Raw genomic sequence first — 72,089 nt, 5'->3', positions numbered from 1 at the left:
AAACAACTAGTTTGGCTTTCAGTGATGGAGAAAGAGCAAGACACATTTCTGTAAAAACCTAAGGTTCTGGTAACTATAACTAAAGCCCCAGATAAGATTTTGTGTGACAGAAGTAGATGGCAAATAAACCAGCACATTTCACCACGATACCTATTGTGATCTTGAAGTCACAGAGAAGTGGATTTGGATTTGTCCTTAGTAGTGCAGTAGAGAGACACCTTGCATAAAGGAGTCTGTACGTATGCTGAGATTAATCACAACTCTTGGCACTTAGCAAAAAATTGCATTATTTTTCTAGCTAAATAAAATAAAACACAGCATAACAGACTTTGTAGGAAGGAAGCAATTACAGCAAAAAATTTCTCTGTCAGGTGGTGTGTGTTGGAGCTGTATGCTTTCCATCCAGTAAACCATATATAAAATGAGATTCTATCTACTTCCTCTCAATTTCTTCTGCTAAATATATATATATATATTTGTATAGGAAGTGTCAGGAGTTACACAGTAGGACAGCAGACAGCACCCATCTCCTCAGGCAATGGATCCTTTTTATCCAGAGAACAGAAAAAGTAGACAGTTTTTTCTTATTTGAACACTACCTGAATGGACTCCAACTGCAGGATGTTGAGGTAGTTTTAATTAAAGAAATCGAGAACTGTCTTTGGAGTTGTATTTCCCCAATTTGTAGGCTATACCCCCACTATTTGTATTGCATTGACATAAATAACAGCACTGGTGACACAATGAGTTGAATCAGGAAACCATTCTGACTAAAAAATAATCCAAGGAGAAGCAGCTGTTCAGTAAACAAATAAAGTTTCCCAATGCAAGTCACCATCCACCTGCACAAACAACTAGAGGAAGAAAGAAGTAGAAAAGGAAAACAGGTAGATGGGAAGGGACATAACCGAACAGGGCTACAAAGCTGGTGAGAGGCCTGGAATGCAAGTCCCATGAGGAGCATCTGAGGGAGCTGGGGTTGTTTAGTCTGAAGAGGAGGCTCAGGGGAAACCTTGTTGCTCTCTACAACTACCTGAAAGGAAGGTGTGGGGAACTGGGGGTCAGCCTCTTCTCACAGGTAACTAACTAGTCATAGGACTAGAGAGGATGGCCTTGGGTTCTTCCAGGGGAGGTTCAGGTTGGAAATCAGAAACATTTCTTCTTAGAAAGAGCAGTCAGGCATTAGAACAGGTTGCCAAGTGAGGTGGCGGAGTCACCGTCCCTGGTGATGTTTAAGGAAAGGTTAGACAGGGGGCTTAGAGACATGGTTTAGTGGGTGACGTTGGTGGTAGGGGGATGGTTGGACCAGATGATCTTGGGAGGTCTTTTCCAACCTTAATGGTTCTGTGATTTTATAAATGAGCGCTGTTGTCCAGTAAACACCTGTGGACTGAAAGCCCACAAGAAGTACCTGATGGCTCCAGGTAGGTGGCATTAGGCCCAGCAGAGTGGATGTCATGACTTGTTGCTGATGGGATTAATCTGTGTGTAACGTGGGCTCTACAAACGAGGCACTGATACAGCTAAATGGCTCGGGATTCATGTCATCTTAAAATGCTTAACTTTTTCTATGATCAGACTGGGGCTGCGTAAATACCTTTTAACTGGAAATTTTTAACAACGGGAAGTTTTGAAAATGAGGGCTGAGCGCACAACCACCCCCTGAGCCTCCACCGGACGCCCCGTGGGCTGCGCGGCCAGCGCCCCTCAGGGATGCTGCCGATTCCTGGGGCACTCCCAACCCCTCCGAGCCGCTGCCGGTGGCGCTGCCATGACAGAGCAGCGGGCAACCGTCACCTGCCCTCCCCGCTGCCTGCCGTTAACGGCTCCAATCGGCGCGCGGCGGGGGCGGGCCGCCCGGGTTGCCGAGGCGACGGGGCTGGGGCGCCCCTGTGCGGCGGCGGCGCTGGCGGTGGGGCTGCGGGCGGGCAGGTGAGGGCCGGGCCGCGGGCACCGGGGGGCTGTCGGGGGGAGCCAGGGGTTGTGCTGGGGTTCGGGGCGCCCTGCTGCTGCGTGCGTTGTCTCCGCGGGTGTGGTTGCGTGGAAACGGACGCTTAAAGTCGCGGAAACCAAGGGGGAGCGGTCTTTGGAAGGGGTAAAAAGGCTGGAGCTGCTCGTCCTGCCCCCGGAGGGAAGGAGGGAGAGCTCTGGGGTTCGCCCTGCTTCCCTTGGCTGGGAGGGACGGATCTGGATTGGGGGCAGAAACAAGCACGGAGAATTAAAAAATTCTCCAAGTGCAAAAGCAAGACATGCACTAAGAAAGCAAAGCTCACGAAGGCCAGCTGAAGCAGGCTCTGCAAATCACAAAGTAAATATTTAAAGCTGCTTCCTATTAAATAGTTCCTCTAATGTCTTAGGGCTGTTGTTTTACGGAGTACCGATCTGCTTTGGAAGGCTTGAAAGCAGCAGGTGTGAGTGACATTCAAGGCTGGGAGAGTTCTTCGGTTGCTTGGGGTGCTGTAGTAAAGGTCATGGTCCTGGATTTCAAAACCAATAAGGGACATAGTGCTCTTAATTATTTTAACCACACCATGATGTAAAACATGTATGGCTGAAATTTTGTTTTTGTCACCCAAACTGGCTGTTTCAGGAATATCTTTGATGGACATACACTCAGTATTTCAAAAACATGTGGTAGAGAGTCCATTATGCCTCTGATTCGTTCTAGGGTTTAAATCTCTACTAGAAGTGTAGAGCTTGTATTAATTACTCTCCCTCACAAGGTATCTATTATTTTCTTTCATCTCTTTGTTTCAACCAGTGTCATCCTTTGCACTCTGTTGCAGCAAATCTGGGAGTCACTGGGCAGCTCTGGCTATTTAAGGGAGCCAAAACGCAGTGATATAACTGTAACTTAGCCCTTTGCTATAAGGAAAATTTTCCCATAGGAAGAGCATAAGTCCTCATTTTCTAGTGAACTATTTAACTCTGTGGGCCAGTATTTATTTTCAACGGCACTAATAGGAGATAGTGTAGGGAAATATTTCTTCTTCCTGCAGTCCTTAAGTCAGAATTGACGTGGACAATACTGCCGCAAATCCTGGTGAAGATACGGCATAACTTATATTTTGCTGTTTTGCTTCTTTTTTTTTATATGCAGTAAACAAAGAGATGTGGGCATCAATACATTGAAATTACAGCAACTGGTTATAAGTGCTGAGGATTCACCGGTAGGATATAGGTACTTCAGTGACATAGAGTGTCATTCAGGATAGGAGTTACTTATGGTAGCAGCTGAGCTGTGCTCTGGGCACTGGAGAAAGACAGAAGCTTTGTACGGTATTTTTTCCCCATTTAAGTACTATAATAACTACACCCTGGCTGAATCTATTGGGGCTGTTTATTCCTTATCCTGTTCTGGCACAGATTGGAGAAGTTGTTTTTGCTGCTGTGTGTGGCAATTTGATGGTCTCTTGAAATCAGTCTCTACCTGCAGCATTTAGTGAATGGAATTCATTGCATACTTTTGATTTATGTTCAAAAATCTTAAGTTTTGTTTCTGTCTTGGATATGGTTGTTTACTTTACTTGCTCCAATTGCACAACATGGTTTTTGCCTCTTATCCAGTAGCTTTTTAATGAGACGTAAACTTCCTAGCTTGCTGATATCCTGAACCCTAAACTCTGGTTTAGACTTTTCTGTTTTTTCTTTTGCAATCTGGTTAAAGAATTATTTTGTTGTTGTTAGAGTTGTTGTTTTGTTTTGTTTTCTTCATGTAGACAAAACAAGATGTAAGAACACTAATTAATGCTACAGTTTTCATTCTCTAAAATTTCTGTTCTAGTTGCTACCAATTATCTGAAAACAGCTGTATTGGGAGACTGCTGATGTTGGAATGAGAGAGGATCAATCAGATTCCAGAGATAAATTTCATAAATAAGTTGATATGCCAGAATATAAAACTAAGACTTACTCAAGTGGGAGGTTAGCGTTGAACAGGGCTCTGTAATTGTTTGTTACTAACTACAGAATGTTTTCTGTACTTAACTTGCTTGCTAGTTCTGAACATGCAGGTGGTTGTATCCCCTTCAGATTTCTAGAGAATGGAGTGTGGTCTTGTTGCAAGTAAAGGGTTTTCTGGTGACAGTGCTTCCTTTGGGTCTTCTTGCTTCTGTGGTTGGTAGGGCACATGTGGCCCCTTCAAATGTCTGAACAGAACTGTTAAATCTGCAAACTGCCCTGTAAAAATTGTGTTTTAGAACATTATCTTGGAGACAAACGTAATCCAGCATTGAGCTGTTTTCACGGAAAAAACATCTTGGTCTTGCCTGTGTCCAGCTTTACCTAGCTTTGTCAGTTAGCATTGGCAGATAGGCGAGAGAGTACAGTTTGATCACAGACAGCTGGATGCCATCCACACTTTTTCTATTCAACTTCTTGGCTCACCAAAATCTGTTAATGACTATAGAGAGATGATGAATAGCACAGGGACACGACCAAACTCTAAGGGATTTTAAATACTTGCTTTGAGCTTCACAGACAGAATTATTTCTCTATTTTTTCATAAATTTTGTCCTACTTGTAAGTTATGTATTTTTTCTTCAGATGCTGAAAATTGTTTTTTGCGAAGTAAAGTTCTTGGCGTGTTGAGATAAATATTCTGAGGAGACCTTTTATTTCTAATTTATATTTAAATATAATTTCTACGGCAGATACTAAATAGCAAGTGCCATTATCTTAACATCCAAATCAGAAAAATACATTTTTAAAAGTTATTATTAATATATTTTCTTAAGATGTGATCATTATCACTCCAGAGACTTGTACTATCACTGTCTAAACTTGTTTCTTTGAAAACATGTTAGAATGGAATGACTTGCATTCTAGGTAGACACATCCTATGGACATGATACAACAAATACAGGTAGTGTCTTTCTTGCTGTGCTAACTGTCTGCTGGTAAACAAATGGGTACTTAGCTTTGCATATGTCCAAATTTAGTACATGTGCAGTGATTATGTAACTGAGACAAATAATTCAGTATAAAATTAGTTTTAGGTTATAAAGTAAGGTTATAGCTTTTCTCAACACATAAGTGGTGTGCCCTTTTTGTGGTTTTTCTAAGAAACTTAAAAATAAGAGATATATACATTTCCCATTTCTTAAAAGTTGTATGTGCTCTTCACTGAATTTGAATGGAGGCATTTATTGAGCAATAGTAACTGTGATACTGCGTACACACCCGTTTATATTTTTTTCTTAACAGGCGTTAAAGTTATTTACTTAAAAGGAAAAAGTAAAAAAAAAAAAAAAAGCAACCAAAAGTTTCATTGGATTTGTTTTTCAAGATCCAATTAGGAAGATACATGATCAAATCGTTTCTATTGTTGGCAGCTAGAGCTTAATCTTCATAAACTGATAAAGCTTAGTCTTAAAAGAAGCTAAGACTTTGTCCTTGCACCCTTACAGGAAGGTTGTTGTAAAGTTCCACCCCATTGCGAATCTGGTGATGATGGTGCTGTTGCATATGTGTTACTAACAGCTTATTCTGATCCCTGTGGGGTGGCCTGGTCATCCTGTTTGTCATCTTGTCCTGATAAATCCATACAGCTTGTTGGGAAAGAGCAAACGGGGAGGGGGAGGAGGAAGGAAGTTCAACTGATTAGAGCCCTGCTTACGTTTGTACCATCCGTAGCTTGGGATGAGTAGGGGGAAACCTAATTGCTAAATGACCTCGTGGGACATAGGATCACTGACAGGTTAGCTGTGTTGTTATCATGTAATTGCTTATTGCACAACCTTACTGTAAACACTTATTTTAGGATTTATTTTAGCATATTGAGGATCTGTACATACTTCTTACTCTAACTGTAAAGATTCTTAAAGCATTAATTAATAAATAAAACCTGAGGATTTCTAACTGGTTTCTTTACTGTAGATACTGATGCAATTATTTTACATAATGCCATACGTATTATGAAAGAAAAATAATGCATTTCTATGCTCTTGTAACTTAAGTAGTTTTTTAGAAATTTTTTGTTCTTGGGTTTTTGTTTTTCTGTCTTTTTTTTTTTTTTTTCCATGAAGACTCATTAATTCCTATCCTAAATTCTGTGGCTTCAAAATATGATAAAAGAACTAATGCAAACTTGTAGCATTAGTATATAGTCAGTAGATAGTTTCAGTGCTGTGACGGGGTATAGTATGAAATAACATCTACAACCTGGATTGACAGAGAATGAATTTAGTGAACTGGATATTCTCTCTTATGACGAAAAGGCAGAGAGAGCTGGGCCTGTTTAGCCTGGAGAAGAGAAGGCTGAAAATAGGTCTTACCAACGTATGCAAGTAGCTTCAGGGAAGTGTCAAGATGATGGGGCCGGACTTTTTCCAGTGGTGCCCAGCAAGAGCAACGGGCACAAACAGAAACAGAGAATTCCTTCTGAATGTGAGGGAGCACCTCTTTACTGTGAGGGTGATGGAGCGCTGGAACAAGTTGCCCAGGGAGGTTGTGGAGTCTCCCCTCTGGAGATACTCAAAACCTGCCTGGACATGATCCTGTGCAAGGTGCCAACACTCAGACTGACTCTGTGATTTTTTTTCACAGAATTTATTTAAGTGAATTCAGAAATGATGTGTAAATATAGCCCAATTATTTGAAAATCATTCTTAATTTTGAAATGTGCTTAATGCTACTGTTTTACAGTAAGCATGTGTCAAACCTGCCTGTCTTAAGAAACAATGTAGGCAAATGTCTGAGTATTTCTCTGTATTAGATTTAAGCAGAAACCTGAATATGGTTACAAATCTATTTGGAGAAAAATAGAAGCACATAATTGATTTGACACAAGATATCAACTACAGTTTATTAAATAATAGCAAACTGTCTGGAAAAAGTGGTACGTTAAGATAGGGAGATTTCTTACCCTCTTATTCGTGAAAGTCTTTTGTCAAAACTGAAGTGAGTTCTTGACTTGAGATGTTTCCAAATAACATGAGAGAACATTGTTAGCTTGTTTGTTACATCTGAAAATAATGATCTAAATGTCACTGAAATCTTCTATCCTTTGTTTTCTAGATAAGCTGTGTGTGTATGTTAGATTCAGGAATATATTTTAGTGTATAGGGATTGAGGCCACAATACTCTTCAGCTTATCCTTTATGACACATCCCATGTCATGCCTTTATAGAGGGCAGTAGCTTAATCTCTTAGTGAAAAGTTACCTGCACAAGAGTGTCCCGAAGATCAACTTTCATATCATAAACAAATGGAAGAAAATCATTAATTTTGTAAGTCTTGAATTTTGTAACTCTGAACTTTACCCACACATGTTGATGTTTTTATGCTAAAGTATCACAATTTACCATCACTTCGATTTTATCCTTGTCGTTTTTGTTTTTTTTTTGGTGTGTGTGTGTTTATGCCTTATAAGCCAAACTTTGGGGCTAATTACTCATCTGTTTTATCTGCATTACTGGAGATGGTGACCAGCTCAGACACTGTCATTATACTGAAATTGTACATCTATCCTTATTATAAAAAGCAGAATGATTAAAAGCAGTTGTAAAAATAAATAAATAAACAAAAAACAACAACAATCCAAAACCTATCTTACTCTTGTTGGACTCTGTCTTAAAGGAAATTTTATAGTGTATGTGCTTTCTGTGTTGCTGAGGAGCCACACTTGAAGTAATCAGAGGTCCTCATTGTCAGTGAAGTAAGTCTTCATTTGCAATGAAATCCTCTTCTTGAAGCAAGAGGAAGCTTCTGATTCTGAAATTATATTAAACAGTTTAGTATTCAACTGCTTTGAGACTAACTTGACTTAGGAATGCAAATAAGGATTAAAGATCCTTGTACGTGTGGTTGAATGATCTGCTGTCACTTCATACTCAGTAGTTCTGTGAATATGCACATTTTCTGTTATCCTTGACAGATTGTGCTCAGAAACTAGAGAAGCAATTTCATGTGAAGTCTCAATATCTGAGACTACAAATGTTACTAAGTGGTAAAGCTGGAAGAAAAAAAAATAGCATAGCAGAGTACAGACCTGATTTCCCCAATATACACACATTATGTGAAGAGTTCCCAAACTTATTGGTTTGTGTTCTGAATTCTGTGGTAGCACACAGCTGCTTACTACAGTTGTGCTGATCACATATGTAACATCCCTCATAGGAATTGCTTGTATGTGTAAGTAGAAATGACCATTATTACCTCCTGTATGACCTACCCACCCAATAAGCTGTGTACTCCATCCTTTTCCTTTATCTGCCTAGTTTGTGTTCTTCATCCTGAATCAGCAAGCTTCTATGAATCCCTGTAGCTTGTGGTTTCAGAGCTTGCAGTTGTGGGGTTCAGTCCATCTACACTTTATATGGTCTTTTGTTTCAGTAGAGGCTTGGCTTATGGAGCATCCAGGCATATTTGACACTGGGGAGCTAGACAGTATAGCAGGTGCCCCCCGTCCCCACTGTAGCTTTCACCTTATTAACCATATCCTTTGTTCCACTTCTGTCTACCCCATTCTAACTCGCTTGGGAGATATCAAGCAGATCAAAACAAGAAAAAACATCTCATGGCACCAAGACAGAAGTTTTTATTTCTCTGTTGAGGTGGAAGATACCAGTGACTCAGTAAGCAGAGGAGGTTTTCAGAACCCACAAGTAGTTGAACATTACCTTCTCAAAGCTAATGCTGCCAGCAGCAGCAGCTTCTTGCTAATCAGTGTCATGCTGTGAGAAGATAAAATTGGCCATAGGGATGCAAGCTAAAGATCCTTCTAAATCAGAATCCAAAGGTGGTGACCTCTTGCCAGCCTACAGGGCTGCCTGACCTGTTGGTGATGTGGATTTGAGAGTGCTGCTACTCTGCATCTCCTGCTTCACCAACACCCAGGCTCTCGTTGGCCTGAGCAGCCCATAACTCTCTCTGTAGTCTCCTATTGTAGGTACCTTTTTTTTTTTTTTCCCAGTGCTGGGAGTTAACACCGTGTTCACAGCAAGCTCTGCTTTGGTGCAGCTGTATAAATTTGGATCAGACTGTGAAAACAGCTAAATTTGGGGAAAGACATGTGAGAAACCTTGTCTGGGACCTCCATTCACACACCTCTGCCCACTGGCTCTAGAGCAGTATTAAAGCTTGGGCCCGTCTTTGTCTTTTGCCCAGATTGTGCCATGAGGATGTTGTGCCCGGCCTTGCTGGCTTCATCCCTTGGTCTCAGATTTGCCTTGTCCTTGTGAACCTGTCTGGTGATCCCTGGACTATCAGCTGAACCTGGTTGTCATCACCAGACCTCTTGACTACCAAGGGACTGTGCCCCTAGTCAGCAAGGCCACCCCCCTGTGTGCCTTGCTGTTACCTTTGGCTCCTGGTTTCAAATCCTTGCAAAGCAGCCTATTCGTGATGCACCCTGTTAGTTTTATCACAAGTAGGTAAGAGCTCTTCTCCTAATGGAAACTCATCCTACAAGCCCAGACAAAGGGATAAGGAATAAATATTGCACAGTTATGTGAAGGGGATAAAACAGTGTGATCCTGCATTGCCAGACTACCTGTGTGGAGCTGTAGAATTTGGCCTGGCTCATTCACAGCCCCGAAACACAGTCTCAGTGTAACAGTGGGACTTGGTGAAGGCTGCGGTGGTCGGTCTGGACAGCACTCTTGAACACATTCTAATGTAACTGCGGATGCAGAAGGTGCTAAGCATTGTGAAGTTATCCAAACCAGCATTACATCCAGAATACTATTTTTGTATGCGTTTAGTTGGTTTAGTTTGCATATCTCACTTGCCTTATAAAACGTGCGTGGCAATTTTAAAAAGCTGAAGTGCTGCATCTGGCAAGATACCAGAGTATGATCTTTGATTTCTCTAAAATATGTTTTTATAATTGTATATATTTCTCTCTCTTATATTACAACTCATAGCAATGCAATTTCCACCCCAAATGATAAGTTTGAGAGAACTAAACATTAATGGATCTTTTTGACTTGTATCACACATTGACAATATTATTTTCTTTGTATCATATGTTTACATATTAATTAATACGTATGCATAAAAACTTCACTTTCTAAAATACAGTTACTTTATCAGAATTGTTCCCTAGGAGGTAAATCCTGACTCTTAAAAGTGTAAAATAATTCTTACGTTTGCTGAGTACCTATTTCCAAAGGGAGGGTTGTGAAATATTTGCGTCGTAGCATTTTTCATTAAGTTGATATCAGCTCAAGAATTAAAAAATTATTTCTTCATGAAATGAATAAGATTTTTTTTATTCCTTCTGGAATATTTTAAATAGATGTATTGGGCCTTCTGCTTTAAGGCTGTATACACCTTAAAGAAGTCTCTTTTGGTCTAATCTATTCAAATACTTTACCAATATCCAGTGCTTGAACAAAAACTCAGTTTTTCAGTTTGTTGTATTAGGACTTTGATGTCATGGTACCTTTGGTTGCCCTTAAAAGAAAGAAGAAAAGAAGACTTGCTAGCTGTACAAGTGGATTTTTGGTTAACTGCATGCTAAGTGATTTAGGAAACGTTTAATAATGTTAAATTTAGTTATAGAAAATTAAGGGATTATATGGTTTGAGATTTTTCACATATCTTTATTGCAATATTAGTACATGGAGTTTTACTTCATCCTCCACTGGATGATTACTGTTTTTTGCCAGCAGTTGGAGACGGATGCAGAAATAGGCAAAGATAATTGGTCTATGATGCATTTGCAGCTACTAGTGTTTCTTGTCTTATTTTTTTCATATATAATTGAGACAAAGCTTTTTGCTTTATTTACAGGTAATCATAACAGTTTTCAGCAGTTTAAGTTCCCATCCACTGTCACGTGAAGATTTTAATTGCATCTATACCTTTGAGCTGAAAGTATCACCAGTTTGTTGAAAGGGTAATACAGTATCTCTATTCATTTAGTCCCTGATGATCCTGACGCTAAATGTGAGCCGGTGTTAGGTTCTCTTGACAGACTTGTCATACTAACGTGTTGGTGCTGAGACTAGAAAACTCAGTTCACGTACATCGTGGGACTGCTGTAGGCTTTGAACAGCAACAAAGCTCAGTTAGTGCTTAACTAGGGGTGATGATTAACATCGTTCAGAATCCTGAGCAAGGTGCCCTTATACAGGGGCAAAGCAGCCTGTAAGCAAAGGCTTTCCTAAAAATAGTAATATAAATCTGTTTGAAATTATGATTTTAGGGTATAAGAAGCAGTAATAATGCGGGTATGATTCGTTTAGCATACTGTAAAATTTTCATTCCCAAGAGAGGTACATCAGCAACATCTTTATCATTTAGTCATAGACCAAGACTACTGTCAGGCATTTCTTCAGCTGTGTGAGATGTGTCTGAATTAATCCTGTATTTCCCATATATTTTATGAGATTGCAACATACACAGAATTGCTCATTGTTTGTGGTTGAGGTGAAGTCTTGAAAGGCAAATAATCTGAAAAGTTTCAGTAGTAGGGTGGGAAGTTCCTTTTCATTCTCGTGTGTTTGTCTGGAGTACTACATAACAACAAACCATCTTTTGTTAATCTGGGAATGCCACTTTCCAGAAATGTAGTGGGTGTCTTGATTTATTTTATTGCTTTTTCCCCTGGGGTGTCATAATTTCTGACTAAGAGGTTAAAAAGTAAAACTATTGCTTCTATTCTTTATTTGCCTGCTGTGTATTTGAGAACTTAACTTCTTTGTGATAGTCTTAATGGAAACTGTGCTGGAGTAGGACTGGTGCTGACACTGAGGTGCATAGTGGTGTTGAGGGAATTCTGCTCTTTTAAAACAGAGTAATGCTGACCACCAACACCGAGTTAATATCTGACACTTCAGGCTGCTCTTTTCTCACTTTGCTTTGTTTATTTGTTGACTGAACAATTCTAGCTTTTGCATTTGTTGTAGTAATAACTGGGGAAACAACTTGTTAATCCAGTCCAGAAGGGCATGGGTTGTCTGGGTTATAAGCTTCTTAGGGAATTGGGATTTTTATTTTAGTTCTCTGGAATTTCTTGAGGATTTGATAGTTGCTGTAACCACACAGCTGGAAAGCTTTGTATGATAACATCCTAAAGAGCACAGCTGATGAAATGTGCTGCTGCAGTGCTGAATCGTGGTGTGAACAATACATCTTTTATTTCCCTTCCCACCTCTTTTTTTTTCCTTGGTACACTGCGCTGTCTGACATGAAACTCAGGAGCATACCAAAAAATTATAATTAGCTGCAGAAGGAATAAATAATCAGATCTATGAGACTATCCTGAAGGAGAGAAAAGAAGCATTCTGATGAATTAGGGAAAATCAGGCTTTCTACATTTCCCAGCCCCTGCCGCGAGCCTTTCAGGCTCTGCTGGCTGTGATGGAAATACAGTGCTTTTGTGGGTTTTTGTTTGTTTGTTTTTTAATGTTGTTAAACATAGGATGTTCTGCATTTGCAAAGGTTGTGACCACTCCTCCTCTGCCAGTTGAAGCCACTCCCTACATAACCCAAACACGTTACACGCCATGATTCTGAAGGTATTTTACATTTTAACACTAGCTTTTGTGCACTGAACCACATTTCGTACAGACAGTACATTTTGGGGGGGGGGGGAAGAAAAAAATGTTTGTTTTTTTTTTAGGAGGCAAATAAGAATGATTCAAACAGCACCTCGTTTTCAGAGCTCAGAAGCACTGTAAAATCAAGCTTGAAACACTGACCAGCTTTAATTTAAAAGACAGCAATATGTAATTCATTAATTGTTTTAGTGCTGGTTTCTGTGTTCCAGTTCAGAATCCTATACATAGATAGAATGTAAATTGCTGCTAACAGCATTCAGATTATATGTTTAAGAATTTAAAGCTTACTGGTATAGAATCGTGTCATAGAGTTCAGATCTGGGTAGCGTTTAGTTTCGAATAAAGTTTAGCACTGAGCTCATCATACTTGCATATGTTCAGGTTTTGTATTTTTAGTTTCCACTGTGCCTTCTGTCATGGCTTGGATGACTTACATTTCCCACTGGTTTGATGAAGATGATTGGTATGAAGGACAACAACGAGTAAGATTTGTTTAAATTAATATTTTTTCTTATCTCCATTGTTTCTCTTCTTTAAGCTGCTGTTTATTACATTACTAGCACCAAAATTAATGTTTCCATGGTACTAAGAAGGGATTTTTTTAGTACTTTTATTGGGATCTAGAATCATAGATAATGACATCAAAAATGATTTTAAAATGTTTCTAGCTGGATGAAATATATTGGAAGTTCAGTGGACAGCTGTTTGTATTTTTAGTTTGCATAATTTAATGACTAGAACCCTTTAATATCTAATGAGATAGAAATAGAGCACTTAAGCTTCTTGTATGAGGAGGAAATAATATACTCTGCATGGAATAAACTAATTATAGGCGTTAATTGAATAAAACCAAGCAAAACTGGGGGAGATGAAATTCATCTAGGTTCATTTCCAAGTTGTACCTTGGATATTTGTGCATTTTTTTTCCTAACATTTTTCTGTAGAGGAGGAGTGGTTACTATAGCAACATTTGCAGGATATCTTGAATTCCTTTTATGTTTGTTAACTGCATGCCTTGGGCAAGCTTGATCTACTGCTGCTTTCATAGATTTAGGGTGAGAAGTGAACATAAGTCACATTTCTTGCACTGTATTAAGCTCCTTTACATAACCATGTATTTTTGTAATTTCTATTCCTCATTTTGATAGTATTTTCTTAGCTGTTGAATCGGAATGCAGATGATGCTACTGAAACATAAGGGACAGCAGCTTTTTTAGTTGTATTGTCATGTATCACTTGGTAATGTCATTTATATGTTCGTAAATATTTAAAAACTAGCAGATTTTTAATGCTTTTTCAACTGTTGTAATTTTACATGTCTCTTACCATATGAATGTCTCAGATGTAGAATAATCTGTTAATCGGTGCTCATCAGGGACTTGGATGTGAGATGTGCCCAGAGGTAAATTCGTCTGATATCACAAGTTCTTTCTTGGCAAGTAGCCAGCACAAAAGCAATCTTCTGGTGATTGTGGTAGCTCTGGGTTGGAAGATGAGAACAGAATTCTTATGGAGGGAATGAGATGTTTTATAGCGAGATAAGACGTGGTTATATGTATTATATAAGGCATCTAAAAGCTGGAGTTCTTGTACCAGATAAATAATAAATACTCTAGTGTTGTTACCACTGTTATGTATCTCAGGTTGATTGTATGTAGCTCAAGATTCCTGGAGATGTATTAATGAATCATCAGCATTTCTCCTTAGTCTGTTTCAGACCCTAGTATTTCTATTTAGATTGTCGTTGTAAAGTTGCACATTAAAAGATACTCACATTAAACTATACAAGTAGTGTAGTCAAGGAAGTCAGGAATGCTCCTTTGCAAAATTTTTGCCAAGTTAGTTTTTGTAATGTTAAATTATTATCCTTACATTTTCTAAGCAGGGTATCTGTCTTAGATTAATGTTTTTGACTTTAATTTTTGACTTTAATTTCAGATAAGAATTTGTATCTGCTTTAAAATTCTTATAGTCATGTCCATGAGATGCTTCTCTGTGTGTTGTGGAAAAGGAATTTGAAATTGTGGAGGGTTTATGAGTGTGGATTATAAATATAAAAATATATCCTTAGCGATGTTTTCATAGCTAGTCGAAGTGGCTGAGTTAAAAATTCATACAGCACCTACTTTATTATAATTTCTAATACCTGAGTGCTTGGCTTTGAAATAGTGTTCTATTACTGTTGATTCCCTTGGATATGTTTATATACTTCTGACCTGAAATACAAAGAGAAACATTTGATCAAAATTGTTTCAAAAAAAAATTTTTTTTGTCATTTACTACATATCTTTGCCCCATGTCTGATGCCATGTCATGAGACATGGGCAAAAATACCAGTCTGCAGAAGGACAACTTTGATTATAATTGCACAAATGATGTATTTGTGCCTGTACAAAGGGATTAGGGGAGCAGGTAAATGGAAGAATCTCTGTTTGCTGAGCTGGCACATAGTGCTTTGGCTTTGTGTTTATTGTGGAGGTTTAAAATCATTGTGAAAACTAGTAGAAAGTTTTTCTTTTTCTTTCTTTTTTTTTTTTTTTTTAAAGGTGTGCTTTTCCTAGTCAGTGTCATAACTGATTATGCTCAATTTGAACACTTGTTAGGTTGTTTTCCATGCATTAGGAGATTTGCAGCCAGCATTTGCCTAACATGAATCTAGCCCAGGTTTTGGATATTTTTGAAGAATCTTGCTAAAATTCAAAGTCGTCTTCAATTATTCAGTACACCGAAAAACTGCTCTGTCTTGCAGACATGAAGAGACTTCTCGTTATGCTTAAAGACCTCCATGTTTTTAACGAGGTGAATTCTTTGTCCATTCTCCGGTGCTTCAAACTGGCAGTTGAATAGGGCAATGAATGTGAAATGCTGTGGTTCACACATCATGTTTTCACCTCTAATGGATTTTCCTACAAAGTTGGACGCGTATGTCGAATGTTTTTTAAAGAGACTTTTTTATGTCAGTAAAGTAGGTCTTTAATTATGACATTATCATTGACATTCCCGAAAAATGGGGACGATGGACTGGATGAGAGGTAATACTGGTGTGTGCCACCCCTACAGGTGTGACAGCAAGTTTTCTTTGTAAGAAAACATACACACTTAATTGAATGATAGTGACAATAGAACTAATGGAAGCAGAAGCACTTGACACCTGAGTACATACAGCTGCTCCAGCTGGATTGACCAGCCTTTTGGTCTATACAGAAGTGTAATGATTAACGTATGGATACTGTATATTCACTTCTGTGCACATGCCACTTTGTAGATGTACTCATATGGACCCCAGAGGCTCACAGTGTGGGTGCACATTATTTGTTGTGGTTGATGTTTGTAAGTTTGGGAATATTTGCAACGTGCAAGCATAGCTCCTGATAATTAAAGGGTGCCAAGTGATGGCTTTAAACAGCTGTTATTAATGTGTAAATGTTGCTGTAGTACAGTCAGATAAAAAACAACAAACAATGAAATGCACTGAGTACCTGAAGCAGAGGAAAAGGAATTAGGTTGAAATTAAAATGGTGCCTGTTAAAGAGCTGCAGTTGCCAGGCTACTGACACCGCTGCTGTGTGTGTGGTGGGTGCGACACAATGCTCAGTCTTTTCTCCTGCATCCTTTAGTAACTGCATTATTCTGTGAACATCAAGGTTTAGTTTCTTCATCTGTCAAGTTAAGTGATTTAATTCGACAACCAGAACAAGATTTTACATTTTTGGGAGCAGCAAGGTATTGGAATGAACATGGAAATTCGTAAGTGGTTTACAAAAAATGATACCTATGCTAAGGTAGGGATTATTAGGCATTTATCTCTAAGTCATTGATATATAGCCATGTCTATGTATCAGATGTTATCTTTAAATAATATTACCTCTGTGGTATACAGAATTTCAATTTATTTTTTTCCTATATTTAGCAGCAAGGAAGGACTTTAAATGTTGCTGCTCATGCCAATTGGGAAAAAAAAAAAAAAAAAAAAAGGTTTTTGTTGTCCTCCCTCTTCCCCTCATCTCCTTGGAAACTGTGGGCATCCTTTGATAGCTTTCCCAGTGCAGTATTTTTATATTCACATTTTTTTCCAGTGTATTCTTCAGAGCCTAGTATAACTGTTTGTATATCCTTTATATTGAAAGAAAATATTTTTAACAAAAGATGAAAAAAAATCTCCATTATTTAATTTGCATTTGTAGATTTTTGCCATTTTACTCGTGTTGTTTTGGTGAATGCTGTTTTATCCCATGTACTATAAGCATGTCCAACAGAAATCTGTAATGGCTGAAAAGACCTGCAAGAAACTGCTTTGATACAAGGTACTTGAGAGACGTAACAGTGTCACGCAACTGCAATTTCTTTTTCAAGATACAATTATAATGCATTTCAAAGCAAATGTTTCTTACTAATTACAATATATTTAAAGAATAGGGAAAGGGAAATATTAACAAGGTTAAAACAGCACATATTAGCAAATCAAGTTTAAAGTGCTTGTTAAAATACAGCTCAAAATATTTTACATATGCAATGTAGTTTCAGTTGTGAATATTTTTATTTTTTTTAACCTAAGGAAAAAACTGTATCAGGAATCAAAGTTTAATAATGCTTCCTAAGCATAAGCTCCTAACTGGAGTGAAATAATGGAGTATCACAAAGCAGCATTTTTTATCCAAATGGTAATCTTACTGAGGAGACATTTTCATTTGGATATCAGATCTTAATAAAAAAAAATACAATATCAAAAACAGTTGCTTTAAATTTAAGTTATGAGTGAAGTTTCTTATGGTGAATTTCTTCAAAAAAATTAAAGCTACCTTTTGTCTTTAACGTAAGTGTGGAATAAAGAGAAAGCATAGTCAGATGTGTTCTTTTATTTGGAAAACAGTACTTGGTGCAGCATACCCAGTAAAATTTACAGACATACATTTAGAACTAGGCTGAAATAGTTTTTTAGCTTTTTTTTTTTTTTTAGTTTTTAGTTTTTTGATCATGATTAGTGTAGCCTGAAATCTAATCAGTGACGAATGCATTTGAAGACTTAAAATATCCTGAAACTACACAAATGTCCTGATAAAACAAACAAACAAAAAACATGTTAGGTCTCTTAGGTGTTAATAAGCAGCATGGAAAACATGGATATAGTACTAATAATGGAACCACCTCCAAACCCAAAGTGCTAGTCAGTTTTGTGTGATGATGGTAATTGTAAATACAGCAGGTGGTGGTTGTTCTAGATTGCAGCATTTACGCTTAAAATCCTTCTCAGCTGCTTAGAATAATATTTTCTTATAGATTAATTTTCATATAGTCAACAAGTACGTTCCTCTCTCATATGAAGGTGAAAAAGACAATCTTCTGATTATGATAACAGGATTTTTTTTTTAATATAGATTACTGTGGAATCCTACAAGACAGGTATGCCGTTACTATGGAGAAAAAAAAAAAAAAAGAAAAGAAATTCTGGTTTATCATCTATTTGAGTTTTTAACTTCCAGTTAGTTTTGCCTATAATAAAACCATGAATAAAACTAGATTTAAAATATTTTCTTAGAGATTAAACTTCATCAAATCAGGAATATAAAGATTCCAGGTAAAGAAAGAAGTTTGTTTTTGTTGTTGTTGTTGTTGTTGTTGTTTTGTTTAAAAAAAAAAGAAAAGCAAGAGAATCTGTACAAAATATGAGACAAATCTGTTAATTATATGTATTTGTGGACTATTAATTTTTAAAGAAGAGTTCATTTTTTAATCACTTTTATATGCAGTTAATCTATAAATTAAACCTATGAAAATCTAATGTTATGTATCTACCTTCTGATTATTCATGTGTTTAGGTTTTGTTTGTTTTTTCCAATTTTCATTATTTTTGTGTTCACAAAAATTTTTTGTATCCACAGTTTTAATTGTTAGACCATTACTTTCTGAGTTTTAGCTCGTTACGCTATTTTGCGTTTTAGTAAATTTTTATGTAATCAGCTGGATGACTTTAATTTCAGAAAACATGGCTGTTAATGGTGCCAGCTATTTTTTTATTGTGACTGGAAGAAATCTTTGTTGCAGTTCTAAATGCCCAAAACACAAATATTTCTGAATGTGATTGATACTTGTAAAGAAAGGGCCTTTGGATTTTGTAATCTTATTAAGAAGTAAAAGACTAAGTGGCAAATTCAGAAACTTGGAGACTATTTACTTTTTTCAGTTTGTGAGAGTGGGGGTAGCGATGATGATTCGTTAATTAATAAGATAAATTCATTTCCTAGGGACTCTTATTGATAGCACGAGAAGGATTGTAAATGAACTGCAGGGTAATGCAATCTATAGCATTTACGGAATGTTTATGTGCCAAGTATATGCCCCAAGCACGTAAGAAAAAATTTAAAATAAAATTAATCATTCAGCTTCATTTTCATCCCTAGTATTGGAATTTCATTTTAATACATACATAATACTTTTCTCATAAGTTTTTGTCGATGTAGCCTGATAGTTCCCTTTGCACTATAGGTCACTGTTGTAGTTGTACAAAAACAACCCTTACACTTAATCAACAAATGCTTTTAGCGTTGCTTCATATCAAAAGTCTTTTTTTTTTTTTTTTTTTTTTTTAATTCCCTCTCCTTTGTGGGGCTTAAATTTACCTGATGCTTGGTAAATTGACCATAACTCTCCTCACCTTTTACATTTATAGGCACAGTTCCTTGAATTAAAGACCCCGTCCTCCTTACTCCATGTAGTGTTTTTCTATATAATGTCCTTCAGTCTGTTTACCTATCCACAGTATAAGTATGTCCTTAAATGAGACATTCTTTAGTGTAGTTGCAGATGTAAATTGTCATGTGTGGACCTTACCAGAGCCCACGCTGAAGCATGCAGCGATATGGTGAAACTCAGCTAAATTTTCCTCCACCCATCTGCCCAAGAAGAATCTTTTCTACGGGTGCTCTTACTGATACAAGTACAATAGTTTTCCTTGGATTCCTTCTGCAGTCATTTGGACTTTGTTCTGACACTTAGATCACCATGTTGTGATCCACCTAGTCATCCTTATCAGCCTCAGTTGCAGTTGTTAGGCCACTGGGGTGATCAAAAAGTCATAAGTATGTCTTCAGGTTGATAGAGTTGTCATTGCATCCATTTGCAACTGGGTTGAACCTGGCTTTGTGTCACATGAGGACTGGTTTTTAAGTGATTCAGAAATTCTGTAAAAATTGGTGGCCTTCCCTACTCATCTGCTGTAAATAAATTTACCAAGGCTTGTTGTGAACGTTTTCTTACATCTCAGAATCACAGAATGGTTGAGGTTGGAAAGGACCTCTGAAGCTCTAGTCCAAACCCCACCCTTGCTTGAGTGGGGCTGCCTGGAGCAGACCATGTCCAGACAGCTTTTGAGTATCTCTAAGGATGGAGAGTCCATAACTGCTCTGGGCAACAGTCACCTGCACAGTAGAAAAGTGTTCCCATATGTTTGGGCAAAACCTTGTGTTTCAGCCTGTGCCCATTGCCTACTGTTCAGCACCACTAGAGCCTGGCTCTGTCTGTACAGCCTTCCTTCAAATATTTGTGCAAATGGATATGATCCTCCCCAAGCATTCTCTTCCCTGAAGAGTCCCAACTCTCTCAGCCTTTCTTCGTGAGAGAGATGATCCAGTCACTTACTCATCTTCAAGTTTCTTCATTACATTCTCTCTACTATGTCCATGTCTCTCATGTACTGGGGAGCCCAGAACTGGACCCAGTATTCCAGGTGTGGCCTCACCAGGGCTGAGTACAGGGGATAACCTGCCTTGACCTGCTGGCAGCACTTCTCGTGCAGCCCAGGATACCTTTAGCCTCCTTTGCCACAAAGGCATGGTCCCTCCAGTATTCTTATTACTACTACTTTAATGGTTTATTTATAAAAATAGCACTAAAAAATTGTTAACATACTACATAAATAATGAAGTGAGCCTCTCCTTAGCGGAGACGCTTTTTTGGTTCAAAGTGTTCTGGTTTATTCTTGTAAGCATGTAACTATGCTTCATAAATAATAATTTAACTAAACTATTTCTGGATACTTTCATATCTCATAAAAGAAAACTTTGAGTTTTCTGCTTCTTAGTGAGTTTTTACTCTGAGCTCCAAGTTTGATATGGTATATAAATGTAATTATGGTTGAAGTTATGCCAGAATGTACTTCCATATGCAATAACACTTGCATTTCTCAAATATATAAAATAAATAAAAAATTCACCTCAATAAAATAGTGAAAGGCTAGTGCCTGTCACTAATATATGCATATGGAATAGCCAAGCTATCCACAGATAAAACCTTAGCAGAATTCTTTCTTCACATGCATCTAAATGACTTGCCAGATTTCCTTAATAAATAAAACACAAACAAGCCCTGTTGTGTTGCTTTTGTGTTTTTTCGTTTTCTAAAAAAGCAAAATAATTAATGAAGTCCTGATGAAAAGTGCCTCCTGATAGGAAATTATTTTCCTAATTTAGTGTGCTTTTAATTGAAAGTATGTGTTTGTATTGATTTGTTATGTTTCGTCTTGGTAGCATTTAATATATTGAGCCTTTGTGTTGGTAACAGAGTGTTTTGGTTGAAGATATTGCAGCACTTTGTTAATGATCCATAGTCTTATAAGGATGAGACTGAAGTGAATTGTACTATAAAATTGAGAATAACAGTATGATAAAAGTATTAATATGCAGGGAGTGAGTAAAGGTTCAGCAAACAATTCCTTTGTAAATGTGTGCGTTCTTGGTATGTCAATGGGGAAATGGCCATGCTCGTGCTCTATCTAGCCAGCCTTTTGACATTACCATTGATCAAATATTGACCTAGGCATGTAATTGATCTGGCTCAATAGGGCATTTCTTGTGGTTTTATGTTAAAGTCCCCTCATTTTAAGCACAACAAGTAGTTTGAGAAACAATATTACAAAAACGTCTAGTATATGTTGGTTTTTTTCTTACTATTTCTTGTGTTTCACTGTTCTTACAAGGATCTTGTGTTACAGCTTTTAAATTCCCTGCAAGTGGATATTTCCATCATACATAGCAGAGAAAATTTGCACTCACAGTAGTGGTCAAATATTGTTTGTGTGATTTTGTGCAGAGCATTATGCTTTTATTTAGAAAGTTTTGAACCTGAGTGTAGGAGAAAATAAACATGGTGAAGAACAGCTTCAGCTACTGCAAACCAGGATCTATTCAGGTTTTCATGTGCTATCTTCCACTCCCACAAATAGACTCCTGTGAGTGGTTATAAAATCCCTGCCATGCTTCACACCGAAGCCTGTGAATGTCTGGTCAGTGTATTTCTGGTTGTTTGTTTATACCTCATAAACACAAGATTTTACTGTTAAAACATGAAGGTTAGCTATATTGTTAAGATACGTATGCATTAAGTATGGGAACAAAACTGCATTATTCTTTTGTTTAACAATCTGCCTTCATGTTGTAGTTAATGATTTTCTGTTTTAAAGGCAAAAATGTCACAGGTGAAACAAGTGGGTCTTTTAGCTGCTGGATGTCAGCCGTGGAACAAAGATGTGTGTGCTGCTAGTGGGGACAGATTTGCCTACTGTGCTACCCTTGCTATTTATATTTATCAGGTAAGATTATTTATATTTAACAGACTAGTTATTTTACATTATTGCTTATCTCATTTTGAGCCCTTTCAATATATGTTTCTATTATGCTTTTGAAAGTATGATTACTGCTGAGAAGATATCTGTATAAAACTCAATCTCCCATTCAAGATACCTCTTTCAAAGTATTTTTTTTTCTGCTAGTTAAAAATAGTGCATAGAGTTGACGTGTAAGCATTGTATTTGAAGTTGTACGTATCTGGAATTATTTGTAAAAGGCTCTCAATCCAGCAAATGTCTGAGATGAATGAAAATCTGTCAAAGAATAACAGCTTTTGAGAGAGAAATGAAGCAATTCTTTGGTTTCATTTGAAGCTGTAGCGTAGAAGTAGTAATTTGAAGCAGTTTTTAATCCGCTCTGGGAAACTTTGAAGATGGAGCTACAGAGCTGTGGATTCAGTGGCCCACGTTATCTTTGGTTTGGAGTAACTTATTACTTTCTTTGTTTCTGAACTGCACAGCAGTGTGGTCATTTACAGTCCCCGATTACTGTGCATCAACATGTAAAAAAAAAAGTATAAATGCTATCACATAGAATTTTCAGATTGAGAAATACTGCATGAAATAAGGATAACCTTACTTGAACTTCATGAGTTACGCTGCTTGTGGGATTAAAATAAACTTTTCTGTGTCAGGTTTGGGGTTCCATGTTTGTTTGTTTTTTTGTTTTGTTTTGTTTTTGTTGGTTTGTTTGTTTTTGTTTTTTTTTACTGGACCAAGCAAATTAAGGAGTTAGGTTTCAAACTCAAGGGATGGTACATGGAAATGTAGATTAACTGTAAAGAATGCATTTTAGTATCCTTATATAAAAATCATGTCAGAGTGCAGTTTTTAAAGAAATATAATGAGCCTGTTGCTACCACCTGCGGGGGGCAAAGAGACTGTGTGCGTGAGGTGCGAGCAGGTGGATGACCTGGTCCACCTCATGGCAGAACTCAAGGAGGAAGTCGAGAGGTTGAGGGATATCAGGGAGTGTGAGCATGAGATAGACTTGTGGAGCAACTCCCTGCATGACCTGAAGGACAGGCCCCAGGGTGAGACACCCCAATTGGGGGTGGACCCTCTGCCCTGTTGCTGTCAGGCAGAGGCAGGGGACCTAGGAATTGAGGAGGAATGGAAACAGGTCCCTGCTCGACATCACAGGCGATGCCCTCCCCCACCAGCCCCACCTTCCCAGGTGCCCTTCCACAACAGGTTTGAGACCCTGGAGGTTGAGAAGACCAGTAGCTGAGGAAGAGGTAGAAAGTCTTCCCAGGAGGATGCCTAGGGCAAGGAAGTCAACTCCACACCTCAGGACTGCCTTCACCAGGACAGAAAGAAGGGTGATTGTTGTGGGCAACTCCCTTCTCAGGGGAACAGAGGGCCCTATTTGTCGACCTGACCCTACCCGTAGGGAAGTCTGCTGCCTCCCTGGGGCCAGGGTCAGGGACATTGCCAGAAAGCTTCCCAACCTGGTTCTCCCCTCTGACTATTATCCTCTTTTAATAGTCCAGGCTGGCAGTGATGACATTGAAGAGAGAACCATCAAACGGGACTTCAGGGGACTGGGACAGTTAGTGGATGGAGCAGGAGTACAGGTGGTGTTTTCGTCCATCCCTACGGTGGCAGGGAAGGGTACAGAGAGGACACGGAAAGCCCACCTGATAAACACATGGCTCAGAGGCTGGTGCCAACACAGAAATTTTGTTTTTTTTTGACTATGGGGTGCTTAACTTGGCACCCAGCCTGATGGCCGCAGACGGGTCCCTATCTCTAAGGGGAAAACTGATTCTTGGCCAGGAGCTGGCGGGGCTCATTGAGAGGGCTTTAAACTAGGTGAGAAAGGAGACAGGGCTGAAAGAAGGCTTGTTAGAGCTGTGCCAGGGGTAACAATGGCAAGGCTGGGAGAGAAGGCAGTGGCCCAACTGAAGTGCATCTACACTAATGCACGCAGCATGGGTAACAAACGGGAGGAGCTGGAAGCCATTGTGCAGCAGGCAGATTACGACTTGGTTGCCCTCATGGAAATGTGGTGGGACCACTCTCATGACTGGAGTGCTGCAATGCCTGGCTATAGGCTCTTCAGAAGGGACAGGCAGCATGGAAGGGGTGGTGGTGTGGCTCTCTATATCAGAGAGTTTTGATGTCACGGAACTTGAGGCTGGGAACGATAAGGTTGAGTCCCTATGGGTTAGGATCAGCGGGAAGGCCAACAAGGTTAGCATCCTGGTGGGGGTCTGTTATAGACTGCCGAACCAGGATGAGGAGGCTGAGGAGGAGTTCTACAGGCAGCTGACAAAAGTTGTGAAATTGTCAGCGCCTGTTCTTGTGGGGGACTTAAACTTCCCAGATATATCCTGGAAGCACAGCACAGCCCAGAGAAAGCAGTCTAGGAGTGTAGTGTGTTTCCGTGGCAAGGTTTTGGTAGCAGGGGGCCATAGGGGTGGTTTCTGTGAGAAGGATCTAGAAGCTGCCCCATGTTTGGTAAGGGCCCCACTGCTGACCAGAACTGAGCCAATAAGCGATGTTGTTTTGCGCCTCTGTGAGAGCATATTTAAGACAGGGAAAAAAATGCTGCACCACACAGCAGCTGGGAGAGTGAGAGGAGTGAGGAACAGCCTTGCAGGCGCCAAGGTCAGTGAAGAAGGAGGTGGAGAGGTGCTCCAGGCACCAGAGCAGAAGTCCCCTGCGGCCTGTGGTGAGGACCATGGTGAAGCAGGATGTCCCCCTGCAGTACCATGGTGGAGCAGGGTTCCACGCTGCAGCCCGTGGAGGAGACCACAGTGGAGCAGGTGGCCCTGCACCGACGGAGGCTGCCGCCTGTGGAAGACCCCTGCCGGAGCAGATTCCAGGCCGGACCTGTAGCCCATGGAGAGGAGACCACGCAGGAGCAGGTGACCTGGCAGGAGCTGCTGCCCGTAGGGGAGCCAGGTTGGAGCAGTTGTCTCCTGAGGGATGGACCCCATGGTACAGACCCATATCTGGAGCAGTTCTGGAAGAGCTGCTGCCTGTGGGAAGCCCACGCCGGATCAGTTCATCAAGGACTGTATCCCATGGGTCGGATCCCACAACACAGGGGACGAGAGTGACCAAGAAGGAGCGGCAGAGAAGAAGTGCTGTAGACTGACCATAACCCCCATTCCCCCGTTCCCCTGCGCCACTCGGGGGGAGGAGGTGAAAGAGGGTGGTTGGGGGGGGAAGGTGCTTTTGGTTTCTTTCCTTTGTTTCCCACTTCTCTAGCTTGTTAGTAATAAACAATAAATCTTACTATCTCCCTATGCCAAGTCTGTTTTGCCTGTTACAATAATTACTGCGTGATCTTCTCGTCCTTATCTCAACCTTTGAGCCCTTTTCATCATATTTTCTCCCCATTCTTCTTTGAGGAGAAGGAGTGAGAGAGCGGCTGTGGTGGAGCTCGGCTGCCCACTCGAGCAGAACCACGACAAGGAGGTTTCTGGAGAGCGTGGAAGATAGCTTCTGTGATGCAGCTGGCACCTCCATACCAGGGGCGGTGCCACGCTAGACCTTCTCTTCACAAACAGAGAAGGACTGGTGGGAGATGCGGTGGTTGGAAACTGTCTTGGGCAGAGTGACCATGAAATGGTAGAGTTCTCCATTCTTGGAGGAGCCAGGAAGGGGACCAGTAAAACCGCTGTATTGGACTTCTGGAGGGCCGACTTTGAACTGTTCAGGACACTGGTTGGTAGAGTCCCTTGGGAGGTGATTCTGAAGGGCAGAGGGGTCCAGGAAGGCTGGGTGCTGTTCAAGAAGGAAATCTTAATGGCGCAGGAGCGGTCTGTCCCCACATGCCCAAAGACAAGCTGACAGGGAAGAAGACTGGCCTGGCTGAACAGAGAGTTGTGGCTTTAGCTTAGCAGGAAAAAGAGGGTTTACAATCTTTGGAAAAGAGGGCGGGCCACTCGGGAGGTCTATAAGGATGTTACGGGGCAGTGCAGGGGCAAAATTAGAAAGGCCAAAGCTCATCTGGAGCTCAATCTGGTGACTGCCATCAAAGACAACAAAAAATGTTTTTAAAAATAGATTGATACAAAATGGAGGACTAAGGAGAATCTCCAGCCTTTATTGGATGCAGGGGGGGAACTTAGTTATGAAAGATGAGGAAAAGGCAGAGGTGCTTAATGCCTTCTTTGCCTCAGTCTTTAGCGGCAAAACCAGTTGCTCTCTGGATACCCAGTACCCTGAACTGGTGGAAGAGGATGGGGAGCAGAATGTGGCCCTCACTATCCATGAAGAAATGGTTGGTGACCTGCTATGGCACTTGGATGTATGTAAGTTGATGGGGCTAGATGGGATCGACCTGAGGATACTGAGAGAACTGGCGGAGAAGCTAGCCAAGCCGCTTACCATCATTTATCAGCAGTGCTGGCTATTGGGGGAGGTCCCAGTCCACTGGCAGTTAGCAAACATGACGCCCATCTACAAGAAGGGCCAGAGGGCAGACCTGGGAAACTACAGGCCTGTCAGTTTGACCTCAGTGCCAGGGAAACTAATGGAGCAGATTATCTTGAGTGTCATCACACGGCAGTTACAGGGCAACCAGGTGATGAGGCCCAGTCAGCATGGGTTTAGGAAAGGCAGGTCCTGCTTGACGAACCTGATTTCCTTCTATGACAAAGTGACACACTTGCTGGATGAGGGAAAGGCTGTGGATGTGGTCTACCTTGACTTCAGCAAGCCTTTTGACACCATTTCCCACAGCATTCTCCTCAAGAAACTGGCTGCTTGTGGCTTAGACTGGCGTACGCTTCGTTGGGTTATAAACTTGCTGGATAGGTGGGCCCAAAGAGTCATGGTGAATGGAGTCAAATCCAGCTGGAGGCTGGTCACTAGTGGCACAAGTGTGTTTTAGGTTGGATATTAGGAAGAAGTTTACTGAGAGGATTGTGAGGCATTGGAATGGGCTGCCCAGGGAAGTGGTGGAGTCACCATCCCTGGAGGTCTTTAAAAGACGTTTAGATATTGAATTTAGCAATATGGTTTAGTGGAAGACTTGTTAGTGTTATGTCAGAGGTTGGACTCGATGATCTTGAGGTCTCTTCCAACCTAGACAATTCTGTGATTCTGTGATAATAGTTTATAAGTGAAAACAATAGAATGCTAATAGTGCTTGGGATAATTGAATATTTGACACCTTTTCAGTGTAAGTAAAATACATAGGAATTTCATTTATTTAAATGTCAAGTACTGAGAATTGTTAATCCACAAAAATTTCATTTGTAAGCCTGTTACGTGAGCAGTTCTCTGACCCAACAGTATTTAAAGTGAGCTTTCAAAACATGTATTTCTAAAACGAATTTTTACTTTTTGTTTAGCTGGATCACCGTTACAATGAATTCAAGCTCCGGGCAATTATGTCTGAGCATAAGAAGACAATCACAGCCATATCCTGGTGTCCGCACAATCCTGATATGTTTGCAAGTGCCAGTGCAGACAGTTTAGTAATTATTTGGAATGTGACTGAACAGAAAGTTGTGGCCAAGCTGGACAACACAAAAGGTACTTCAAACATGGAGATCTATTTTTCAATAAAGTTCTTTTCATCTCCACGTATCAGAAATACTTGACATAAAGTAAATTCAAAGCATTCAGTAGGCCAGTGGTTTAATAATTGCATAACACAATACTCTTCTGATTGTTATAGTTCGTTTTAGAAAATTATGATAGTGTGTTAGAGGAAATTGCTCTGAAGTATCTAGTAATTGGTGAAAAGTTTATTTTCTCTAAAGTACTTGACCAACTGAAGAATTTACTTTGTCATTGATTATTGGTTGAGCAGAAATAAACATTTTTTATCATAAGAAATAAGAATAAATAATTAAGATTTAAACATTGGATCATGTATTTTCATGATAACTTTACAGTTAAAGTGAAAAATAAGATGTAGCATTCTTTACAGAAGTGAAAGCAAATAACATGTAGTGTTCAGCAGGTTCAAGTATAAATTATCAACGAAATTGAAAAATAGTTTTTGTTTAAATACCTTAATTCTTGTCCACCTGCATCTTATCTAAGGACTTGAAACTGCTGACAAGATTGTAATAGAGGTGTAGGGGGATTGAAAGTCTATACCTGTCACCTTTCCCTGCCCAGTTCTCACTCATTCCGTTCAGTCAAAACCAGCACCTGTATTTCTGTTCTTATAGGCAATCTCTCCAGCTGTGCTTGACTCCTACATTTGCTTTCTTGGAAAATAGGTGTAACCCAAGGACAATCAGTATCTCATGTTCTTCCAAGATATTTTGGGACTCTCTACTCTGTTCTTTTCAGAGGATTTAGAATACCCCTGAAAATCTTGTGTATCATGCATATCCTGCAAAAGGAGTAAGTAGGGAAACACACGATGATTTGATCTAATCCAAACAGAATATTTGCTCAAATTATGCATTAATATGAAAGCTGATATTTATTTTTCAACACATTGCTTGCTTAAAGAGCTACTTCAACCAGTGAATACATGTGAAGTAATATTTTTTCTTATTTTAAATTTTCTAAAATCGTATTATTTTTAGGATAATATACTTAAACATCCTATTAATAAGGTAGTATTAAAGAGAGCAAAAATAGCATTAAAGTATCAAAATAGGAACAGTTGTGAATCTTCATCTTGAGAAGTTTGTCTTACTGTCATTCACCCCTTCAGACACATGTTATTAAATTATGGGGATAATTAGCGTTGGAATTGTTAAGGTCAAAACCTTTAAATGGCAGTCCTCACAGGTAAGTGCTACGCAACAGAGTTAACTGGCGGATGTCCAGAAAGAAGTTATCAAGAGTTTGCTGTAACTACAGAGTTTTCCAGTTCTATCATAAATACCTGCCTCTGTTTTATTTATCCCTAGATTAAATTATGGTTTTTTTTTTTTTAGAAAAAAAAAAAAGAAAATTGTAAAATTGTCAGTATTTTACTATTTTACTAGCTTAATAGCAAATAGCTAGCAATAAAACAATAGTGGTAGATGGAATTGTGAATGAATGACAGGATTGTTTACAGGATCAGATTAACCTCTTTCATATATGTGATTGGCTTTGGCACTAATGAAATCAAATGTAAGTATCATGAAATACAGCCGATCAAAGTAGTATTAAAATAATTTGAGAAATATTTCTGCTTTCTGCATATGGATACTTGTAGATTACTTTTATATTGTTTAAATTTCAGTCTAATAGTTTTTATGTAGAAGAATAATTGTTTCTACAGCTTGTCAAGACAGTTGCTGATACTGGGCCCAACAGTAATATACTGAATTTCCTATTCTGGTTCTAACAAGGTTTACCTGTGTGTTTCAGGAATTCCTGCGTCACTTAGTTGGTGCTGGAATGCAGGTGATGCAGTTGCATTTGTGTCCCACAGAGGTCCCTTGTACATTTGGACTATCTCAGGACCTGACAGTGGAGTAACTGTACATAGAGATGCACATAGTTTCTTGTCAGATATCTGTCTATTTAGATGGCATCCGAAGAAAAAAGGAAAAGTAGTCTTTGGACATACTGATGGAAGTCTGTCTATTTTTCAACCAGGTAAAAACTGATATTGGAATATATATGTATATATTTTTATTATTGTCTGTTGCCTCTTTGCATGTAATTCTGATTTTTTTTCATTTAAGTTTTAGAAATATGGGCACATACATAAAACTTGTTCTTAATTCATAGTATTTCTCTTCCTGCTATATCACAGAAATATATTTGTTTAGTTGAAGTATGCAGAGCATTTTCTTTCTCGCTTCCCCCTTTTGATAAGTCTAACAAACTTTTTCTGGGGAATGATAACAGCCACAATTTTCTACTGAATTTTCTGTATTTCCCAGTAAGTTTGTTAATCCGAATAGACAGACTTGAATTTTTCACTAGTCTCTTACTTTGATTCTGTTTGTTCTAGAGCCCCCTGCTTCATATTCTAGAGTCTGCTGACTTTTTCATTTCATTTAATGAATAACAGTGTGTCAGAATTTGTGTTAGAGAGTTTAGGATTCTCTTCTCAAAGAGACTACTTGGGCAACAGTTTTTCTCCTTATGTTTGTAATGCACAGAGCATGTGTATGCATACTTCATTAGCAGAATACTAGACTAATTAAAAAAAAGTGTTTTGCTGAATAAGGACCTGTCCTTTCAAGTTAAAATTCAGCACTCTTTCATAAACAGTTTTCTGTGAAGACACATAACAATATGAGAGGGACTATTTAGATTTTTTTTCTTTTCTGTCTATTTCTTTTTCCTCCACTGAAACATGATTTTTCAACTTTGAGAAAAAATAGTTCTTTAAATAAATCATTCATTTTACACAATGTTATATTCCAACAGCCATTGAAAATTTGTTCCCCTTCAGTTCACTGTAATAAGTTGTCACTAAGGATGTCACAGAAAATAAATTCCCTTGCTTCAGCAATGCTGGCTGACTTAGTACTAGCATAGGGAAATTAAAATCTGTTTTAATATCACCTCTAAATATGTATCAAACAGAGTTTTCATGAATAGTTTGCCTAGAATTATTTCAATATGAAAATAGCATTAATAGCAAAAGGATTTAAAATGTCAGAATTTTTGTCATGCAAGTAGAACATTGGCTAAAAAGCTGGCATCAATGGCAGTTCTGTATGTACCACAGTACAAGTTCCATTATTTTTTTAATTGAAAATTGTTCATACTGAGGGAGGGTGGGGGGTAGACAAAAATTTTGCTTGTATCTATTTAGAGTATTTTTTTCATTTCATTATTATTGTAATATTATAAATATTTTCTAAGATCATTTAAAAATAAAAATAAATAACAGTGGTTTTCTGTTTTTAATCTATATAAAATTATTGGTTTCCAACAAATTGTAAATTTATATGCAATTGAGTGATTTTTTTTTTTTTCAGAACTTTTCCACTGAAATTCCTGGATATAAATAATGCAGGTTACTTCTTAAATTATTTGGAACTGCAATTGACACTTGAAAATGAACTTCTTAATTTTTTGTTTTTAAATTATTTAAAATTTTACTTTTACAAATTTTTTCAAGGAAATTAATGCATTTTCTGTTGGATTCTATTGTGTGTGTTGTTTTTTTTAATTCCGAACATACTTCTTTTAATGAATTGGATGTAAGATAATTTAGTCAAATAGGATTTTTATTTGTTTTTTTTAGTAACAAATAATCATGGATCTGCAGAGGTCCACTTACAAATTAATTGTCAGAGCTAAGTAGCAAGTTTTACTATGTGGGATGAATTAGTTTGACAAATTCAGATGTATTCAAGACCACGCACTAACTGAAATACCATATTGCTGCCATTCAAAGCCCAATCTTGCATGCAGTAAGAAAATTGAGTATTTCAAAGGATTATATTCCTGAAATTAGGACAATGACATTTGAGCAATCATAATGATTATGAAAGTACACAGCCAAGTCCTAGTTTCTTTTTCCAATGAGTACCCTTACTGTGGTTACATCTTCATGAATGACTAGTTCTTTAAATGTAATTGCACCTTCATGAACTACTAGGATGTCTTAACATTTGGATATAATTGAAAATGTAGGCTTATGTAAGCTAACTAATTTTATCAACCTTGGTTTTCTAGTTTACAGTTTATAGTCATTATTGATCAGATGTTTGTAACTGGTGGCTTCTAAAAAATAACAGTACTTCGAACAAAGGGATGTCAGTGGATTAAATATAGGTCCTTTGTGTTTATATTTTTATTTAAAAAAAAAATAAATAAAAAAGAGATGGGCAGGGAGTTGGCAGTATCCAGTACAGGCTAGTAAGCTAATATTTTGCATTCTGAGCTTAAAGTTCAGCCCTCATGTACCTACTGTAAAATGTGTACAATGGCTTGTTGGACCAGGACTTACTTAAAAATCAATTTACTTTAAAATCAATTTTAAAAAAAAAAGTTCCTTTTCCATTCTTTTAAAGGGTCCAGTCCTTTTGCAGAATAAGTAAAATACACTTATTGTGGACACTTACTGATTCTACAAAACACTCTCTAGAGAGAACCTGAACATCCACAGCTTCCTGTTAAGTGTTTGAGAGTGCAGTGTGTTGACTTGTTGAAGAATCCAGTCTTTCTGTTTGAGTCACTGCTGAATAATTAGCAGACTACACTACTTAGGTCTTTCTCTTGTAGTTATACTTTCTTTTAATTAATTCCAGATTATCCATGTTTGTAGCAGAACATTTAGTGTGAAGAAAATACAGGCAAGGATTTAAGATTAGTAACCTATTTAAAGAAATACAGTGCAGTCATTTAGAACCAGGTGTTCTATACTAGATTACCTTTCATTTGTTCTCAGAATTAAGTACAGCTTACTTAAATCACCTGTGACTCAATCACATGATTCACAGTACAATTGCTTTCTTTTAATAGAAGATAAAATTTAACAGTTAGGGGTTCCCATGAGCTTTTATTCCTGATGCTTGAGAAGAGATGACTACACCTTAGCAGTTTTCTTGTATAAAAACATAAGTGGAATGGAGGAATCAGTTTATGCAGCTGTTAGTTGTAAAATCTTAATTCATTTGCTCAATTTCTGATAAATGATGGATAAAGTTAATGCCAGATACAATGTACAATAACAGAATTTTTATTAGAAAATAATAGTTATTTTAATATTAAGAATGTTCCACAGTGATCAACATTGTTTCTTTTTTGGTTCTAGTTGGGATAGGCTTTGTTCTACACAAAATCATAGTATTACTTAAGTTGGAAAAGACCTCCAAAACTATCAAGTCCAACTGTTTAATCTAGCCAAATCTGCCACTAAACCATATCCCTACGTCAATCATTAACTAATACAGTCAGGCCTTGGCATTTATCAAAATATGATTAATTATATTTTTTGTTATTAAAATTGAAAAGTAAATTTAAAACTGAATAGTTGAAGATGTAAATTAATTATTTCTAGAAAAGTGGTGCAAAATAGTGGATTTTTTTCTTAATACAAGGTTATCTGTTATGCAGGTGTCAAATTCGATATCTAATGGCTTGTTCTGGCTTTAAAATGTATGAATGCTTCATAATTGCACAGGTAGTTTTGGAGAACCAAAAAATTTGAAAGCAATTGTTTGTAAACATTACTTTGCTACAATTTTTTTCTTGTTCACATTGCTTTTCTTTTGCGTATTTTTGCTGTTGTGCAAATGTAATACGCCTGTTATGCATATTTGCTTATACTAAAATAGCTCACATCTTCAACTGTGCTGCATACCTCTTTGCTCATGGAAATTATTTGGACAATGTATATTTAACATATTTTTCTTTAGTATAAAATTCTGTTGATAAATCTGAAAGTTGTTTCTATCTTCTGCTGTATTAAAAAAAACAAAAGTCTTATCTGATGGAGCTAGGACTACTTTAAGTCAAATATTGCAATGCCAGCTTCGTTGATTTCACTGGTACAGACAGTAAAGCAAGCTGCTAACAATTTCAGGGAGAAACAAAAATTAGATTTGCAATCCTTGTAAATATCTCAAGGATATATTTGATTTCATTTTGAAATAACTGTATTCTCGTACTCTTAAAGGCTCTAAAAATCAGAAACATGTCTTAAGACCAGAGTCTCTTGAAGGAACAGATGAAGAGGATCCTGTTACAGCGCTGGAGTGGGACCCTTTGTCAACTGACTACCTTCTTGTTGCTAATTTACACAATGGCATACGACTAGTTGATTCTGAATCTTTGTCCTGTATCACAACGTTTAATTTTCCCAGTGCAGCAGCATCTGTTCAGTGTTTAGCCTGGGTTTCTAGTGCACCAGGAATGTTTATAACTGGAGGTAAGCCTTTTCTTTCCTGATTTATGGAAAAGTAGTGAATATAGCACTGAGTCTTCTGTTTCTTAACATTTCTACAAATTAAAGTATACATGTGTTGTACAAAGAAAAAGATGTATGGAAAAGAACATGAAATGACAATAAGCAGTTTTTACATATTTTCTATTTGTGGGGTACAAAAAAGTGATATCAAAGTATTTATGCTAAATAATGTTTTCCTTATGCACACTTAAGCAATATCATTAGAGTTTTTTTAGGGAATAGGAATGCATTGCACTGAAGGGTGCCAATTCTTGTTCTTCTGCTTTTCTTTCTCTATTTCCAGAAGGATTTTTTTTTTCCTTTTTCCTGCTTCTTTTCTATACTGTAGTTTCAAGGTAGTATAGTTTCAAGGCAGGAGAACCAATAAATAAGGAAAATGAAACTATGAGATTATTTTTATAAAGAGAGAGTTTCCATAGAGTTTATCAGCTGAATTTTAATTAACTAATGTTACTAATTGCTATTGTTAATAGTGAAATTACCACGGAGACAACTGTGCCTGCCTATAAATATTTTTAGGATTCTAAGTTTAATTCATTGTCTTTTTTTTTTTTTTTTTTTTTTTTTTTTTTTTTTTTGCTTAAACAGACTGTATACATTAAAAAATTTAAAAAATAAATTGTTCTTTTTTAACCACAGATTCTCAAGTTGGTGTGTTACGTATTTGGAATGTTTCACGTACAACACCTATAGATAATTTTAAATTGAAGAAAACGGGTTTCCATGGTTTGCATGTACTAAGTTCTCCTCCAAAGAAAAAGTGTAAGTTTACATTTGATTGTTATTCATTACAGTTAGAAGTAAGTTAAGAAAATATTTTTGTGAATCTTGGTATACCCAAGATGATCTCTGAAAACTTTTCTTGGCTCTCTAGTTCTTAATTAAGCAAAGTGCTTGCTCTCTGGTGCTGATGGGTGGGACAAATGAATGGGTAAAGGATCAAACTCTTTATAATGTCCTTCTTTAGTAGGCCAGGCTTTGTACAGCAATTGTCCGTTTATTTTTCCTTTTTAAATCTCTTTGTAATACAAAGCAATTTCCTCTATATAATTATTATTTATTGCTAAATGGAAAATTAAAAAAATAATCTTATGTTTCTATTTTTTCTTAAGCATTTTTATCACCATCTCCAACTAAAAATCATCATACATCCTCGACAAGTGAAGCTGTTCCTCCGCCAACTTTAACCCCAAACCAAGCATTTTCTCTTCCTCCTGGTCATGCTGTCTGTTGTTTCATGGATGGTGGTGTGGGCCTTTATGACATGGGAGCCAGAAAGTGGGATTTCCTTAGAGATTTGGTATGTCTTATCTCTGTCTTTGGAATGACAATTTTGCTTATATAGCTTTTCTTTTTTTTTTCTTTTTTTTTTTTTAACAGCAGAAAACAAACAGGAAAAAAAAAAAGGAATAAAGTTTTTATAGGAATCTCAAACAAGTTTTATCATTAAAAAAGAGACTAAATTTGTTGTTAGCCAGTAAAGATTTAAGGGTGTTATGGTGGTGGTGGTTGTTTTGCTTTTGTTTTATTTCTTTTAGCTAAAATTTTAGTTTAATTTCATCATCTCCACTGAAATATTACGTAAATGGCTTTCTATAATCCAGAATTAAGGTTCTAGTCAAATCTGAGAAAAAATAAAAGCCACTCAAGTGGTGAGGTCCCTCAGTTTAAAATGACAAAGACCAAATTAATTTTTTTTTTAAAGCAGAAATTCAAAACTGAATTTATCACATATTAGGTAAGCATCTTCACTGGTCTGTTGGTTATTTTTGACGATTTCTCTCTTTTCCTCTTTCCCTACTCCCTTTGCACTGAAAAATGCCAGTAATTTTCAGGTGTACTCCAGTAGGTGTTTGAATAGAGGTTAGTGTTCCATGTTAATTTTTAATAGATTTTTTCTGTAAAGAACCTGAGGCTTAACATTTTTTATATTATCTATTTTTCATGCGTATGTCAAGTTTAACGAGGACCATGTCTGAGAAAACAAGCAGTTGAGATGCAAAACTTCTGAATGATTGAAGTTTAAATTTCAATAGAACAGTCTGTTTTAGAATACAGAAAATTTGCCCTAATACTAGTACATTTTTTTCAAATATAATCAAAATACAGAGCTTTATTATTTCAGTCAGTTTATACCTGAAGAACAAAATTATTTCTGTTTTACAATTTATTTTTTCTTGTTTTTGTCTAGTGTTTTTTTTTAGTGATATTCTTAGCAACTCATTTTCAACGGACAACGCTAATGCATCTCTGGCATTCCATCACCTTGTTGTTTTAAGGCAGAATATTTCTGTTTTTAATAAAGATCTATGAAGGGAAGGAGTGTTATAGTCCAGGCTATTTTATGTCTTTTAATTTTGACTGATTAGCCATAACATATAGATTATAATATGGTTTATTTTAGAGTTTGTTCTAGAGTTGGACTTCTGGAAGAAAAAAAAAAAAAGTAATAAAAATGGATTCAATATTTGTTTCATTTAAGGGACATGTTGAGACCATCTTTGATTGCAAATTCAAACCTGATAACCCTGATCTTCTTGCTACAGCTTCATTTGATGGCACAATAAAAGTTTGGGATATAAATACTTTAACAGCAGTTTACACATCTCCTGGTAATGAGGGGGTTATTTATTCCATTTCTTGGGCTCCAGGTAAGAATATTTTACTTTAAGTCTAAGTGTTCTTTGAATTAGCATTGACTTGCAGCAATTTGTGTTATAAAAGTATTAGTTTTAGGTAGGAGGTTGTCTTAAAAGTTTATAAACATAACTGAAGTAATATCTGTAAAACTTGTAAAAACTAGTGCTTCAGAACTCGTTGAAGCTCACCATTATAAGGACTGATCTCTGCCTTTCATACTGAGACTAGAGGAACAAAGCTCTGCAAAGTTTTTCTAGCACTGCATTACAGAGATGATGAGGCTTCCTATGCACAGTAGGCAAATGATTAAAGGAATTTAAATTCTATTTTATGCTGAAAAAGTGGAATATATGTGTTCAGTTCAATCTCATCCTTCTTCAGGTAGTATTCTAATCACTGAAGAGCTCCACTTTTACTTTTCTATTTTTTTTTCATTATTATTTTTGGGATAGGGAGTAGCTTTTCCACAAAGTGTCTACTCTTCCTTAGAGAAGCCACTGAAGTTGGTAGGAAATTTTCTTGTTAGAACTGTTTTGCAATCCATTTAGATGAACCTGAAAGTACATTTCTGATAAAGTTACTGATGTCAGTAGTTGATGATAAGAAAGCTTTCTTGTGATTTAATTATTTGGACAGCAGATACAGTTGTTTGCTTTTTTAATTCTTAATTCAGCTCAGTGCTTTGCTCTCCTATGATTCTAGTGGGAAGCTTAATGTTGTCTGTATAAGTGAAATGAGATGACACTTAAAAAAAAAAAAAAGAGAGAGAGACAAAAAAAATCTTACACCATGTTCCTCTTCACAGATAATTTTTTGTGCTACATGGAAATTATGACAATATCACATATGTTTTTACATCTTTTTTGTTATTTTGTTCCAAAATTTAAATTCAGTTTAAATTCAGTATCTCGCATTAAGAGAATAGTTTGTTCATGATGGTGAGGGGAAGAATGGGGGTGTTTTTGTATTCTAAATTATTAAAAAAGTAAACTTAAGCCAATTGAAAGTATGTCCTTAAACTTTTGCTCTTAACTTTTTCTCCTTACACTTTATTTTTGCCCACTCCAGACAAAACTTTTCTTGTTTCTTTCACATCCCGTACTCCCAGCAATTTCCTCTCCACCTTGTACCATCATATTTCTTCATTCCTAAAATATAATCCAATGCATGCCACCATTTGGATTTGGATTTAAAGGTCAGAAGACCTTTAAACATGGTGATACCTCTTTTTTTTTTTTCCCCTGACTTTCTCCTATCTGAATCTCTTATGTATGTATGTTCTAAACAGCTTTCTAGACTCCTCCTGTATGGATTGCCTTTTCTGCCTCTGAAGTACAGTATAAGTATATGAAGTACAGTATAAAACAACAGTGGAAACTTACCTGTGTCATAGGGTTGTTTAGCAAAATTACAGCTAGATAGATGATCACTGGGGTGGGGAAGAGCCAGTGGCTGTTGGATTAGGCCCAAGTTATGTGACCTGTAGCATTCTCCCTGATTTGTCTTTAGTATATATGGAACTTTAAAAGCAAATGCTTTACTTCAAACTTGAAATATTGAGACTGTATATGTTTTTCAGTTTCAGTCATATGCATAATGGACATGACTTTTTTGTCACCTTAGTTGCAAAGCTTTCAGCAGGCATTGACAATACTTTTGCAACTATTCAACTTCTGGTTTGCCCTTCGTTCAAAATAGGAATGCAGAAACATAGGTCAGGCTTTTGCTGAAACTGTTATTTGCGACTTAATATCAAATGCTGGCCTTAAAGCATGGAAAAACTGCTGTTTATGTGCATTGATGACTTCATATTATGTTTGTTATGAGAGCTTATAAATGTCTTTTTTAAAAGGAGATCTGAACTGCATAGCAGGTGCAACATCCAGAAATGGTGGCTTCATCTGGGATGTCCCAAGAGGCAAAGTGATAACCCGATTCAGTGAGGTATGATGAGCCTGCTTCTCTTTTGTCTATTGCATATAAGTTAGTCATTCCTTCTAGTGCCAATAAATGATGATCTGTCACGTGTTCTTAAAAGACGATATAACAAAAATGTGTAGAAAGATTGATATGGGTGCCAGTTTATCTCTGAGGCAGGTGAAGTTTTTCTTACTTCCTAGGAGTAGATTTGTGACCTGAGAATGGTGAAGCACCAGAAGGTCTCCATTATTTTAAAATTGTTTCTGTAGCAATACATAAGAAAAACAAAGACAATTTTTTCTTAAATGTGTATGGACATACAAACGTCAAAGCATAAAATGGTGAATTGACGTTCCATATTTTAAAATGTAAGCCCCCCCAAAAAAATTTAATTCCCTGAAGTCTAGACCAAGAAGCTGCATTTTGCAGCACACTAGACAGTATGGTTTATTTACAATCTTGCCTTGTATTACCTGTAATATATGCAGGCTTTTACAAGTCCTGAAGTGGTACCATAACTAGTTAGTGGCATAAAGAGCTATTTAATAATGTAGTATTCTGTACTATTTTGTATATTCTCAGTATATATATTCTAATATTATGTTAGACAGACATAGTTAACTGTGGCAATATCTGCATTGGAGGAAAGGGCTGCTCTTTAAGAACACCGATATGGAGAAAAACCTTTTTTAATAAAATAAAGTAAGCAAATGAACAACAACAACAACAACAAAAACATTTAGAAGTTCTCAAGTTTTAACATGTAGAACATTGGAACATGTGCTACTAAACATCTGTTCTCAAACACTGGTCCTGATGCATACCCCAGTTAAGTTTTCACATACCACAATTATTCATTCCCACTAATGTCATTATTAGAACAAGCAGCTAACCTTTATTCAGGCTTCAGATTCATATGAGTTGCTCATTCTTTGTCTCTTGGTTCCTGGAGAGTAGGACAGTTTTACTGTCTCTGTCCCTCTGTCCTCAGTCCCAGTTTTCTGGGAGAAATGGGCTGAAACCCATAGGAGAACAAAATAAAGCAGACGAGTCAATAGATAAGAGAAAAAGGGGTGAATTATTTCTTATTGATAGGTATTTTGCATTTTTTGAAGCATGGAAAGAATGGAATCTTCTGCATTGCCTGGAGTCATAAAGATTCCAAAAGAATAGCAACCTGCAGCGGTGATGGATTTTGGTGAGTGTTACTGGAAGAAAAAAAAATAAATTAAAAAAAAATAAAACACCAAATGTACATCTCAAGTCAGTGAACTTTGGCAGCACCATCGGTGATTAATTTTAAAACCGTTCTCACTGGCCAAAATTTGGTGTATATAAATCTCCTGTATTGTTAGACTATATTTTTCATGATTTTAAGAAAAAATAAAGGAATTGTATCCAAAAGGAGTAGTTTCACTTTGATACTGAAACCAATTACTGATTTCTACTTAGCCAAGAATATTCTTCTAGGTTTCTTACCTGTAGGCATAGAGGACACTTATCAAAAAGCTATCCCTCTTGTCTTCATTGTTTTGTTTTGTTGGTTTTTTTAAAGTTTGTTATTTCAAGGACTAGAAATCACTATTGCAGAGCAAACTAAAAGTTACGATTGTATTACTACAGGAGGATAATAGTTTATTTGCAAAAATGATCAAATGTCAAGCAAGAACATTGTTGTGTGTATTTTTTCAGTACATTTTCAAACCTTTTTTTTCCTTTTCTGCCCACATTCTCTAAATTCTTTCTGTATGCTGTTTTTTTGGTTTGTTTTTTTTGTTTGTTTGTTTGTTTGTTTTGTTTTTTAATTTACTGCTATTTGGCTTATTTGTGTATAATCAAACTTGAGTTTTGGATAGCCTACTCAGAATGGTAGCTTTTTTCCTCCTAATATTCTGTTGTAATTGGTTTCAGTATTATTCGAACCATTGATGGCAAGGTTCTTCACAAGTACAAACATCCAGCTGCAGTGTTTGGCTGTGATTGGAGTCAAAACAACAAGTGAGTAAAAATTAACCCTAATAATTGATACGTACTATTTAATTGGATTAATGCTATAAAGTAACACCAAGTTATTGATTTTAGAATATGATACTTACTGTTATATTAGAGCACAGAAATTGTTTCTGTTTCACAGTAGGATGTCTGTAGTAGCTCTGCATTTCCAGTAGTGTTCATTTCCAGTAGTGTTCGTTGTCCGGTATTCTATTTTTTTGTGTAAGACAGTCTATTTAACTTCTAAAAAGGTTATCTTTGTACTGTCAGGAAGAAAACATCTCTGGTTTTAATTCCATATAATGGCAAACCTATATGAACAGGTATGAGATAACCACTTTGTAAGGTTTGGGAGATACATAAACTGCAATGAAATAAGGCATGGGGATCTCTTAAGCTACTTTTGAACACCCTGGACATCCACTAAGGCACTGCATGTTACAAAGAGATACCAACTTCAACCCTGAAATGAATGTGATTATGTCAATGATATTGTGCCTGAGACAGTAAGTTTCAGTCCCTCAGGTGATATTTATTTCTACCAAAAACATAACAATGCAAAATAAGTACTTCTAGTTCTGGCAACCTGTACTAAACAGAATTACAGATTAGAAATATGCTGTTAGATCCTTCTCAGAACTGAAGCTTAATGTAAGAAATTTAATATGGTTTTAATACATGTCTATTTATTGCTGGTTGTCCAATTCTGAGAACACTTTGATAGTGATAAATATCCGTAAGTAGCTATAAGAAAATTTATGTCTAGATAAGTTGCAATTCTTCGAAGTAAAAAATTCCACATTAATATTATTAATAATATTAATAATACCACACATAATGTCATCAGAAGGAACCCAGTATGCCTCTACACTTTGGCAATAGTTGATAAATGTGTAGCTGAATAAGAGCCATATTACAGCTCTTCAATTATTACATTATATACTTAATTTGAAATCAACTCCCTGAAGATGAATCAAAACGTAACTTGAAGTAACACACTATAATTTTAAATGTTTGTACATTATGTAATCTTATAAATTGATAAAAAGAAACACTGAAAATACGTTGCAGCATTCTTCCTGAGTAACAAAAAATAATATTTGAAAAACTGAATCTATCAATATAAGGCTTATTTAAATATTTTTTCAAAGAATTGTTTGAGAATACTCCACATTCTACTATTTGGGTTTTGTTTAGTGATTTTTTCAATTACTTCCGATGACAAAGTAGTCATGCTGTTCTCTACATCTCTTCTGAATTTTCAGTTTTATCAACTTGTTTCTTGGTGAGTTTCCTAATACATAGTTCGTTCTGATAGTGTCTATAAAGTTTCAAAAGAGAAGAGGAAAAAAACATCTGTTTTAGGACTCACCCTCCTCGACTACTTGTTTCACTCACCCATACTTCATGGGAATTGTAGAAACCTATGTGTTAAGATAGTTACAGTCTGTGAGGGTCAATGTTTTTCGTTACTTGTGCTTTTCTCTGTGTATTTCAGTAAATTATAAAAACATGCAGTACATGATAAAAAACTGTATGTAAAAACAAATACAGATGTCATTGCATAGACTAACCAAAGGATTACAAGAAGTTTAAGAGTTAATTTAGAATATGTCATTTGAGTGTGACAAGAACACACTTCTTTTCTTAGATAAATACACGAAAATGCAAGGAATACAGTTGTCAAATGATTTCTGAGTTATAAAATTGAGTTGTACTTGTCATACAAGAGATTAAGCAGCAAACTGAGGTTTCAGTGTATCTAATAATAGGAATGCTTTTTTTTTTTTCTAATACTAATCCTAGCAACAGAAATAATTGTCTTCAGACTGTCTAGTTTTCATGCAGGTACGGACAATTTTGTGTTGAATTTTTAATATAAATTTTTACACCAGGATTTGAACTCAAGTTTGTGTTAAGGGAGAAGCATTGCAGGGGAATTTGGTAGCTGAAAGCTGACTTACACGTGCTGGCCATCAAGGCATAGAAAAGAGCAGATATTCAATAGCAGGAAAGGGAGAGGTTAGATTGGCTTCCTTTTAGTGACTGCTAAGCTGAATATTTAGGAGGCAACTGCAATATTTTGCAGATAATTGCTAATACCAACACGAGAATTTGTTGTCAAAACCAGTTATACAGTAGTTCAATCTACTAATACTTCTGTGCTGAGTTCTGAATAGAGTATACTATTTTCAGAAATGCTTGGTCAGACTGTAGTGCAAATACTATTCCCTATTGTAACTAATGGATCTTGGTCTTTGTCTTTTTTTTTCCTGATTTAATCTGAAATACGCTTATCAGTAGTGACATCATAAAGTAGGAGCAAAATAAGATGCTTTAAAAGTAAATTGTAAAATATGCATCATACTTACTTCTAAACTCAAAACCCTTGAAAATACTTTTCATGATTCCAGGGACTGATTTTCCTGTTTTATTTTGCAGAGATATGATAGCTACTGGTTGTGAGGATAAAAATGTTCGTGTTTATTACTTGGCAACCAGCTCTGATCAGCCACTGAAAGTTTTTACAGGGCATACTGCAAAGGTGTTTCATGTACGATGGTCTCCTCTGAGAGAAGGAATCCTCTGCAGTGGCTCTGATGATGGGTGTGTATATCTGAACTATTAGGAAAATTTAAGATCTTTAGTTGCACTGTTTCTGGCACCTTAAAAAAACTCTGTGAATAATAGTACAAATCTCTGTGTTGGTCAAATTAAATGTTGCTTTTCTGTTAGTTTAACACAGTGTTTTGGCAGCAGAATAATTATCTAAATTTGTCACAACTGCTGTATCAATGCATTTTTCCAAATGCTTTCCCAAGAGCAGAAAGTGCCTGATGCTTGTTAATAACAGGAGTGAAGCAAGGATGATACTGCATGCTTATTCTGCATTTAAAGATACAGGTGCAAGCTTTGGTCTTGAAAGATGAATTATTTGAAAATAAATATTCCTAGAAATAAATATTCTGAAGTTTGAAATGCTGGCTGGAGACAGTCTTATTTCAGATAGGTGGACATAAATCTTTTGATGGACATAAATCTTTTGTATCCTTTTTCAGTACTGTTCGAATATGGGATTATACGCAGGATGCTTGTATAAATATTCTTAGTGGACATACAGCTCCAGTACGGGGACTGATGTGGAATCCTGAAATTCCTTACCTTCTAATATCTGGCAGTTGGGACTATACAATTCGAGTCTGGGACACAAGAGATGGAACGTGTTTGGACACAGTTTATGATCATGGTGCAGATGTGTATGGTAATATTTTAAATATGTTTTATTTCTGTATTAAAATAAATTTTAATCAAACTGGCTTTTAGATAGACTTAATTATTTGACTATATTTTTAAATGCTCTCTCTACTAGGATTAACATGTCATCCTAGTCGTCCATTTACTATGGCTTCTTGCTCTCGGGACTCCACTGTGAGACTCTGGTCATTGACACCTCTTGTAAATCCTATACAAATAAATATCTTAGCAGATAGATGTTGGGATGAGGTTATTGGTAATATAGGTAAGTAAATTGCATATACAGTTTTTTTTAATTTTCTGTATGTTACTATACTTAAGGAAAAAAAAAGTCTAAATCTTTGTGTTTGTTAGATCGTGCTGTGGAATCTGGTGCTCCTCCTTTGCTGTGTGGTAAAGTTTCCAGGGATATTAAGCAAGAAGTGGAAAAACTGACAGGAAATCCTCGAGGAAAGAAACTAAGATGGTTTTCAGAATGTTTTTCAGTAAGTATTCTACAAACTTAAGGATGTCAGTCAGGTTAAGGTTGTCAGTGTTCTCTACGCACTCTTCTGAAGTTAATCTCTAAAACAAAAGTTGCTTTCTCCTCTACCATTTTCTCTCTTAAAGGAAGTTCAAAAATACGCAGAAATCAGCTCTCTTAACAATTCTGCTTGTAAAAGCATCCATGACTGAATTGTCACTTGTGAACATCAAACTTTCATAAAGGAAGATAGGTGGGATAGCTTAATTTGTCATAGGAATAGTTTGCTTTAGTTAGAATCTTCCTTTGAAGAAAATGAAAAAAATACATTTTATGAAACTACATCGGACTTTTTTATTTTAATCCATTAAAGGAACACCTCCGTTCTGGATGAGGTTTGAACTACCTGAGTGTCTGTGCTTGAACTGTTGGGAGATGTGGATCACTCATGCCCCAGTATCCGTCTAGTGATTTTGCTCCACTGCACAGTAACATTTCCTATAAATCATTACAGCCTTTTTGTGCAGTTCAGTTAAAATTATAAACTACTAGATACCTGTGAGTGCTTACCTACATGGGAGCTGAAATAGATGTAGAAAAAGGGCAGAAATGTCCTAGAAATTACAGTTTGTGTCAGACAATTGTTATTTAAGTGAATGCTCTATCTACAAAGATCAAACAAAAAATACAAAATATTTTCAGTATGTTCAAACAAATGTATGTTTTGATTTCTGGCTAAAGTTTAAGGTATAATGCAAAAATGTTGAAACACTTTTCCTCAATTACAAATCCTGAAATTTCCTGACTTTTATTAAAAATATTTTTAATGCAATTCTTTGTTTTACAGAAGTTACACATTTGGATGTCCTGTATTAATTCTTGAGTAAAGCTATTATGGAATATTAGAATTTTCTAACAACAAACTTTTTTGATCATCTCTGTGCAGTGCTTTTTAGAGTCCAGAAGCTAAGTGTTATGCTTACACTATTGTGAGTCAAATGACAGCTTTCATGGATTGAAAAAGGAAAATTGAAAAGAGAATAGTGATTTATTTTTTTCTAGTACATTCCTCTGCTTTTTACCAGTTCAGAGATGACTGGGCCTCTAAACATGTATCCTGTTATTCTTTAAAAAGCTCCTTCAGGTCAAAGTTTTAATATTTTTTCTTTTCATCCTTTTAATGACTCATTCACTTCTAGACTTCATTGAATGTTAAGCCATCATCCTTGTTTTACAGAGGGGAATATTCAAATATTAGACCTATATGAATGCTTAAAATTTCAACGACAAAAAATTTGCCTTGAGGACCTGCAAAATTTTGTGTGTATACTGTTATATGTATCTGTTTTAAGATTTTAGTGGCAGCTGAGACTTGAAGTTGTTTCTTTACCTCACCCATTCCTTCAAAAGAGAGTAAACAACTACAAAAGAGAGTAAACAACTGTTTGGGTAGGTCTTGCACTCCAGCAGCTGAATGTTGTTTTATGCCTGCAGTAACCACCACGTAGCTAGTAAACACCTGGGAGCACAAGAGAGAGCTCTAATGATGAGCTCTCAGCTGTGGCCACACATAAGCAAGAATGTGAATTCATGAATCCTAGTGTATCTTTAAGTCTTTGAGAAGAACAAAGAGGTTGTAGTGTCTTGAACTGTCATGTCTTCATGGTAAAGCTTCTAATATTAAAATGGTCTGAAATTACATTTCTTGGAATTGACTGAGAAGTATTTTCAAGGTCTTTACAAGTTTAATTTCTCTTGAACATTATTGTAATTCAACTTTATTTTTTTCCCTAACAATTCTAGCCTCCAGGAGGCAGCAAAAATTTGTGGGATTTAGTTGCTGTAATAAAAGGACAGGATGATAGTCTGCTTCCACAAAACTACTGCAAAGGAATTATGCATATGAAACATCTCATTAGATTTAGAATGGTAAGTGAGTAGTAAACATTACCTGGTTAATAATACACTCAGTATTTCACTCTTTAAAATTAGCACTTGATGCTTTACAAAAGGATTAGAACTTATCTCGTGCCTGAAGATATTTGTGCATTATCAGTTCTCTGTGCAATATTAATCTGTTAGAACAATGGCATCTAGGTGAGTCTGTTTGACTTCATACATACTCAGTGTTAAAATGCTAGGCTACATATAGAGTACTTCTGTATTCAGTGAAATTAAATTCTTTGTATAAACACAAAAGTTTGTAGTTGTGTTCAGATGCAGGGGCAGGAATTCATGTCTGAAAATGGAGGAGAGGCAGCAGAGATACGCAAATATGCTCTGTGACTCTCTGGAAGGAGGAGTGGAAAAGAAAGAACCTGTCATTAATAGAAATACACAGCTGAAGAGTGACTCGATTGTGAAATTCCAGAACCAGGCCACAGAATTATTTGTAGTTGCATGTGTTGAATATGCAACCAAATGTACAATTTGTACAGAATATGTGGTTCTTTCAGGGACTTCTCAGAGAAACTAATCAATCCTATGCTCTAATGACTGGAAATAGAGGAAATAGAGGAAAGCAATCTAGTGGTATGGATTAGAACATGTTTAACTGTCCCCTCAGGTATTTATTCCCCCTCAGGAATAAATACCTGCCAGGTATTACCTGATGTTTGTTGTCGTAGGTTGTCTCTTTTGCATAACTTACTAGACTCTTAAAGAATGACTGAAGTGATGGAAATTTTCTACTGGTGATATTGACTATAATTATAGCAATTACTTTGCTAATACTATGAAAGAGACAAAAAAAAATAATAAAAAAAAAAAACATTTATCTCAGCCACCTAGCCTATGAAGAAGAAATTCATTCTTGATCCCTGCAGTGTAAGCAATCTCTTATCCATGTAACCGATGTTGTGAACTTGTAACAGGTGAGTCAGAATAACAGCAGTAAATGCTGCTTGATCTGTGGTTAAATGGTCCCATCAATTAAAAGCATTTTGTTACCTTTTTGTCGATTTGGAATCCTGCTTAAGCCCTATAGGAGAAGGTAGGGATAAGGTAGTGCTGACATCCTCTGTATATCTGCAAATATCTTTTTTTTGTTAGGAAACTGGGTAATGACATTGCAGCAACTAGACATTTCATGAGGAAGTAGAGACCTAGAGCAAGTGTGCTTTTTGTTTTGTTTGTTTGTTTTTTTTTGCTTTTCTTTTGTTTTTCTATTTCTAGCAACCAAAGTTGATTTATTGATTTATTGGAAATTTTAACATAAAAATGACACAGAAGATAAAGCTGCCAAATAAGAAAGTAATGTTGTTTGTTTAAAAAGAAAACAAACAAACAAACAAAAAAGATGCTTTGCCTTTCTTAGCGGAAATTATTCTTTCTTTGTTTGGAATTATTATAAGAGTAATAAGTCATTTCCAGCTCTATGCTGGAATTTAATTTGCAGCTCCATTCAGAAATATTTTCAAAAATACTGAGATTTTTATGGTGGACAACTGGGTGGCTTAGTGTTGCTTATGTGAAAATGTTTGAGAATGAAATGAAAGTATGTAAAAGATGAAAGGAAGATAAGGAAAATGTATATGTGCATCAAAATACTAACAGTTGTTATAATGATATAAATAGTTCACTGTCATTTTACTGTAATCTCTTAGAATTAGTATTTTCTCTAAAGGATTCTTTCTTATAGCTTTTATATTTTATTGTAATGCTTGATTAAAATTCATTAAGAAAACTTGTTTTCATCACAGAAAACCAACTGTTGTACTCTTTCATTTTTTTTTATCAGTCCAAAGCACAAGAGCTGACAACAGTAAAAATGTCCAAGTTTGGAGGTGGTATCGGTGCACCAAGCAAAGAGGAAAGGCTTAAAGAAGCTGCAGAAATACATTTAAGATTAGGACAAATTCAGCGATATTGTGAACTGATGGTAGAGCTTGGAGAGGTAAAATATCAGACCGTTATTGAAAACAATAAAATACAAAAGTTTATGAAAACCAGCTACCCAAGCAAAGCTTGTATAGGAACAAAAGGGATAATAAATCCAGAAATAATTGATTCAGATATATTGTTTTTAACATACAAAGACTAATAAATAGCTAATTAATATTTTAAACCTTTTGATGAATTTATTGTAATGGAAGAAACATGAAATATAATTAAAAATACAGCTCTTTCCCAAAATAAACTGCTCAGATAGAATGTATTCCTGCTTTCTTCTAGTGGGACAAAGCTCTCTCAGTTGCACCTGGTGTATCAATGAAATACTGGAGGAAGTTAATGCAAAGGTAAAGTGATAAATATACAGTGCTGAATTGTAAATTCTGTTCATAAAATGACATAAGTAGGAAAGATACCAGTAGTACTGGGGTTCTCTGACAAGATTATAGTGATGTTATGTTTTGTTCAGTAAGGTTTGGGCTGGAACTGTCAGGGATTTCAACAGTGATTGGGGGTATGTAAATCAAGTTAAAATGTTAAACATAAATTACAAGTTTGACTGGAAAGTTATTATGCGGTAGAGAGCAGTATCCTTACAACTTGGAAGTCTTCTGAGATCTGGTAAAGTAGATGTTTCAGTGAACTTGAACTTCATCTAACACCTGTACCATAAAGTTTGATGAACAATTTTATATGTAGATCTTTCTTGTTTGTTTATTCATTTGTTTAATTAGGAGAGCTGATCAGTTGATTCAGGAAGAAAATGATGATGTCATCCCATACTGTATAGCTATTGGAGATGTAAAGAAACTAGTTTCTTTCTTTACTTCAAGAGGCCAGCTTAAAGAGGCTCTGCTTGTTGTGCAGGTATTATTACATATACCAGTGTATGCAATAGCATTTATGTATTCATTTCTATTCTGAAGATGACAAGCATCTTCAGAATAGAAATGAATTCAAAGGCTAGCTCTGTTCACATTTGCAAAATGGCTAAATAATGAAACCCTACTCTTCACTTTCATTCTTTATTGGCCAGTTTTTACTCAGAAATTGTAAGAAGGTATCTCATGCTTACAGATTTTAAGTCTGATTCTTCTGAATTGCAGTCAAACAACTATAATGAGAGCTGATATAGTTTTTGGTTAACGTAAAAAATTAACTTGATTTTATCAGTCGGAACTGCCCTTAACTTTTAAGGCATGTAGGATTTCACTTGCATTTCTGCGAAGGTCTTGAGTATACTGCTTCTTCTAGAATCTTCAGGCAAAACCATTCAATTACAGTAGAAATCAATATAGGAAATCAACAACGATTCTATCTATGATTCTAACTTTTAAATGAATGCAAAAAAAAAAATAGTGTAACCTATTACCAAGAGGGACATGTCCCTTCTGCTTTCTAATGTAAGCACAAGTTAAAGGGTGCACAAAACATGCAAGACTGATATTTTGTTTCACTCTTTCTCCCTGTCATTTTATTCTTTTTTATTATTTTTCTTTGTCTGCTTAGTACAGCTTGTTAAATAAACTGTCAAGATATGTACCTGGCACGTTTTCTCATGCCTACCTGTTCTCAAGTGTTTAATTGGCTCATACCTGGGAACTTGAATAATAATGCACGAGAATTGGTCCCTTAGAAACTGTCTATCTGTATCTTGTTAAATTTAACAAGTTATAAATTGTGAACCTCAAAGCACTTTAACACTTTAAAAATATCTTCACTTAATTTTTGGAAGACAGGCATTACAGGGTTTGCTTTTATTACAATTAACAGAGTAGTCTGTGTCTCGAATGTTTAATCAGATAATGTTAAGCAATAAAATGCCAGGACTTAATTACCATTTTAACTGAGCCTTGAATTTTAATGGCATTATACAAGCTGCACCTTGTATAAAGGGCATGAAAGAATTTCATTTTAAGCCACACTGATCTTTTTTTCACTTAACATTAGAAATAATGTATTTCAAGAAACAAAAGAGGTTTGTTTTATGCCACTATATAAACTTTCCAGATTGAATGGATTGGCTATGTGGCCATGCAGTTCATCCTCCACTCTAAGCCACTTTTTCCTAGGAGAGTAAAAATCAAGCTTGCAATCTTCACTGTCCATTTGAAGTTTATTGAAAAATTGGAAGAATCAAAGGCGTAGGGAGGAAGAGGTCTCTTGCTTCTGTAGAATTTCTTGTATGGCTACATAAAAACAGGCTAAGATTTAGCTATGTATAGGTTTGTTGGTCTAAACGTTTCCTTTGTTATAACTGGGCTTTAGAATTTTTACAGATCTCAGATTTATCTTTGAAAATAACATTTAATGTCAGTTTTGATTGGCACATTAATGAATCTCTCATTTTATTCACTTCTAGGCAGCTTGTGAGGGAAATATACAAATGTCACCACTCTCCACAACAACTGGATCTTCACATTCTGATTTAAACAATACAGATGATTATAATGAGTAAGCTTTTCTAATTTATAACTAAAGCTTCATTTTGGTGCAGTATATAATGTCATCAAGAAACATAAACCTTAGTGGTTTAATTTGGCAACAGCAATGTAGAATTTGACAACAAAATATTACATCTTCTAGTATTTAGTTAATAGGGAGACAGTTTCAACTAACTGATGCTACAGTGTATAATTTCCCCACTTGCCCTTTCTAGTTGCATTTGTCATATGTATTATATAAATATTATATAGGTATCGTATAAGTATCTTTCTTTTCTTGATCTTTAAGGAGCTGCGCTATTCCTATGCACTTAAATATTTTTAGATTTTTAGTTTTTTTACGTTAGAACTTTTGGGAAGTGTAGAGTAAGACTTAGTATCTGTAAGACCCTGTGTTTTATGCATCTTCATCTGAAGGCTTCACTGGTTTTCATCAGTGAAGTTTCTAAAATTTACACTAATAGACATATTTTCTTCGTGTGTGCTGACAAAGAAGCCACACATCTCTCCTTGTTTAGAACAACACTTAAAAACTTAAATCACGTTGTCATGCTGTATGTATAGTAACAAAAACAGTTTGGAGCCTGTGTAGCTACTTCATTTACATGCACAGTTTTTGAGTAGTTGGAGTGATATTTATACAGTGTTCCCAGGTACAGAATAAATATCCAAACAGTTGATCTCTCTTCCCTCAGTCTGAAGAAACATTTCAATGCTGGTGTGGATTTTGTGAAACTGACCCACCTGAATGTGTACCAACATAGGTGGATTCAGCTCAAACCAGCTACATTTTTGACTGTGTGTGGTGTCCTTATATGTAAGTCAAATATAAAAATTTTAGGGTACATAAACAAATGTGACTTGTATCTAAATACGGAACCAAACAACTGCAACCTTAAAGTGATCTTGCTGAATTCATGTTTTGTTACTGCAGGCTTCTTCAAAAAGTCAGTAAAGAATTGGCAGAATGGTATTTCCAAGACGGCCATGCGGTGCTTGCAGCATGTTGCCATCTGGCTGTTGAAAATATAGAGGTAACATTGATTTTCTTATTACATCTCTACATATTGACAGTTTTTTCAAATATGTGCCACATTCTAAATTCTACTAACTAAACTTATTTGCTCTGTATTTATTTATATTGATCCTTACAGTATTGAAGTTAGTGGCAGAACTCCCATGATTGAATTTAAAACAAGGTTTCTCTCATGCACAGAACATATGTTGTTGTTTAATTGAATTTTAGTAAATAAAGTACTTTTTATATCAGAAAATATGCGGTACATAAGTACCTTATATATATACATAAGTATTATTGTTTACTGTTTATGCTGACTAAAAAGACCTACTCATAATTAAAACTTTGTTGTACTACAATGAATGTAATGTCCATCAAATTTGCAATATAAATGAAGTAAATAGGGAAAAAAAAAATCAGCCCAAAAATATGGCTGATGTGTGAGGAACATTATTTTTTTTGTTTGTAGTTTTACATATTATTTCTTTTCCTCATGGACTTTCCACTGGAATTTGTTGTTGTGGACCCAATACGTTCTTCCTTCTCTGTCCCCCCAAATGAGTAAAATTCCATCTTAATATGTTGTTGAGAGAAAGCAATCAGTTAATGCCTGTATTTCAAAACAGACACGTTTCAAGTTTTGTGTAGTCTCTTACTGTTTAATATGCTATTATCCCTATCAGATACTTCAGTTACCCAAAGAAAATATGAACAGGAAAGTCATTCCTGTTTTTTATATTCCCCATTTAATCAAAAGAGGGGGAAATACGTACTCTGAATACTACTGTCCTTACCTAGGACTAAAAGGAAACACTATCATGCTTGTTATGTATGACGTTTAATCTCTCAATAAAGGAAGTTTCTGCTAAAGGAAATCTATTTGGTTATTTGAAAACTAGTACACATGGTACGTGATGGTCTCATTCAAGAGGCCCAAATTTTATATGAAAGTTCCTTTAATTAATGCTTATTTTGTCCTGTAAAAGGCAGTTTCATGGATGAATGTCATATGCTCTATGCAGTGAATCCACAAAAATGCTTGTGTCCCTTAATGATATAACTTTTTCATTGAGCAAGCTTGCGATGGCAAACCTGATTCGTGGAAATGAACTGGAGTTGGCAATCAGTGTGGGTACTGTCTTAGGAGAAAATGCAGCGCAAGCAACACATTATGCCCTAGAATTACTAGCAAGAAAGTGTATGACAGTAACAACATGGTAAGAACTTTTTTTAATCCAAAGAAGATTTCTTTCTTTTTTTTTTTCCCTGACAAAACAATTAAGGTGTTTCTCATTCTGATACTTATATATATGCCAGACCACTATGGGTAGATAGATGTCTGCTTGAGTAAAAATTAAACTTATGAAGCATGGAGAATGCAAGTGTTCCACTTTATTCTCAAAATACATTATGTATGCATTGTAAGGGAGAGAAGAGTCCTTGTCATTTGGAGTACAAAATGTCCTGGAAAAGCTAGGTACGTACTTGGGCAATAACTAACATAGTAAGTCCTAGTCTGTACTCAGTAAAAATGACTGCTTCAGACAAAGTAAGGCTAGAATTGAATTATAAAGTTAATAAGCACAGAAGTTCAGGTAGGATTTGCAAAGTGATTTTAAATACCTGCTTTACAATATAAAACCCTGAGAGGCTGATGTATTATTTTACATCTGTATTGGATATACAGGACAGCTGACAAGATCTAAAGATGAAACAGGTTTACTGTTTAATTCACTTACTGTTAATTTCTCTGTTGCACGTAGGGGAAACTTCATCCCTCTGCTAAACTTTCTCTTCTTCCTCATGGTTGTTTTACTTTGAAGGGTACAGTTTGTGTCTGTTTGTTGTCCACCAATGAAACAGAAAATCTTGCTAAGATATATTTGGAAGCTGTACAGTGTTTCAGAACTGACATTCAGTAAACAACATGTGTTTAAACAGATACTGTAATCAAGACTCAGTTTTGCTGCTGAAGTTTTGCTCAAGCGTCTGGGGGTAGCCTGAGAGAAATATAGTGGAACTCATTTCTACAGAGCATTTAGCCTAGAAAAAGAAGCAATGCAGAAAAGGATATAATAAGAAATGGATGTCTTGCTACTTTGGATTCGTAATGATTCAGCATGTCCACATTGCACCAAGTCTAACAGAGTTGTTCCATCAACTCCATCTGCATCTTCTAAAGTCTCTGAAGCTGTTTCTCTGTTCTCCTTGCATTCATTGTGAAGATTGTTTTTCACCTGCAGTGCTTCCTATTAAAGGGTATTTCACAATTGATGTATATATCCAGTTCCATAGTTAAAACTTGTTTTGATCTCAGTGCTATAAGAAACACTAGTAAAAGTACAGCCTTTACATGTAAGTATGTATATAAAATTTCTGCAAGCCTATGGCATGTCTACATTCCAGTCTATATAGGTACACATAATAAAATTTTAAACTAGTCTGGTGTATGTTGCCCAAGTATACATCTGGATTTATCAGTGTGTTCCGTATGCTATACAGAATATCTGTTACAGCTACACCATGCAATCCTTGATTCTGATTTGCAGCCATTACAGCATATTCTTCCATTCTGTAGAAAAGATCAGAGATCTATATTTTGTAATAAAGAGATGCTAACAGCATAGTAGTATAAGTATTTAGTCATCTGCATGCATAAGATGATGAATGGTGAAGCTGGAGTTCGAGGGCATCTGGGCTATTCGTTGAAGGCCTCGCTTTTTCTTTATACTGATTATTATGCTTAGGGAAATCCACCAATCAAAAGCATTTCATTGCCGAGAAACAATTGTGTTAATTAACTTAATTAATTCCTCAGGGAATACCAGAAGGCCAATTGCTAATGAAATTAATTATTGATGGAATGTTTTTTCAGAAAAGCTCTAAAATATAAAATCCAAACAAAAAAAGTCAAAATCAAAGATGCATACCCTTCCTAACCAATCCAAGTCTGCAACCTTGGGAAAAAAAAAGTGGGCATTTGGGAAAAATGAGTGAACTTAATAAGACCATTTTCATTTTATGTGTGTTTAGTGCCTAAATACTGCTAAAATGAACTTCCTTCTGCTATTTAGAAGGCTGGTGGCATTTCACTTGAAACACTGAATTCTGCATATCCTGACTCAGACACCTTATTTTGTTCTTGGGGCTAATTGTCATTTTTTTTACAATCCAATTCTTAAAAAAACATTCCACGTAACACAATTTGAAGCCATTATATGAGGTTTGCTCTGTGTTTGTTTTTGGTTTTTTGTAATAAACATTTGATTTCAGTTTTCAGCTGAGCAGTTTCTAGTCACAGTCACTTAAAAAATTACTACATTTGAAGTTGAGTACATGTGACTAACTGATCTTGAAAATAGTCAAAAATTTTGAAATATACTATATTCTGAAAGGGCCTTTCTGTATCTTAGAAAAGTGGCTATTGCATAATAGTAATAATAATAAGATAACACATTTTCCAAAGACCTTTTGGCATTAGGTTTGTTAGGTTGTTAAAAGGCATTGGAAAGATTTCTTTTTTCTTAAACACAGTCAGCTAACTTGGCTATTAGATTTGCTTTTGTAGATGTTCTATTATATTTTTCTTCTGTATACAAAGTTAAGAATACAAAACAAAGTTTTATTCATTACTGTTTCAATGTCTTCCTTTTAGCTCTCCATCACTTGGATACAGGTATTATGCTTCTTTCTAGAAGGAGAGATTAGAAAAGTGTGTGACTTCACTAATGCTAAAAATAAATTTAAAATGTGTCCTCATTATTTAATCATAGATGGGAAGTGGGGTGGAAAGTAGATATTGGACAGCAACTTGCATTTTTAAGCCAAGGACTGCATTCTGACAAGCCAGGGGAACTCAGTAGGAGATTTTGCCTTACACAGTGGCAAGTCAGTCTTGTGGGTCACAGGAGAAATAATGCCTGCATGAGTAAAAGAGACATAAAACAATAAGAATAATTAATTATTTAAAGCTCAATATTATTTTTTTTTTTAAATAATTTGCTAGTATTTATGTGCGTTCTCTCCAGCTGCTTCTTGTGTAAAGTAGGATGGGGAAGTAAACAAATGGTAAGAAGTAGAGAATACTTCAGAAACATCAGTCTGCTAAAGCCCATTTTTTTGTGTTTAATCAGAAGGATTAAAATAGGTATCATTCTTTTCTTGTATAATCTTTTTTTATCACAGAAGCTGTAGCCATTCTGAATGACTGAAAGATGTTTTTTGCTGATGTCATGGTGCTCTAAAAGCCTTTTACCCTCAACTTCTGGCAGTTTGGCTGAGGATATCGTTTCAGGACAGAGCCACACTACCCTCTTTTTTTCAATGGGAGAGGTCCTACTTTCCCTTCCAATCGCTACTCATGTTTTCTTCCATCTCACTTGGAGGTGGTTCTTACACTTGAGGATTGCACAGTTGTTTAATTCAACCACCTAAAGCAACATTAAAAAAATCTAGAAATTAAATTCTCAAAAAAGAAAAAAAAAGAATTCAATTTTTGCAAGGTAGTGACCTGGATCTGCCTACCTAGTGATGATATGTGCATTAGAGAAATTGATGAGGGACGGGATGATGCCTTTGAAAACTGGAACAAAAAGATATAAGAATGGAAGGGAAGTGGAGATCTAAGGGAAGGAAGAGGTAGAACCTCCTTCTTTAGGCCTTAGTAAGCTATTGATTGAAATCTTAAGCCTCATTTATTGTACCAAAAATAGACTCCCAAGTTGCTTCTGATCTTATCTGGAAATAGCCTTTTTTTTTTTCTTTTTTTTTTTTTCCTCCCAGTAAACTCATCTGTGTAGAAGGGAAAATTGTTTCATTTTATTACAAACCATCAAGAATAACAACATGTTGTCTTTGTGTTTGTGCAGGGATTTAGCAGCCGATCTTCTTATGATGATTCCTGATAATAAACTGCATTTGGTAAAGCTATGTGCTTTTTATCCTGGATGCATAGCAGAAATAAATGACCTACATGAAAAGGTACAATGAGAAAGAATTTACCTGGATCCTAAAAAGAGGTTTTGTAATGATTTCAGAATGTATAATGCCAAATAAATTTAAGATGTTTTTTTCACTAATGTTCTTACATATGTTCAATATATTTTTTTCTCTTTCAGTCTTTATTGACTTTATTTTCAGTACAAGAACTTTAGTTCTTTAATTCTAGTGTGTACAGTATTTTCATGGCACAGGTTACTTCCAGAAGTAGCTTATGATCATCATTTTTTGTCAATAGGATTTATAACCTCATCACTGAAGTGCAGCCTAATCATGTCTTGGCAGATCACCTTTTTGTAGTACCCTGAATTGTTTTACATCTTGATGTCTATAGTCTCCTTAAGCCCTGCCCTTCCCTTCCCCCCCCCTTCGTCTTCAGCAGCAAAGGAGTCTGCTCCACTAACTCCCTCCCTTAAACTCAGGCTGCACATCTTCAAAGGAATAGTAACAAATTCACAAAATCACTAACAAGTGAAGCTGATACTTACAGAACCTTCTCCTTCAGCAGTGTCATCTCTACTCTAGATGGCTTTTTAATGCCTATTATATGGAGGTATGTCATTCAAACATTATCTTCAGAGAGTTTGATCTTAATGATATATAAGAGCTTCAGTATTTCTGTACATCTTAGATGGTTGTTTGAGTATTAAAATAATTCTTTAGCAAAAAACTTGTTTTCTAGTGTAATCTTCCTGATGCAGAAGAATGTATGCGATTGGCAGAGACAACTGAGGCAGACGGAGATATATTTGAAACTATAAAGTACTATCTGTTAAGCACAGAACCAGAAAAGGCTCTCCCTATTGGCATTCAATATGTGAAAGGTACTTAAATGAAGAAACTTTTTTATGCATAAGTAATTTTGACAGCCTGCCTCTTTAGATATTTTTCTATTTCTATTATTTCTATTTCTATTTTTCAACAGAACAACTTCGTGGCTCAGATTGGACTTTAGATTCAGTCTGCCCATATCTTGACCTTCTAAGTTACATACGTACTGAACAATTAGTGTTGCATAAATGTAGCAAGTGAGTATGTTTTATCTGTTTTTAGAAGTGCAAGCTTAATTAAAGGAAACATTTGGAATAAAAAGCTATAGGTACACATCATTAATGTATTTTTTGCTGACTAGAAGAGGGCTACAAAAAGATTACAACAAGCAGGCTAATTCCCAGTATGGAGAATTGAATGTGGAATTCTCCTAAATTTAGCAAGAAGGAAAAGGTGTTTTTCTTCTTCTTTCTCTGTGAGGCATTTACAATGGGTGAGTCAAGGTTGGCCGTATTTGAAGAAGCTCATTTGGATCACAACTTGTTTCCGTTTCCTGAAGAAAAGGAGTAGTGGTACCACATACTATATGGGTTTTTACGTCAAGGAAAAGTTGTTACTCTTAAAATTAACTCTGAAATATTTGGAGTGCTGTGGTTTGCCTTTCATAAAAAAATGTGGTTGAAGCTAGGTGTTGGGGGTATCTGCACAAGTGTATGTGTGAAGAAAGGAGCAGAAAGCTTAACTCTTACCTCTGGTCTGTGGGGAAAATTGATGGTACTGAAAAACATACAAATATGTGAGACAATTTTATTTACATTTTTGAGTTTTATTACATTAAAATGTCTGAGTGCATTCTTTTCGCAGCTTTATGTGATTGGGCTTATTAACTGTGTTATACTTGCCATTTAAAATGTAATAACTAAAATCAGTACACAGCAGATTAAATCTTTTTTTAATAATTACATCACACCACAAAGAAAGTAAACAGTCAGCTAACGTGTATTACTCATGAAAGATGGACTGATAAATCAGTTTTTAAAATCATATACTTGAATATGAGTTTAAGGTTTTTGCAAATGCTTGAAATCTTTATTGTTTATGATTAATACTTGTCCATTTATAGGTTTCGGAATGAGTTGTTGATTTTGTGTGGTTACATTGGTGCTTTACTTGCTATCAGAAGACAGTACAATAGCATTGTACCTGCACTTTATGAATATACAAGGTAATGTTAAGTTTTCAATAACACTTAGAAATCTCAATCCCTATTACGATGTATGCCATAGATAGTCCACACTTCTCCCCCACAAAAAAAAAATAATCTGAGGTCTCAGTTCTGTGAGTGGTGTATAGTGGTGAAGCCATGCCTCCTATGGAGCCTTCTTTACTTTTTTTTTTTTGTGTGTGCATTATGTTAATAAAAGTTTTTGAGTTAGCACAAGTTGTGAATTCAGGATTTCACTCAAACTTGTAGTTCTTTATGAAAAACAGATTATTAGAAGTAGATGAATATTCAACATTGCCTCCATGCATGATTAGAACTGTAACTGTAAATATATAATTTTGTATCAGTGTAGACCACTTGGGAAGACTTGTTCAGTAATGACAAGGACAAGCTGTGACTGTAGACCTCATGACTTGCTTGATTTCCCACTAAGACACCTGTCTTGACCTTCTGGCACTTGCTAAGCTAACATCCCTATCTGCAAGCATTTCACTTTGCCTAGCCCACTGACTTGGCCCAGCCCAGGCTAGTTACTTGACTTGACCTGACTTACCTTTATCCACTTGATGTGACCTGGCCCATTTGACTTGATCTCACCAACTTGACCTGACCTGACTTGGCTTAACCTCATCCGCTTGGCCCAACCCATCTTGACCCTACCTGACCTGGTCCGCTCAGTTCACTTGACCTGATCTGACTCCATGTGGCCTGACCTTATTCGACCCAATCCAACTTGACTGTACTTGACCCAACCTGGCTTGACCTACTTTGACTTGACTGACTTGACTCAATCAACTCAACTTGAAAGGAGAAAAAAATAAGTTCTATAATCTCTATCTTATCTGGTAAATAAAATAGGTTTATATACAATATTTTAGTATTCCTTCATCAAACTATAACTATTATTTAGTCTTCCTCTCTGATTTGTAAGGACACTGCTGTCCAGATAAGTAATTTCCATTTATAGCATAACCTCTCACTCACAATTTGGCACCAACAGATCTTTTGGGTTTTGTCACCCATTTTGCTGTGTAGCAAAGCCATGTCCAAGATGTCACTGATTTTGTAATGTGGTCTGCTTTGGCATTGCTCCAGCTTATACTGTGACACTACCTGCAGCTTTGCTAAAAATTACAGCTCGTTTATAAATGTTGCATGTTGTCCAGTCCTTTTGAACCCTAAACTGTGAGCTTTCCTGATGTTTTATCATAATTTTCTACCAGCAATAAATAGCATAAATTTAACAGATCTTAAATCTGTGTATTTGCCCCATTTCTTTGACTCCTCTCCATTATATTCTAGACAGCACTCCTTTCCTCTTAGCTACCATCATCCCTGAAACCTGAGTGTGCAAACAGGAAAAGGAAATAGCACTGTTTTTATTTCTTTTATGAGCCACAGCTTTACATATTGGGGAAAAAAAAATACAAGTTTCTACAGAAGGGCCATTCTGATACAGAAGCGAATAGGCTAATAACAAACAGAGACTGTGATACCTTGACCGTCAAGCTTTAAGTTTTCTTGGGATTTAAAGAACCACTGAACAAAACTGCTCTATTTTTTTTTTTTTCTCAGATTGCACAGTATTTTTGGGATTCATAGGTTTTTAGATTTCAGGCCATCTGCAACTGGATACTTGTATACATACATGCTTAAGCTGCACATTTTTAAGGCAGTCCAACAGAGATGGAAGCTTGCTGAATTAGGTCTGGTAGTAACTGTCACTTGTATTATATTTTAATTTAAAATAATAATAATAATAAATCCAATGAAAGTTTTTTGAAACTCTGTTTTCCACAGGTAATCAGATAAAACAAGGCTATCCCAGAGCATGTATTAAACCACCATCATTGTAACCATATTTTTATCACATATTTTTGTGCCCTTACTTCTAGTAAACTTGTCATAAGAAAATAGAAGCCTTAAAATATAGAGGCCTTAAAGAAAAAACAAACAAACAAACAAACAAAAAAAAACAGATAATTGAAGAGAAGCTTAATGAAAAAAGTATACTTTTTCTAGTATACTAGAATATCTGGTAATTTACTATTTCTATGGGTTTATATTGATGAATATATTATGATGAATATATTATTATCCTTCATATATTATGAAGGATCAAATGCTAAGGTTACATCAAAATATTTTGATATTACTATTGTCTATCTTATTTTTCTTTCAAGAAAATATTAATTGTTAGAATTAATTTGGAATTTAATTATTTTCTTATATTTTTCCTTTTCAGTCAGCTTTTAAAAAGACGAGAAGTATCTGTACCTTTGAAAATTGAACAGCTCGCGGAGGAATTAGATGCATGGCGAGCTTGTACTCAGTTAAGCAAGTAGGTGCAAAGTATGAAATTAGCATGAATGAGACTGCTGGCATTTAAATGTTTATTTGTAAATACAGTATTTATCCTTTTGTAAAATTTTAACCTGAATGTAAAAAATTGCTATTGTGTGGACGTTAATTTCTAATGCATAACGTACGATGGTTGAAAAATAAATGTCTTTTGTTCATAGGCCAACGGATGAATTGCCATGCACCCCACCATCTGAATCACAAAAAATGGTGTATTCAATACTGGTATCACGAATACAAGAGGAGCCTCTGAAAGGAATGGTTGGGCCAGACTATGTCACTGGATCAAATCTTCCTAGTCATTCTGATGTTCACATCTCTTGTTTGACGGGGCTAAGGATACAGGTACAGTTTCAGAGAGCCAAGGTATTCTGTCTTGGTGATAGTGTTGGCTAGTTGTGAAGTTACCGTAAGTCTAATGTCTAGCCCGTCGTGGGAGGAAGAATCTTTTTCTTGTTGTCAGAGTAGCAGAAGTTAAAGAGGACAAGTGCTGAGATCTGCTGTGTTAGAAAAGCTATATAAAGAATTGTCCAAACAAATGATTGCCCAATTTCCCAAACCAAAACTTTTGAATTTCCATGGGAAAGACAGATTTATTTTGCCAAATGTTCCTTTTAAAGTGCTTTCAACTTATTAACTCCTACCTCACAGCACTTTAAATTAGAAAAAAAAATAATCCTGTTTTTCTGTTTTCAACAACATACTGACATTATTCTATTGTTAGAATTAATTGTTATGGAAATGCATAATATAAAACTTAAAATTCATTAATTAAAGCCAAATATTAGAAAAGTAAATATTCAAATATATTCATTTTTCACTTGCATAGGGCTTTATGATCAAAATGTACTAGTCCTTTTAATGCTTCTTTGGTATATGTTATTATTTTCACAAACGGGAAATTGACAGGGCCTGAAAACACTGCTCAAAGGCTTCTTTCTCCAAGCACTGCTTCAATGCCAAATTACTCTCTTGTATGAGGCTATTTCCACTGTCCAGTGCAAGATGCCAGCCCAAAGAATGAGAGGGTTGTTGAAGGATTAAGAGGGATGGTTTTGTATCAGAAATTGGAGATCACAAAATGCTAATGAGGTCCTTGAGGTAAACAGAATTACAAACTGAGCATCCTCAAGTCTAAAAGATTTGCTGCCAACGCCTCCACATTAGAACATAGTCTTTGCTGTGTCTCAGAGGAAAATACATGCCCCATGTTAGTTGTTGTTAACAGCCACAGAAAGATGTCATTGTTATAATCCATTTGACAAGAATATCAAGTATGGTATCACCAGTTTGTCGTCTACAATATCCTAATCTCTGGATTAGCTAATATTAGGAGTTATTGCTTTAGGCATGCGGATCAGCTCACAATTCATTGAGTTAATACTAAGGTACAGTAGCTTAATTGCTTGGTTTTACAGTTTTAAGTGGTAAATTCAGAGAAGAAGGCACTTAAAACTAAATTGCAGCTTTGACACTATTTTATCAGATGAGGAAATTAGCAGATAGCTTTTCTCCCAACAGATAAATTGGTGTTTTGTCCTTCATGTTTTTCATAGCGAACAGTTGAAATTTTCCTGTAGACTGCATGTAGCCTCCATGCAGGTGTTATATATATGTGTGTGTATATATATATATTCATATTTATTCAGTTTTAGGATGAAGAAACCCAAAGATCACCACAGATAATTACAGTGAAGTATGTATGATATTCTGAAGGGAAAAAAAAAAAATCTTATCTCGGACTCTTACTCTACAGTTACATTTTGCCTGAATTACTGGCAAACATATAGAACACAACAATTATAAAAAAAAAAAAAAAATAGAAAGATTACAAAATGTTGGGTCTCCAGGTTTTAGAAGATAACCAGTTCACTTAACAGTTGTGCATTACAAATTCAGCATCAAAGCTTTGAGTTGACTAGGTACTATTTTTGCATAAATTTAGGTGACAGATGTAAATCTGATTTTTACATGCTTCTCAGATGTAACAAAATGTGCTGGTCATTCTGGTAGTCTTTACTCAATACTTGTGTACTTTGTTTTTTCCCTCTCCAAACATTTTTGCTGTACAGGGTCCAGTGTTCTTCCTTGAAGATGGAAAATCTGCTATTTCACTGAATGATGCTTTGATGTGGGCCAAAGTGAATCCTTTTTCACCACTAGGAACAGGAATACGACTTAACCCATTTTGATGCGGTGTTTTCCTCTGTTCTTTGTAGTGCTTAGAATAACAGTTTGGGGGTTAATAGCAATTTAACCTTGCTTGTCAAAGGACAGAAAGATGGCAGTTGATCCATCCTGAAAGGCAATTACTTGGACTTTGAAAACTGTAATATGAGAACAAGAAAATGATTTCTATATAAATGTTTCTTGATAATCCAAAGAAAAATTTGAGAATCCAAAGAGAAAAAGTCCTAACTTAATTGACAGCCATGCCTTTTTTTTAAAGTAAGAACTGTTGTCAGACAATGCAGACACATTTCTGTTAAATTTGTGTAAACAAATGCCTTGTAAAGCAAGTAGGCAACTATCTGCACATTATCAGAATACAGATAACAAACTGTGAAATTCATAAACACACTTTTAAATACATAGTGACTTTATGGATAGCCACTGCAACCCATTTTTAGAATGACTGAAATCCTGCAGCTGATTAACACATTGTGTCCCCCTTTTTAATTTTAACTAGTTTTTACATACAGAATTCTATAGCAAAAGTAATATTTCAAGTGCTTAGATGACTTTTTCATCCATTATTTACATGCTTTAATAGTAATACAAATATGTTTATTAATATTTTGTTTAGATAGGTTTGAATATCTACATTATAATACTCTATTTTCTAATAAGTTCGTCTTTGGCAACTGTCCCCATTATAGTTTCCTAACCAGAAACTAAAATGTATAGAAACATTTTTTTTTTTTTAAAAAAGAGGGTTTGTAAGGGACAAACAGCAAATGTATTGAAATTATTTAAATACATTATATACATTTAAAATGTTTTCTTTTTACATTTTATATTAGTTTTAAATACACATATACTATGATGGACCAGAAACAAATACTTGTGCATATATTTTTATTTACTAATGCTATGCTCAAATGGGAAGAAAAATATGTCAATAGAATACAATGAATATTTAAATTTTAAAGATGTATATAGTATGGAATTTAATTATAGGAGAAATCTTATAATTGGAATTATTCACCTGTAGAAAAGATGCCTTGGTTCTTTTCAGCTTGATGGCCCACAGTCAGAAATCTACCTAACCCGTTGTTATGTTTTTTGCTGCCACTTTAAAATAAATTTTAAAATCCCGCTAGTTATATGAAATATAAAGTTACATTTAGAAATCGGCAGAATTATTTCTAGAGCAACTCCTGTAAAATAAGAAGTAACACAAGGTCTTTTTAACATACCTTATCCAAGACAACCCTCAATGGGTCAGTAAACAATGCCCTCATCTAAATAGAAGTAACAATGCCACAATGCCAGAAAGATGGGATGGAGATCAGAAATCAACAAATCCTATCTTTTTTTTTTTCCATTTTATAAAAGTTAAGATTTCATTTTGTCTGTTTTAGAGTATTATTACAGGATTTCTGGTATAAGATTATGTTGGAAAAAATAATAGCTGCTTTGTAATCTATACAAAAAAAATTCTGTACATACCTAGGTGTTAGAAAAATTTTCACTTTTTGCAGGTATTGTTTGGGAGATGTTTTCCTTTGTCCAACCCTGTGGAGCTTGGGGAATTAGAGTTGGATTTCAGAAATAAAAATTCATAGTTTGTGAAATAATTTTCCAGCAGTCAATAGCTGATGGGTTGCTTGAAAGACTAGTTATCTTTTAGTACACGCAGGATTGTGTAATTTAATACAAAATCTATTACACACAAGATTGTGTAATTTAATACAAAACTGGAGAGCACAGGTAAGAACTGAATGTGCAAACCTATGTCTGATGATAGGATCTAAAAGATTAACTGAACTGCCACTCAGCTCTATTTCAAAACTTAAACTGTGTCTTAAGGATTTTTACGAATACATCATAGTTCAAATATCTTAGAAGACGTAGTATTACTGCATCAATTGTTGTGCCTAAGTTGTGCCTTAACATGGAATCTTAGACAAATTTACTCCCTCTTTAAACTAGAGAGTGAGGGTTAATAATTGTTGAAATACATTGTTGAAATACAAAAAATAAGTCAAAGGGCACTTTTTATATTGGGATCCATCAGGTAACAGTCATTGTGAATAAAATGAGGTTGCATTTTCTTTAACATAATTGTACCCCATCTGGTGAGTGAGGGGAACATGCAAAAAAAAAAAAAAAAAAAAAAAAAAAAAGTTAAGTGTTTCTGCTGCTAAAACTGTGGTTGCAACTGTCAAAACATAGCTACGTTATTTTCAAAAAGAATTTCAGGTTGTTTGTTAATGTGTGACTTCATTGTCCAGCACAGCTAGTCAAATACAAGTATTTTCCTTTAATATTAAAGAATCCTTTGTCTTCAAACAATCGTTTGACTCTTCTGTAAAAATCAGTATTTCTGTTTGAATGAAGAAATTTAGCAAGCAATTTTATTTAGAAGCTTTTTAAAGCATTTCTTTAAAAGAAATTTAGAAGCAATTTACCAAGTGCTTCCTAGTTACTATAAATCTCAGTATACCTAAGGTAAGATTTTTTTCCATGATTGTATCCCTATAAAATCATTGTTCTATTGAAAGAATCTGACCACTGTTATGATGTGTCTGTAAGCTTCACAGGCTGTAGCCAAAGGTGAGATCCTCAGAACAGAACAGCCTCCTAGGTGGGTTCCAAAATGATTAAAAAAAGTGTCAAACTATGAACCTTTCCCATTGCAAACACTGCCTTTAAAAATTAGATATGACACTTCAAATCCATCTTGTTGAACTCTTCAATGGGAAAAAATATTAAATCCCAAATGGCAATAATTTAAGATTACACTAATGCAAGAAACTGCCTTCATTCTTTCCAGAGAAAACAAAAGTAAACTACAAAGTCTAGAGACCTGTTTTTTCAGACTAGGTATTAGTATTTTTAAAATTTGAAGCTTTTATGTTTACATAGAAAAGAAATAAAATCCAGAATTAACTTTGCTTTAGGTAAAAGTACTAGACCAACAGGAGGAAAAATAAAGGTTTTTGTTTTTTTTTTTTTTTAAATCATTTGTGAAGATCTTGTCTTCATGTCTTCCTATCTTTGTATACTTCCATGTAGTAGTTATACTTTATGGGTTCTGATCTTGTATCAATATCATCTGTATCAGAAACTTATACTGATAAATATCAACTCTAATGAAGCTGAAAAGGAAACTAGGCACTATTATAGAAACAAGTAAATTAAACTATTTTTAAAATAAATAATAACAAAAGCTGTTTTGTAGAATGTGACTACTATTAAACCAGCTTTTTCAATTTATTTGGCTTAAAATGGAATTGTTCCCTAACAGGCAGTAAACTGAGATTTTTCTTTGTTGATTATACAGTCAAGAGAACTGTAATTGGAATGAGGTTTGTGTTTCAAAGTTCCACATCTCTCTGGTTAATCCGTTCAGTGGTATCCTGGAAGGTGCTAAATAACCATCATAACAGAGGATCTGTCAGCTTGTTGCTCTTGGAGTTCTTCTCCACATCTGTTTTGTCTCTCTTTCCTGAGGAATCTAGAAGCGATTCAGAAAAAAATGTAAAATTACTTTTTTTTAAAAAGGAGGGGGTGTGAAGATTAGAAGTATTAAAATGCCGTAATTTAAAGGTCAAAGCATTGTTTTAATCAGATTTAAATGTAGCGTACAAACTTACGGTTAAGCTTTTAAAGAAGGCTTCATTTTCCCCTGTGAAGGCACCATTTTAGCCCTACAGATGAGGTCGAAGCTCTACTATTTTCTGAGGGTATGTTTGTTTAAATTAATACAGACTATCCTTGAAGGGAAAATGGAAGAACATATACAAACAAGCTGTAAACTTATTAGTCAGCTCAATTTGTGACAATTGTTATCAGTGCCCGAAACAGCCCAACAAGATGACATCTGTGTGCCTAGGGCCATCATGTGGTTCAGCGTACACCAGGCTTAGTAATTTGCTACAGAGCTGACTATGCTGATTCAGTTCCCACTTCTCCAGGACTAAATTCTACAGTTCCCTATGCAGTCAAGCTTATTGCTTAAGTAAGGACCACATCTACCCATTCACACGTTCAACAAATTGAAGATCTCCATTATGTAATGAGCAGGAAAAAAAAAATATTTCAGTACGGTGAATATATTCAAAATAAAGTTCTGAGGAAAGTAAGAGAAGCACTTTTGAATGTCAGAATAATTTCTGCAGATGCAAGACCAGAGAAAACCTTGAAGCAATTTTATGTTAAAAGAAAAAAAAATACTACCAAACCCCTCTAAGCTGTCTGTTTTCTAAGAAATTGTAGCTGATTTCTTCCAAGTTTTTAAACATGGAATCTTTTGGTTGCCTGTATAGCTAAAGTACACCAAAACCACCCAACATTATAATCTGAAAAGATTAAATTGAGAACTTAAATGATGTGAGAAAAAAACTTACATGATGGAGCAAATGCTTTTTCCTTTGGGATACTAGCTATGTTTGTAGAAGACGTTGTGCAATTAAGATGGTAAACTGTACGATGTCTGAAATTTCGTTTAATGTTAAACCGTCCTTTAAAGCAAAAATCACAAGTTGTTCATTTCAGCAGTATGTCAAGCACTGAGTTGATCAATTCCCCAGTTTAGTTGTAAACAGTTACTGTCCCCCCCACTTGACTTAAACACCCAGACAACCATGGCAACTGTATAAAAATAAAATAAACCCTCTAAAGAAAAGGGGAATTATTAAACAAGTTGTATAGTAAAAATTCCCTGTATCTTGTTTTCAAGCATAGTATTTTTCATATGTTTAAAAAAATAAAATTAACTTCAGCATTTTGGGACACAATATGCATGAGTTCATAAATTAGCATGAGATAAAATGTTGAGATTGCACAGGTATGTCTTGAAACCACACATTCTGAATTTCAACAATTTCAAAATATTTCAAGATGTCTTGAAACCACACATTCTGAATTTCAACAATTTCAAAATATTTCAAGAGTATAATCATTAAGTCAGTGTAGTTAAACATACTACTTGGAAAAGTAGGTCCTCTACTGGAGAAAACAAAAAACAACAGAGAAAAAAAAAAAAAAGGAAAACTTATATACATCCTGATGTGGATCCAGGACAAACTCTTTGTTTGTTGTCTGTTGATCAGAATACTGAAGCCTCTTCAAACACGTTAAAGATTAAGTTAGAAGAAATGCTACTTGAAATGTGATTTCTGATTTCTGTCTGCATAAGCTTTGCTTACTTCTGCAACTACCATTGATATCAAGAAGCTGGAAGAACTCTCAGAACTCATACTCCCAGTACATGCAATGCACAAAACAGAAAAAAAAATTAGAAGAGACCTCAGCCCTGGTCTATGGCATAGAAGAGACCAATCCTGTAATGTTAGGCTCAGATTTAGTGCCAGCATTTTCAGAAGGATACTAAAAATTCACAGAAGCATAGAAAAAGGTTTCAATATGAGAACAAACCAGAGAACTCAATCTAAGTTGTGAAACGCCATGGGCATAGGCTTGATATTTTTTAATTGATACAGAGCATCTTTGACCAAAGGAGGTTGAACTACATAACCTGATGATCTCTTCAAACCTCAGTATGGGTGAACTGGTTGTGATGAGACTGATCCATGACTGATATATGTGCAAACATCTGCAAGACTGAGTTTTTTGAAGGTCTTATCCTTTGTCTTGTAGAAGAGAAGGGTAATAAACATTACAATGAATAGAATTATAATAATTGATTTTTAAAATGTTTTTGCACTGTTGAATGTTGAAGATCATTTGATAATGCCAGTGAAAGGCAATAACTGGTCTGATTCCTTATCCAGTAAGTCAAATTAACCTAATAAAGAAAAGGAGGAAATAATCAGCTGTTATATTATCCTTTCACATCATCTTATAGCTGAAGAAACCCAATTCTTTTCCACTTCTCATACATCATGTGCACCAGCCTTCTAACCACCATGGTGGCCCTTCCTGGACTGACTCCAGAATGATAACCTGTGTTTTGTACTGGGTAGTCCAAAACTGAGGACAGTACTCCACATGCAGTCTCTTAAGTGCCATAAAGGGGCTAAAAATCAATTCCCAAATGACTGACATTGATCTGTTACTAGCAACCCAAGATGCTGCTGGCCTCCACTGCTGCAAAGGCACTATTCAACTTGTCCACCAGGAACCGTTCTTTTCAAAGCTCCTCTTTAAGTGGCTGCCTGCAGCCCGTAGCAGTGCATAGCTTACTCCATTCCCATGGCAGGACTTTGTGATAAGCATCACATCCTGTCAGCCCATTTCTCCAGCCTGCTGTGGTCTTTCAACCTGAAGGGACCTTCATCCAGCATGAATGTCCCCCACTTGCTATGAGCGGCCTCCATCGCACCATCCAAGTCACTAATACAGACATTAGGCAGTGCTAGCCCAAAAAGTGATATCTGAGGCAAGTCACTCGTAAGAGGCCATCATCCAGACTTCATCTAGACTTTGTCTACAACCAGTTCCTTGAATCTGACACTCCAGCCAATTTTCCATCCACCTTGTCATCCACTTTTCCACTCTATGTCTCAGTAATTTGACTGTAAGAATACTGCAGGTCTTGGCTAAAGGTAAGATATACAACATCCACTGCTATCCCCGTGAACCCAGAGCTGTCTATTTCTTCAAAGACTAACAATGTTAAGTTACAGCATCTCTGGGTGTTGCTTCAACAAAGAAGGGTGAAGGAACTCTGCAGCTTCTTTCAGTAATATGAAGTATCAGAGGGAAGTATTAATTGTGTTAATGGTGGAAGTGTTATTAAAATTAACTTTGACTCCAATAATATAACATTGATATACTACCCAAGGAACGTTGAATGCAGCCACACAGTGGTCATCAACCATGAAACTTCAGAAAAAATTCAAAGATTGTACTCCCAACGCATCACATCTAAAGGTTCTCACAGTATTCCCCAGCCACACTGAGGCAAGCAAGACAAAGACAACCAAAGCAGGCCAGCTACTTGCTGCCTTCAGCTGCTGTTCAGAAATTTCGAGCTGTAGCTATGGGAAAATGTGGCTGTCCCAAGCTCTGGTCCTGCTTCAGGAAAATAAAAAACAAGAGAAACACTCACGTGGATCCTCTTCCCTCTCTTGCATTCTCATTCTCATGTGCATATTAATGACAGCATTAGCCTTCTGTCTGTTTATGGTAACACTGGGTTCCATCATTATTTCTGTCAGCCTAATGTTATTCTTGATAGCCTTGGAAGCTGTTGATCTGGCAACCATTGGTAACTGTGTCTGGTAACAGTAGTCTGTAAAATCAATCTCCCTGTCTTGAAGGCTTTTAATACTGGGAAAAAAAAAAAAAAAGTGTTTGGGAATTAATTACAGTAAGAAATGGCTAAATATTAGTTTTTGCAGTTCTATAATGTATGTTATTTTCATTTTCAACAAATAGAAACCAATACACAAACTAATAGCTTGACCAAAATGATACATAAAGAGCCAGTCTAGGAGCTGAATGGAATCAAGAGCCCACCCAGGGCTGTGGGCTCAATCCACTCAGTTACAGCTCCTCAAGCTCTTCTTCCAGAGTCAAATTTCACATTAAAATATATTTTTCATTTATGACTGTGCTATTTCTTGCCAAATTAGGATACGGTAAGAAACACTGATTGATCAACACCGTTGAAGCCATCTATAGGCATCATCGACTCACCATCTGTTTGTCAGCAGGGAGTAGATGTCCTGCACCAGCCTTTCTGCTGCTCCTGGTTTGCAGTGAATTGTTCCCTCTATCAGTTCCTGGGCCACGCTGAGGTTATATTTTGCAAAAAACTTTATGCAACAGGAAAAAAATACATATATATATACATACATATATATATACACACACATACACGTATCTTCGTGCATGACCAAGTGCAAAGATGCCTGTCTTTGAATTTGTTACCCCAAATGAGATTTTTCTTGCTGTCTCATGAAAGGTTATTTCACCATGACAAGCTTTCAGCATGAAATTTGTACCAACCAAGAGGACAACAAGCCCAGCATTCCCGACAGCAGCAGCTTATCCCAATTGTGCCAGTTTTACACACCTCATTCTTGTGGAGCAGGAGCTCAAAATGACAAATGACGCACTTTAGGCCTCGTTAAGAAGCCCCAAACTGCCCATTAAAATTTTAGGGGGCGGGGAGGGGGGCCATAGCGCGTTGCAGCGCGGAGCCCTCACCCGCTGCAGCCGGGCCCAGTTGCTGAGCTTGGTGGGCAGCGAGCTGCCGGTCCCGCAGGCGCGGCTCCGGATCTCGGCGGGGAAGTAGCGCGCCAGGATCTCCGCCACCAGGTACCCGTTGGAGAAGTCCCTGCCGAGACAACACGAAGGGGCGCTGGCACCGGTTCCCGCTCCCCGAACCCCCCTTTGCCCGGCCCGGCCCGGCGCACCTGCGGCAGTGCCTGGGGCAGGCGGGGAGGTCGAGGCTCTGCAGCCAGCGCAGCACGGCCCGGGGCAGCCCGGGCTGACGGGGAGCCATGGCGGCGCCGAGACCCGCTCCTCGCCTCACGGCAACGGCCGCAACGGCTCCAACGGCCGCAACGGGCAGGGCCGCGCGGCGGGCGGCGCTATGGCGCTGGCAGCACCGCGGAACGGGACGGGCCTCATCGCCCCGCCGTTCCCCATGCGGCCGCACTACGCCTTTGTTTTATTCATACAAAGGTACGGCACCTGGTGAAGAAGGATCCTTGTAAGACTGGCTGTGTTGTAGTAGTTTCTTTGCCAGGGTTCTGGCTTGGTTCAGTATTTGTTTCAGGTCTGGTTCCTGATGTTTTAATACGTTAGTTAAAATGTACCTCATGCTAAGAGTTCAACCCATCAGAGCTCCACTGTACAAACGTGACAGTTTTCTTCAACTTCTGGCTAAACAAAGGATCATTTTTTGGAAAGGATTTTACGGCCCGCTAAGGTCGTTTGTTTTGTTAGCGTGTGTTTCTGGTATGTGGCATTAGAGTGGTCTGCTCTGCCAAGGACCCGTTCCACTACGCAGTCCTGCCAGGGCAACAACCCACGTTCCCTATTTT

At 36.3% G+C, this 72,089-nt stretch overlaps 2 protein-coding genes across 2 annotated transcripts; one reads left to right on the top strand and one right to left on the bottom strand.

Moving 5' to 3' along the window:
- The first annotated feature begins 12,893 nt into the window (after positions 1–12,893).
- Positions 12,894–66,131, top strand: WDR17 (WD repeat domain 17). The gene is made up of 29 exons (XM_084286340.1): positions 12,894–12,991; positions 21,964–22,092; positions 27,441–27,624; positions 29,416–29,646; positions 33,635–33,886; positions 34,565–34,687; positions 35,038–35,225; positions 36,408–36,576; positions 38,418–38,509; positions 39,601–39,683; positions 40,397–40,483; positions 42,920–43,084; positions 43,537–43,739; positions 43,848–43,997; positions 44,087–44,217; positions 45,999–46,124; positions 47,935–48,090; positions 48,369–48,433; positions 48,821–48,953; positions 50,449–50,540; positions 51,465–51,564; positions 52,626–52,765; positions 56,417–56,528; positions 57,229–57,370; positions 57,472–57,574; positions 58,441–58,542; positions 60,788–60,883; positions 61,065–61,248; positions 62,976–66,131. The coding sequence occupies exons 1-29, from the start codon at positions 12,926–12,928 to the stop codon at positions 63,093–63,095; spliced, it is 3,924 nt and encodes a 1,307-aa protein (XP_084142466.1). The 5' UTR covers positions 12,894–12,925; the 3' UTR covers positions 63,096–66,131.
- Positions 66,132–66,313: 182 nt separating this feature from the next.
- SPATA4 (spermatogenesis associated 4) lies at positions 66,314–71,551 on the bottom strand. Its single transcript, XM_084286665.1, has 5 exons — positions 71,457–71,551; positions 70,735–70,830; positions 70,145–70,365; positions 67,479–67,592; positions 66,314–66,586 (listed from the first exon to the last, which is right to left on the bottom strand). The coding sequence occupies exons 1-5, from the start codon at positions 71,543–71,545 to the stop codon at positions 66,510–66,512; spliced, it is 597 nt and encodes a 198-aa protein (XP_084142791.1). The 5' UTR covers positions 71,546–71,551; the 3' UTR covers positions 66,314–66,509.
- Between the last annotated feature and the right edge of the window lie 538 nt (positions 71,552–72,089).

Source organism: Netta rufina, assembly GCF_964035555.1.
Source record: "Netta rufina genome assembly, chromosome: 4".
NCBI classification, from domain to species: Eukaryota; Metazoa; Chordata; class Aves; order Anseriformes; family Anatidae; genus Netta; species Netta rufina.
This window is presented reverse-complemented; position numbering and strand designations above follow the sequence as displayed.

Coding starts and splice junctions, on each gene's coding strand:
- WDR17 (XM_084286340.1), top strand. CDS start 12,926: ATGGCTTGGATGACTTACATTTCCCACTGGTTTGATGAAGATGATTGG. Junction 27,625..29,415: donor CAAGCTGGACAACACAAAAG/GTACTTCAAACA, acceptor TGTGTGTTTCAG/GAATTCCTGCGTCACTTAGT. Junction 48,954..50,448: donor AGGCTCTGCTTGTTGTGCAG/GTATTATTACAT, acceptor ATTCACTTCTAG/GCAGCTTGTGAGGGAAATAT.
- SPATA4 (XM_084286665.1), bottom strand. CDS start 71,545: ATGGCTCCCCGTCAGCCCGGGCTGCCCCGGGCCGTGCTGCGCTGGCTG. Junction 70,831..71,456: donor TGCCCCAGGCACTGCCGCAG/GTGCGCCGGGCC, acceptor ATATAACCTCAG/CGTGGCCCAGGAACTGATAG. Junction 67,593..70,144: donor AGAGAGGGAAGAGGATCCAC/GTGAGTGTTTCT, acceptor TTTGCTTTAAAG/GACGGTTTAACATTAAACGA.